At 41.1% G+C, this 53,175-nt stretch overlaps 1 protein-coding gene across 4 annotated transcripts; it reads right to left on the bottom strand.

The window, feature by feature from the left end:
- Nucleotides 1-1,836: 1,836 nt before the first annotated feature.
- LOC110529161 (gamma-adducin) lies at nucleotides 1,837-50,996 on the bottom strand. 4 transcript variants are annotated; one of them, XM_021611311.2, is made up of 15 exons: nucleotides 50,978-50,996; nucleotides 19,710-19,990; nucleotides 15,366-15,510; nucleotides 14,294-14,445; nucleotides 13,906-13,986; nucleotides 13,123-13,272; nucleotides 12,449-12,592; nucleotides 12,070-12,168; nucleotides 8,275-8,448; nucleotides 6,862-7,122; nucleotides 6,409-6,525; nucleotides 5,907-5,996; nucleotides 4,460-4,583; nucleotides 4,189-4,281; nucleotides 1,837-3,932 (listed from the first exon to the last, which is right to left on the bottom strand). In XM_021611311.2, exons 2-15 carry the CDS (start codon nucleotides 19,908-19,910, stop codon nucleotides 3,703-3,705), a joined length of 2,061 nt encoding a protein of 686 aa, XP_021466986.2. In that variant the 5' UTR covers nucleotides 19,911-19,990; nucleotides 50,978-50,996; the 3' UTR covers nucleotides 1,837-3,702. The 4 variants fall into 4 exon arrangements, with proteins under 4 accessions (XP_021466986.2, XP_021466979.2, XP_036841058.1 ...); XM_021611304.2 differs by lacking the exon at nucleotides 50,978-50,996 and adding an exon at nucleotides 38,287-38,493; XM_036985163.1 differs by lacking the exon at nucleotides 50,978-50,996 and adding an exon at nucleotides 22,966-22,988.
- Between the last annotated feature and the right edge of the window lie 2,179 nt (nucleotides 50,997-53,175).

Raw genomic sequence — 53,175 nt, 5'->3', positions numbered from 1 at the left:
TGAAAATGTATAATTGCTTGTGTGTTATTAGTGTAAGCAGACTGTGTTTGTCTATTTCGACTTAGATGAAGATCAGGTCAAATTTTATGACCAATTTATGCAGAAATCCAGGTAATTCCAAAGGGTTTGCATGCTTTTTCTTGCCACTGTACTGTCTGCCGACGGACTGTTCTCAAAACTGGTACACAAAATGAAATATTGTGTAAGTGTTCTAAGATAATGTATTTTACTTTAAAGAGTAGGATATTTCCTATCTGACCTTATTGGAACATATTTTCTATATATGACTATGTTATTACATACCGTGGTGATCATCTGATCCGAGATGCTATTTATGTCTGTAGTGAGGCATTATGCAGTTGTGCCTATTGTCTGAACACAATGGTTGTTCTTTGCCCTGAGGTCACAGCAGACGGTCACTCCACCAGGCCAGCGTGTGTCACCTGTTCCTTAAAGCATACCACCACAGACTCCTCCTCCCGTTAACACTCAGACAAAGCAGGGGGTTGTTGTTCAGAAAAGTTTTGAAAGTTTGTCACCTACTTTTTCTGAATTACATTCTGAATGATTTAATCCTCCATGTTTGCCTGTCACTTAATGTGTGGTTCACTAGGGGATACAAATATGCGTCTTATATACATTCCAAATTAAACTGGATTACAAATGCTTATTTGACTACTTTAAGAATAATTTAAGCTACTGCTTGATGCAGGGAGATCTCACTCCCAATTATAGTCAATCTGTCACCTCCTGAGATGAGGGTGGTGGTATGATCCTGTCTCACACCCCTTACAGGAACACCTGTCGGATTGTAAATCACTTCTTTGTCTCCACGGCCCCTCTCCTTGGATTACCATGGCAACCTCTATTTAGGCACTACAGCAATAGACCGAATAATATAGAAAGGGCTTCACAAGCAATTATCAATCAGGAAAATGCATCGTTTTTTTGGGTGATACCGTTTTCTAGCACACTGCTGTGTCTGCTTGAAAATGAAAGCCTTAAAACCTGCGGTATTGTATGTGTGTGGCTATTGCCAGGGGTATTCTACCTGGAGCCTGTTGATAGGAGGATGCAACATTATAGAATGTGTTATGTAGAACCAATATGATTGACTGTAAAGTATTTACAAATAAGAGGCAGCTTTATTCATGACATTTCCATCTGCAATATTCTGACATCTAACATCACGGAATACACCCCTGGTCGGTGTTCCCATTTGGGTTTGAAGATGGTCTCTTACAGCCAGATATACACTTGAGGGGACAAAACATTAAGAATACATTCCTAATATTGAGTTGCACCCCCTTCTGCCCTCAGAACAGCCTCAATTTGTCGGGGCATGGACTCTACAAGGTGTTGAAAGTGTTCCACAGGGATGCTGGCCCATGTTGACTCCAATGCTTTCCACAGTTGTGTCAAGTTCGCTGGATGTCCTTTAGTGGACCATTCTTGATACACACATGAAACTGTTGAGCATCAAAAACCCAGCTGCATTGCAGTTCTTGACATAAACTGGTGCACCTGGCACCTACTATCATACCCTGTTCAAAGGCACTTAAAACTTTTATTGCCCATTCACCCTCTGAATGGCGCACATACACAATCATGTGTCAATTGTCTCAAGGCTTAAAAATCATTTTTTAACCCATCTCTTCTCCTTCATCTACACTGATTGAAGTGGATTTAACAAGTGACATCAATAAGGGATCATAGCTTTCACCTGGTGAGTCTGTCATGGAAAGATGTAATGTTTTCTACACTCAGTGTATGGCAATGTTTGTGGCATGATGTAATGACATAAAAATGCATAAATATATAAACAATGGACCATGGTTTAATAAAACAATCACGTAAACACACACCGTTTTTATTATATGTTGTGAAATGTCATTTCCTAAAGAATGTAATGAAATTCTATGAAGCGGCTATACAGAGCAAAAGTTATATTACAAAAGCTCAGTCCATACAAAAGCAATTCAAACAAAGGAACAAGGACAATATAAGCATTGGTAATGCAGGTTACAAACTGGGAATGTGAACACGATATACAGGGTTTATGCATCTAAACTTGTAATACTTCAACAGACCATAAACTGACAAGCATCAAAACATACTAAATAAAATGTCAGACCGTTGCAAATTGATCAACCTTCATTTCAGTATTGCATTTAAAAACAACTTCACAAAACACAGTATTTACAAAGGAAAACCATGTTTCTCCTTTTGGATCGAAGCAAATCATTCACATTGGTTACTGGGATGAATCCAATCCTCGATTTATACCATCTCTGGACGTTCTACTTTGTCTTTAGGTTTAACTCAGGTCCAGAGAATAGCTTTTTTATAACATATTGCTATTAAGACCACACACCTTTATTTAAATATTTGTGAAAAGTAGACTCACTCTTGTTAAAATACCATAGTGACCTTAGTTTAACACCTGGTGACCTAATCAAGAGATTTTAGCCTCTTGGGGAGACAAAAAGAGGTACAATTCAGCCATAATCAGAGAGGAAGTTGTATATCTCTACTGGAAGCTTCACAACATTGTTTTTTTGCTATAATCTTGCATTTCTTCCAACAATATCAGATTTCTCTCTCAAAAAAAAAAAAAAACATGTTAAGAAGGGCACCCGTTAAACATTTGATTACATTTGTATGGCCTAATCAACTTTCAAATGATCTATCAAGATACTGTCTCAACTAAATCTTTCACATACACAGCACATACATATAACATTTCCATAGCCTTATATAGGCCTAGCTATCTCATATCATTACACTTGTCATTTCGCTTTCAGTCATTTGATATCCATGTGTACATATCGGTGAATGTGGTAAAACGGATTCAGCCATATTGAGCTCATAGAGATTGTATTAATCATCATACTATCAGTCCATTTAATCACAATGACGAATAAGCAGCAACCACTAAAATAATATCACTGGCATAAATAAAAGTTGAAAAGTTTCTGCCTGGCTAAAACTGCCTTCTCTGTCTTGCATTGTTAAAAGTATTATGTATAACAAATGGATTATTAAGAACACAAATATGTACTGTAGTGTATATCAAAATGTTAACCGAATAATCAGAAACACAACTACAACCCATACTTTATCTTACTCATAAAAATCTACTAAAACAGCATTATTATGTCTAGGTCCAGATACAAACCAACCACACTTCTTATACATTCAATACATTCAGGCACCAGGATACAACACTCACTTGACACTGCCTCATGACATTTACATGTCTTACCTTCAACTATGGGCTACTGTACATTCAAGGATGAGCCGTCTGGAAAAAGGACCTGAACACAAATACATAGCAGGCTAAATGTGGTATTTCAGTGAGTTTTTTTGATTTTAAAGAATGAGTTTCTGTCGCTATATACTATTATGTGTTTTGATTACACAATGGCGAATTGGCTATTGTACATACTGAGAACAATAAAGCTGATACACTACACGTTCATCACCATGCCTACTATTCATGTGTGGAGTCCTCAGAGGAAGTAATTGAGTAATAAGAAGATTGTAATAACAGGCTTATTGTCACAGTTGCTCCCTCCCAAAAGCTGGAGATCTATTAAGATCTTAGTGACTCATACATTCCCTCTCTAAGGAACACACCTCATCCCATGATCTCATCTCATACCAAACAAGCTGACCTGGCTTTCTTCAGGTTCTCTCCATCTAGGCCTCAGCCTTCTCCTTCTTTTTATTCATTTTTAGGAAGGAGGGAGTGCGAAACTTTTTCTTCTTCTTTGGGGACTTGGTTTGGCTCTCAGGGGTTTTGTCTCCCCCTGATTTCTCTGTTATGGAGATTTCAACCGTTTCTGTTGTGCTGACGCTGATCTTGGATACCTTGATGTTCAGTTTCTCCTCCAGTTCGTCCATATAGTCTTTCCCATTGGGTATGATCTCTGTTAACAGGAAGAAACCAAGTCAGCGAGGAAGGGTTGGTGAACGAAGCACTTATACACTTTAAAAAAAAGAATACTCCTTTACAGGAAGTATGAAGATGACAATTTTGTCTGTAGTGCAACCTTTCCAAAACTCTATGTATTAGAACCAATTCAATGTTAAAGAGAAGGAATGCCCTGATTTAGGAATTAAGCATCTCACTGAAACTTTATTTCACACAATGGTCTTGTTCCTTTCTAATGAAATAGCCTATACCTTTGACTGGAGACATGAGTGGAGACAGGGACAGTGAGATGGTGGACTCGTCAAAAGTTGTCATCTCATCTGCATCTGTGACATCATCAGCATCTGCAAGTTCAAAGTTCAAGGGTTATCAATAGGGCCTGGAGTTTTATCCTGACCATGTGACCTGGCCAGGTAAAACATTGGGCCCTAGTCATCACTACTGTAGATAACAGAGGTGGGAATAAAATGATCTTTATCATGACAGAGTTGATATTTGTAATGAGATAAGGGAGAATCATACCATCCTGACCCAGCTGCCTTTGCTCCAAAACACTCTTATACTCTTCTAGCATTTTCTCTGTCAGCTCACTGAAGGGGTTTGGAGGAAGAGAGCGTGTCTGCTCCTCATCCTCAATGATAAAGGCCTGAGGGGAGAGAGGTACATACAAATGGGGTTAAACTTTTAACTGCTAGACATACTGCTTAGTGACCAATGAGCTCCACAAATTCAGTTTAACCTAAAACCATTGGTAAGGCCTATACATACCTGTGATCTCCAACCCAACTACTTCACTGAACACATAATATAAGGATGGACCAACGAAGACCCATATTAGTCTTCTGATCATGACAACTATGAAACTCACTACCATATGGGCCGTTCCACTAATTAGGTGGAGAAGTGCAACTTGCAACTTTTTTTTTTTGATTTCACCTAATTGTAACATTCTTTCATAAAGATCACATGTTCAACTTTATAAAAAACAAGTTTTCCCATCTCAACAGGTTAAATAAAATATGGACTATAGTAAGTGCTATACACAGTGCCAAATAATGTAACAGGGTTGAAGGGTTGATTTAATCTTAAATCAGCCATAAAACCTCTTGTGACAAATCAAATGTTATTTGTCACGTACACATGTTTAGCAGATGTTTTTGCGGGTGTAGCGAAATGCTTGTGTTTCTAGCTCCAACAGTGCAGTAACATTCTGTCATAAAGAGCACATTTTCAACTTTACAAAAAAACAATTTGGAATGGAAGCGTGTTGTGTGCAACAGGGATGGGCAATTGAATGCAAGCTTCACAACAAAACAAAAACAAAAAAATTCTAGCCTATGGATAACAGGGTTGACGTGTTGTGCTCGACACACTCAGTTTTCCACCGCAAAACACCAGAAAATGGCCAAAAATAGTAGAAGCAGCTCATCTACTTTTACACTATGATATGACTATTAGATGTTCTATGTTCCTTTTGAAAAAAATATTTAAAAAAGGAATAGTTTCACCATTACAAAACGAGAATTGAGTTCAGGTAACTGGGTTGACTTCATAATAAGGGACAGATGTAAATGAATCACATGAAATAAATAATAATCTTCAGAAATTACTTTGTCAAAGCAACAAAATAACTTGGGCTTTAGAATGATGGTGAAAACTTGGCGAAATGATGGGGTTAAAATCTTCCTAGAGGTGACACAGGGTTGACGGACATGTCAAAATGGACATGTTAAAATGCTTAATTTTGGCACTTAAGCAAGTCCCTTAGTCATAATATACATCTGATTTATTGAATTCTCCATGTGGTCTATATTAGAGGGCACTTCATTTAATATAACAGGCTTTTTATTTATTTTATTGGTGCCCAATTTCTACTTAAAATATCAAAGGGACTCAAAAGGCAAACATTTTGTGGAATGACATATATCATGTTAGGGTTGTGTGGTGTGAAGTTGATCTAAGTACTTACAGGTCCTGGTATGGTGTCCACAACGATGCCAGCTAGAAGATGGGACTTTGGTCCTGAAGTCATGTGATCACCAGCGTTCTGTTGCCTTATCTAAAAATAATAATAATAATAACAAATTTAAAATAATTGTGAGTTCTGTTTTCAAGACATTGGCATAACTCTCTGGGTAATTAGAACGATCTACTACACCCAAATGTGTCCCTAGACTAACGGGAGTCTATTATTTGGTCTATTTTTGTTCTGAAATGACTCAGTGACACCACATTTTGACTCCATCAAAATTAACAGAAAGGCTTTATGACTGATTGATCCTCTGGTCCACCCAGCTGCCATGCCAGAGGGAGACAGGTTGCACCCTATAGGTCACTGCGATCAATACGAATTTGCTTGGGAAGAGAGTTCAATAGTATGGTCAAGCTGTTGAACTCAACATTTATCCCAACCCAATATGTCCGAACTTTCAATCAGGAGCATGATTAGAAAACACAATGTTCTAGCTCACCAGGTTCCTCTTCTCCAGGACATCAGTGGGGTTTGTGTTAAGGGGAACAAACTGGTTGGGGTCCTCAATCTTTATGGGGGTGCCAGTGCCATTGCTGGCCTCTTCAGATTTCATCCACTAAAAGGAAAGATATTGGTTTAATAAAAATACATTTCAGACTGGAGCATTACATTAACACAGACATTAACACATTTGATGCATTGGGTAAGCTAAAAAGATTTTATGTAGAAAAATGTTGGTGTTTCATACATACAGTTACAAGATTCCACAAGAGGGCAGGTTAATCCACACATTTAAAACTGCTCTGGCAACCTACAGAAAAGCTTCATATTTGAGCAAATATTTTAGCTCTGCCATAGGAGCACAGACTGTCAGGTTGAAGCAATATAGATATTACTGCATGTCTCCCGGTACACAAGGTAGATTGAAGAACAATGGTTTATAGCAGCTCACCATGGTCTTGGTCCTGGGGCTGCACTCTCCACTGGGGGAACGTTCAGGCACATTGACCTTCAGGTAGCTGTTGGGAGAGTTGAGCCAGCGGGTCCTCTCCCTCTTCTGTTTCTGCACCAGGACGTTCAACGGTTTTCTCTGACCCAGATCACTGTCCACCAATGGGACAGTGTAGACCGTGGCAGGAATCTCCACGTCGTTTTTGGTCCGAATCTTTTCCCTCACTATGGGGTGGTGGTACGCGTAGCCTGTCCGGTAACCCTAGCAACACAGAAACATTGTTTCAGTCCACCTGTCAAAATGGACTCCATGAAAACTGCCACCTGTTATCCATCAACTATAAAGCCTTTATACATGAATATTAATTAGGAAATGTGATTTCCAAGGAAAAGGTTTCCGCAACATAATTACGCTCAGTACCACAAGGTACTGTTAAGTGATTTGCACCGTGGCAGCATATAAAATCAATCTCCCAAAGACACGTTTTCGGACATTGGTCCTGCAGTTTCCCATCACAAAGTTTGTAAGATCATTTCCATCTTTAACCATGTGAAACATTACACTCCGTAAAAATGACTAAAGCCAGTGGTTTAAGCAGTTCGTAGAACACCCAATGTTCAGCCTCTCCAGTGAAGACATTCTTTACATTGTTGGAACACTTTGTACAGTACATATAAACAACGCTTTCAGAAGTGCCTGATTTCAAAGGGAATAGATAAAGTCTGGCCACACAGGGGAAATGTTGTGTGGAATCCATCAAAGAAAAGGGGGGTGGGGGACCGCAAACCCCAAACTCAACCATGTTGAGTGGAACCCAGGGAGTGTGTTGAGTATTCCAGTCAATCGACTCTGAAGGATTGTGTGGTCTGTGCTCTTTACTCCACACAGCATGGCCTGCCATCTGGAATCCATGATGGGGGAGGCGGGCTATGATGACACAGGGCTGTACAAGCTAACACAGCTGTAGCCTACTCAGGAAGTGGCATGTCATTAGTAGTTTCAATAGAGGATTTCTCAGAGTAGGGTGTGTTGTGCACAGAGATTGTGTCTGTCCCTTATCATTAGTAGTGATGTTGAGATAGTAGTGTTTAAAGGGGAGAAGCCCTCTGAATATCACAGTTATCTAGCTACAGGGGATGCTAGACCCAGCATTAGCAAACAGTCTGCTAGCCGCAGGCTAAGATTGGACGTTCATCTTTGATAAACCCCCAACGGTGTGGCACTCTTTAATAGGTTATATTGGACAATAATCGTGCATTAGTTCAAGGAGCTACAGCTGGCATTCATGATCTCCCATGTTTGATTCGTGGGAGATCTGGTTGGGATTATGATGTCAATGTATTCCCACACATCCTCAGGATGGAAATGCTAAGCATTGTGGGAAAAGTCAGATAAAATAGTGAGGTCACTTACCAGGTTGTCCAGCATCCTCATGAGTGACTCAAACTCTGCCTCGCCCACTTTCCACTTGACCTCGCTGTCCACGGTGACCCCAGCAGCAGCCACTCCGTGGGTCAGGGGCTTGAGCCTCTCCCTGTCCAGGAGCACCAGGTCCTCCACTCCTGCAGAGCACCGCAGAGCACTGACCTGAAAGACCACATCAAAAACACATATCATAGTTAAGACCGGGAGTTTGTCTTGACCATGTGAGAAGACCAGGTCTGGTGAATAATGAGTAAAGTCTAAAACTACAGACGTAGGATCTTAATTTGAACCAGTTTGCTTCAGCAAGAAAAATGATCCTGCAGCAACAGGAAATGTGAATTATTATGTGGATAATAATGAATGGACATCTTTGTAGGAGTTGATAAAAAAAATTGTAAGGGAAAAATCAATTCAAATTTCAAGGTGCAAATTACAAACTTCAGAAGCCTTTTTAAGCCTCAAATACACTACACGTTTTACAATTCCTGCATTGCAAGAAAGTTATCCTGCAAAAGGGTAATCAAATTAAGATCCGACATCTGTAGCTATTATAGTGAAAATATGAGGTAAAAACGTGTGTCACAAGGCGACAGTAGAGTCTAGTAAAGCACAGGAATCCGAGACTGACCACATGTGGAATGACCTGCTCAATGGAAACACTATCCCAGAAACATATGATGATAAGAGAACACTATCGGTCTGCTCCACATAGAGCTAGCTATAAGCTACAATGAGACTCAACCAAGTCCTAGAACACTAAACACCACCTGTTGCTCTTTGAGAACAGTGGTTTCAAAGACACATAGAGTCCTTGATTTAGCTTTGTTTTAACAGATGTCTGACTTATCACAAATGTCTCTTTCATGCAGAGAATGTAACACCATTCAATTGGAAAACGACCAACACCAAGTTTGATTCCTTTCCAAAACCAGGGACCATTTTTCTTTACATGAGGGAAACCATTCTACAAGTATAACCCAGTGATTTATACAGTATATACACTAGGGATGCACAATATATCAGTAAGCATATTGGAATCGGCCGAAATCAGCTAAAAATTCCAACACCGTCATTGGCCTGATGTCTAGTTTAACAGCGATGTGCAAAACCGATGTCAAAGCGGACGTGCAAACCTATATAAACGTAGGTAGATGACGTAATGATGCCACGAAAAATACAGCGCTACACAGCATTCCTAACCTCGCCCACAATGTCTGCTGTGTGGATCTATTTTGAAGTTCAGCGACTACTTAGAACAAAAGCATTAAAAAACTAAGCGCATACTTCCAACAACGAACAAGTTCGAGTTGAGAAGTCATTTGAAAGAGTAAGAAAATGTCAGCGAGACAACTCAAAGGCGAAATCCATTAACGGCAAGATAATGGAATTCATTGCCCTTGACAATCAATCTTTCTCTGTTGTGGATGATGTTGGCTTTCGCTGACTGGTCGAGCACCTCGAGCCCCGGTACACACTACCAAGTAGGCGCTATTTTTCAGATGTAGCCCTAATGGAGTTACACAGAATTGTTGAAACACATCCATGAGCGTCACTGCTATTAGCTTCACGACTGACATTTGGACCAGCGATGTCAGCCCCATGAGCATGCCGAGTCTGACAGCACAGTGGGTCGACAAGGATTTCGTACTGAGGAAAGCCGCTCATGGTTCTCATACCACTTCTGCCATTTCAATGGCATTTGAGAGCATGTTTGAAACATGAACACACTCCTCGCTCCATTCAAACAACTGACTCGAGAAATAAGCTCATCAACTGCGTCTGCAGCAGACGTAATACCCTCTGTCACGGTATTGAAATGCCTGCTCAACAAAACTGCCGACAGACCGTGAGGTTAAACTTGCAAAGGTATTCTACTAGAGGCTGTGAACAAGCGATTCGGTGGCATTCTCTCTGAGCCTCTTTACTGTGTCACCACTATGCTCGATGCTAGGTACAAGGACCGCTACTTCGATGCAGACAAGAAACAGGGTTTACGTGTTTGTTTGCTACAAACACAGCTGGACAAGATGGAAATGGACACAGTGACAGTGCGCACTGAGGAAGAGAGGCCACGGACAGACAGAGCTGAAACTTCACTGCTTGACATGTATGATGAAATACTGGTTGAGAATGAAACAACTAAACAAATGAACAACGAAACAGCCCAGCAAGTAAGTGAAATAGGTTTTGATTATGTTTTAATGGTAATGGAGACATACGTAAATGCCAACAAAATAACTTTTTGGTCAGTGTGTGTGTTTCAACTATTTAACTTAACTAGAATGCTTAAAATATTTAATATCGGTTATCGGTATCGGGTTTATGGCAAGGAAAATATTGGATATTGGTACATACCTAATATACACTATATATACAAAGTATGTGGACACCCCTTTAAATGAGTGGATTCAGATATTTCAGCCACAGCCGTTGCGGACAGGTGTATAAAAATCGAGCCCACAGCCACGCAATCTCCATAGACAAACATTGGCAGTAGAATGGCCTTACTGAAGAGCTCAGTGACTTTCAACATGGCACCATCATAGGATGCCACCTTTTCAAGTTAGTTCGTCAAATTTCTGCCCTGGTCAACTGTATGTCCTGTTAATGTGAAGTGGAAATGTCTAGGAGCAACAACAGCTCAGCCGCAAAGTGGTAGGCCACACAAGCTCACACAATGGGACCACTGAGTACTGAAGCACGCAGCACATAAAAATTGTCCATCCTAGGTTGCAACACTCACTACCGAAACACTAAATTCGAAACGGCATCTGGAAGCAACGTAAGCACAATAACTGCTTGTCGGGAGCTTCATGAAATAGGTTTCCATGGCTGAGCAGCCACACACAAACCTAAGATCCCCATGCGCAATGCCAAGCGTCGGCTCGAGTGGTGTACAGCTCGCCGCCATTGGAATATGGAGCAGTGGAAATGCGTTTTCTGGAGTGATGAGTCACGCTTCACCATCTGGCAGTCCGACAGACAAATTTGGGTTTGGCGGATGCCAGGATAACACTACCTGCACGAATGCATAGTGCCAACAGTAAAGTTTGGAGGAGGAGGAATAATTGTCTTGGGCTGTTTTTCAAGGTTCAGGCTAGGCCCCATAGTTCCAGTGAAGGGAAATATTAATGCTAGAGCATACAATGACATTCTAGATGATTCTGTGCTTCCAACTTCATGGCAACAGTTTGGGAAAGGCCCTTTCCTGTTTCAGCATGGCAATGCCCCAAAGTGAGGTCCATACAGAAATGGTTTGTCGAGATCTGTGTGGAAGAACTTGACTGGCCTGCAGAGCCCTGACCTCAACCCCATCGAACACCTTCGGGATGAATTGGAAGGCCGACTGCGAGCCAGGCCTAATCACGCAACAGTGCCTGACCTCACTAATGCTCTTGTGGCTGAATGGAAGCAAGTCCCCGCAGCAATGTTCCAACATCTAGTGGAAAGCCTTCCCAGAAGAGTAGAGGCTGTTATAACAGCAATGGGGGGGACCAACTCCATACTAATGCCAATGATTTTGGAATGAGATGTTCGACAAGCATGTGTCCACATACTTTTGGTCATGTAGTGTAAAAGTAGTTATTAATTTAATACATACGGATGTGTTTAGACCACACAGGTTAAGTGAAGCAAAATAACACATATATTCTGTATATTGGATCGCAACACACCCTCATCGAATTTACATGACAAGAACACAGAAATAGCAGTGAACTAACTATTTCATGACCTATACAATGATGTGGTAGAACAAGTGTGGCTGATGAATTAAAGTGTTACCTGGACTTCACAAGCCTGCTGTGAGTGGTAAATGTAGTGGAAAGCCTCCTCTATGGTTTCCCCCAGAGCAACCAGGCCATGGTTCCTCAGAACAAGCACCTGCAAAAAGATGAAGCGCGGTATAACAACAAGTTCAAAGGTGAAATGAACAAGTGAATACAAATACATGAAAAAAAAATTGAAGTGAAAACAACTTCCAGTAACACATTACATTTAGAATGTTCTTATACCTGTGTAAAAACACCAATTACTACAGTATCAAAACAGATTAAATGGCAGGCAGTCTAATCTCCATGGTGATTGAATTCTGTGTGTTCTGTTTCTATGTATGGCACACACTACAATACCTGTCGGTGTTGTTAAGGAAACCAATAGTTACCTTGGCAGTGGGCCCTAGGGCTTTCTGGAACTCCACCTTCTCGTCTTGATCATCCAAAAAGCCTTGGTAACTGAAGTATGCAACATCGCCCAGAACCAGAGCCTCTTGGGAAATTGGCAAGATGCCACATTTCATTGAGGACACCTGTAAATTCAGGATAAAAGCAACCGTGACAATGCTGCGTCAACAACAACTACCTAAAGGCACCTTTTATTTTATTTCCGGCTGGTAAAATATCAGACATATTGCATGAACCATAAGAGACGACCTCAAAAGGCAACAGTACTAGTACATTAGGTGTATTTACAGTACAAACAATAATGAAACCAAGAGGTTTCTCTTAATTATAAACTGAGTGGTTCGAGCCCTGAATATTGATTGGCAGACAGCCGTGGAAAATCAGACCGTATAACACGGGTATGACAAAACATTTATTTTTACTGCTCTTGGCAACCAGTTTATAATAGCAATAAGGCCCCTTGGGGGTTGTGATATATGGCCAATATATCACGGCTAAAGGCTGTGTCCGCGTTGCGGCGTGCATAAGAACAGCCCTTAGCCCTGGTATACTGGCCATATACCACACCCCCTCGGGCCTTATTGGTTAACTCAGTCATTAAGTATCATGGCCAGGTGACATGGCCACTCATTGAGTTTTAGTTGAGTGTACTCACTGCAGCGGTGGCAGAGGTGTGGATGTGTATGATACACCTGATGTCAGGGCGCATGGAATAGATAGCAGAGTGAGGGCTGAAGCCAAAGTGGTCCACCTCCAGGTAGGTGGATCCCTGGTCTACCACATCACCAATCATGTTCACTTTCACCTGGAAACAGACACAATATCAGTAGGGCTACCATGGCAACCAGATACTGAGTCGGATACAAAGCCGCACAACTGTATTGGGAATTATTCCAACTCACTGTAGGCCGTCAGTGTATATAAGAATGTTCTTAACTGACTAGTTCAATAAAAACATTTTAGACTGTGCTACCATATTGCTGCACTATTAAAATAGATTCATTATTCCACTCTTGTTTTTTCTTATTGGAATTAAACTAAATTCCGTTGTTATTATGATGATACTGCAAGAGGATTACAAGTAATCTAGTTATCATTCTATTGGGACTTAGCGCTCCATCAATACTGTAACTATTGGCAACTGCATGCTGAAAAACATCCATTCAACAAAACTGTAATTTCTCCTTGACCCCTTGGTGAAGTAGAGTGAGGCGTGTCTCAGCATACCCAGAGGCTGTCTGGGTGGCTGGTTATTGATTATGTGGCCATGTCAATAGTCTGAACACATATTCTGCATGATTCACATCTCAATGCGGTTTTCTGGATACTGTTGATAATGATAGTGTTGTTCACCCACTGGAGAAAAGCACAAAATGTTATTTTCTATGGTAGTTCTAAGAAATCTGGAATATGAAAATGCATGCACCATTATACCTACCAGACTGCCAGCCGTCACTTCAGTGAAAGAGAGCCCTTGTGGGATGATAAGAACATGGTCTTGTTCTTTGCTAACCCGGACCTGTACAAGGAAAAGGTCAAAAAGCAAAATGTCAAAAGGCATTTCCAAGAACAACATCGCACCGGTTACATACAGTAAACTGGATGTAGGCTATTCTCAAGATAAAAATGGCTAGACTATTTATTTGTACTTCAACAATGCTTGAAAATTGCTCAAATAAAGTGTATTGGGTGACTGAGGACTCTGTGTGTCGTTTTGACATGCCTACAGTAATCACAATTCCTACTGTGCTTATAATGCTACATTAAGTTTGTGTTACATGTAAGTAGAGAGGTCTAATAAGATTTTTAATGAGGGTAATACTCACAGTAATGTATGAGCTGGTGAAATGGGCCCAGCTGAAGAGGTCCACCAGTCTGTAGACACTGGCTAGCTTACAGCGACACTGTTTCTCCCCTTTAGTAAAGGATGCAGACTCTACCCCATAGAGGTCATTGACCGGGGTGACCATCCCTAGGTCTGGAGAAAACACATGCATTCATAGTGAACTGTGACAAGAGCACAGTGACTAACATCCCACAGCCTTTGTAACAACCACCACAAATGACAGCTTTCTTTGTGTCTAAACAAGCTGGTGTGTTAACCATTCATACTACTTCAGAGATATAACATTCATGAATGTTCATGAAACAAGAACATTCTTCATGTTGAAGTTGCATTATGACACGGTCAATGTCATTTGCTTTCTCTTTGGTTTGAGCTTACAAGCACCACCTATGCTTACTTGTTTAACTCGAGCAGTTCTAAATGGTCCTGCCTCTCTCTTACAACATTTAGTTGAAATGATTGCTATAAATAAATGTCTTCCTCATAAACTCACTACATCTCAGCATCCCATGGTTAACTTTTGGATCATAAAAGAAGCTGTTCTCAGTACTTCTCATAAGAGCTCTGAGTAGTACATATTTTTCCTACTGTATAAGGGCATTGGACAAACCGGAACCCTATTCTTTTACAAGTACTTTAGGAGGGACTGTTGATTTATAAAGAGACAGTTCTGCCTCCATTACCTCAAAGCCATAGGAGACGACAGTTCATTTTACATTTCCTAACAGTCACAGTAAACATTCCTAGTGTTTTTAAAATGGAACTTTTTAGCCCTAGGGTTCATAGTGACCTCCATTGAAAGACGGAGGGCAACATCATTTACGCTCCAGACAGCTGTAATTCATTATAAATTCGGGAACATTTGGTTCACTTAGAAACATTCGGAATGTGGTTAACATGTAATTGTGCAGAATTTTGCTACATTAGGGCTCTCAATGTCACAGGTTTTTGTGAATTCCATGCCCCAGAACGTTGACAATGCAGAGAGAATCAGGATGCGTCACTGAAAGACTATGCAGAATGCGCAGACCTACACGCACACAGCTACTTACTGAGAGGAGATGTGAAGGAGCCTGGCCCTCCCATTGAACTGGCCATGATCAGATCAGCTATCTGCCTCAGAGCCAGCAGCCCTGTTGGATTATTGCCCTTCGTCATCTGATCCTGGATCAGTCCTTCCAGTTCATCCTTAAACACCTGGAAACCAAACAATGACACACCTTGGAATCGATAACTCAGTGAAAATAGTACCACTGGCCACTGATCAATGCTTACCACTCCAGGATAGTGGTCACAGGTCACAAAAAAAATAAGGAAAGGATGTTAGCTGGGTCATTCTTACTCTGCAGTGCCTTTTCTGTCCCTAGGAAATATAATTTCTTATTTAGTGTAAAATGTGGATTTAAATATAAAGGTCAGGTGTCCTTTACCTTAAAAACACCAAAATATGGATCCTGGAAGGAAAATGTATGCATTTTAAACACTTTTTGTCCATGGATGTAGGAACTTTTGCTGTCCACAGGTGTTATTTATCAACTTCCACAAGAAATATAAGGCATGAAATAAATCAAGTCTTTCTTCATTATTTTATAGTCCTAGTTAGTCTCTTTCATCAATAACTTTTTTTTTCTTCAGGATTATTGTATTTATTATAATAATTTTATTTAAGATTTTCTATGTCCCTGATACCACTTTCCACCCTGTTAGTTTGTTGTTTTCTTAAACGGAGAAGTACAACCTCTTCCTACAATGACCCCACATTCAGGAAGTGTTATAATTTATTTGGTGGGAAACTATGGTGCAAAGCTAAATAAACATAAACACCCAGTTTTATCTATTTATCCATGTTTCATGTTGTTAGTCTGTATGTCCCACTCAAATGTCCCCCCTGTTAGGCTAAATTATATATAGAAATATATTATTCAACTGCTGGTATGGTCTGTGTATTTACGCAATACTTTTCACCTTGACCCTGTTCCAATTCCATGTCTATTCAGCCGTTCGCATTAGGACAGGGTGCACAGTGTACTCTCAGGCCTAACGAGGCCCTCCTTATTACAAGTTTACACAAATCACATTAGAGGTTTCTAAACCCCTCTTTATGTCCATGTGAATAGAGGTGACTGGGAGGTAGCCCTCCCATTAAGTCAGCCTATTAATTTATGCTCACAGTATTGTTGTGAATCTTGGGTATCCTTTCCAAAAAAGACGATTATTCTGCAAGCCTCTTTGGTGCAACGCCAGCATTCCACACCGTCTCAGAGCGGTTCCCATGGTGATGAGCTAAGTTCCACTTGTTGGGGTCTGTTATGCAATCACAGATGAGCGTGGGCTCATCAATTTTTTTTTTACAGGCATGTGTTTGTTGCATCTCCTAGCAGCCTCTCTAACCACATTTTACTGCTTGATTATCTGCCCCTCTGATTCACAATGGCATATATGATGCATTTATCATCAGTGCGTGTAGGCAACATTTTCTGCTTATACTCAAGGGTTTTAGTCAAATAGGAATACATACAGTGGATGCCAATACTTCTTCTGTTCATGCCTATATGTTGTTCTCTCCATTTGATTTAATTAAAGGCCCAGTGCAGTCAAAAACATGATTGTCTTGTGTTATACATATATATTTCCACACTATGATGTTGAAATAATACTGTAAAATTGTAAAAAGGATGATAATGCCCTTTTAGTGTAAGAGCTGTTTGAAAAAAAAAAAAAACACCTGAAATTTCAGCATGTTTTGTTGGGATGGCATTTTGGCCTGCCTGGTGACATCACCAGGTAGTAAATTAGTAGACCAATAAGAAAAAGTTCCAAACATAGAAATAGATTGAATAGATGGGCGTCCCCATTCAAGTCATTGATGGCATAATGGGTGGACTTTGCGAGTTTACCCATACGAGCAAAGCAGGAAGTAAAAGCAGGAACTGTACCCATAAATCTGTGCTGTGATTTGTTGAATCAACTCAACTGACATTACAAAAAATACATTCCATTACATGAGGCACATCAGTTAGAATGAACAATCTACATTACCACAGAAATTATTGCATAACAATACCAGGCAGCCATTATCACATGATACTAAGTAATTCCCATCGACCACACCCACAAATTGGGGGAAACCCTCCAAAAAATTATATTGACCCCCATTGTAAGAGACAACTTCGTCGTAGATTTTTTGTTATACAGAAAGAACAAAACATGTCGAAGAGTTGCTGTGTTGTTCAATGTACATGTAACCAGCTAAAAAAATCCAGACCTAAAGGTTCGCAATGCTCTCACGTAGGGAAATGGAGCCTTTGAGAAGAACCCTGTGACCTCAGGGCTATTCAGCGTGGAAGAGTGGGAAATGTGGGGACCCGTTGTCCAAGTAGGCTACATGTAACTAACTATATGTGTGGAAAGCATTTCCCCACAGGTAAGACATTTAACTTGTTTAGTATAGACCGTTTGTAACTCCACTCACTAGTAGATGTATAGTCCGTTTGTGTTGTTGGTCTTGGCTGGCTAGCTAGCACTCACGTGGCTGCTAGCAACATCAAAGTTGTACTTTTCTTAAAATCTAGTTTTGTAATTGACTAAAACAAGCAGACAACAATAAAATGTAAACTTTTTTTTTGCTGTGCACCAATGGGGTAACCTAGGTAACCACAGGTTGTTTCCCCACAAATTGCCTGGGCTAGAGGTTCTAAGCCCATTATGTTTTCCAAACCTCTCTGCCAATAACAGCTAGTTTTCATTCTTCCCCTCCCCACCCAGACCACTCCCTGACAGTCCTAGCAAAATTCTTGCTTGAGAAAATGGCTCTTTGCTAAGAAGCTATTTTTTGATCATTTCTGACCATTTTAATTGAAAACAATCACGGTAAGATACTTAACTGTTACCCAGAATTTTTTTGAAATGTAAATAAAAATGGCTGCATTGGACCTTTAATAATGCTAAACTGTGAACTTGGTCAGGCAATGTATATTAAAGCTGACATTTATTTTTGGACTGGTTAATATTAACATTGACATTGACAATTAACATTGTTTCCTCTGACAGTAGCACATTTCACTTCATTGGAACAAATATTAACACTGTACAAACATGGTGTCAGTTGATTCAATGTTTTGCCACCATTGCTGGTCTGACCAATCGGAATCCACACTTCAAGATTGTTTTGATCATGCGGATTGGGACATGTTCCGGGTAGCCTCAGAGAATAATATTGACGTATACGCTGATTCGGTGAGTGAGTTTATACGGAAGTGCATAGATGTTGTACCTACTGTGACTATTAAAACCTACCCTGACCAGAAACCGTGGATAGATGGAGTCAATCACGTAAAACTGAAAGCACGAACCACCGCATTTAACCATGGAAAGGTGACTGGGAATATGGCCGAATACAAACAGTGTAGTTATTCCCTCTGCAAGGCAATCAAACAAGCAAAATGTCAGTATAGAGTAGAGGTCGACCGATTAATCGGCATTAATTAGAGCCAATTTCAAGTTTTCAGAACAAATCGCCCCTTTTGGATGCCGATTATGGCCGATTAGATCGCAATCCATGGGGAAACTGCATGGCAGGCTGACCACCTGCAACACGAGTGCAGCGTCAAAAGGACCGTGTGGCTGCAAGGAGCCAAGGTAAGTTGCTGTCTAGCATTAAACTCATCTTATAAAAAACAATCAATCTTCACATTATCACTAGTTAACTACACGTGGTTGATGATATTACTAGGTTAACTAGCTTGTCCTGTATTTCATATCATCAATGGGGTGCCTGTTCATTTATCATTGAATCACAGCCTACTTTAACTTTGCCAAACAGGTGACAATTTAACAAAATCGCATTCGTTGCACAAATGTACCTAACCATAAACATCAATGCCTTTCTTAAAACTAATACGCAGAAGTCTATTTTTTTTTAAAAACCTGCATATTTAGTTAAAATAAATGCATGTTAGCAGGCAATATTAACTAGGGAAATTGTGTCCCTTCTCTTGCATTCAGTGCAAGCAGAGTCTTGCTATTGCATCTTGCCTATGCCTCTGTCATTGCTCATCCATATATTTATATATTCCTATTCCATTCCTTAGATTTGTGTGTATTCAGTAGTTGTTGTGGAATTGTTAGATTACATGTTAGATATTGCTGCACTGTCGGAACTAGAAGCACAAGCATTTCACTACACTCACAATAACATCTGCTAACCATGTGTATATGACCAATAACATTTGATTTCATGAAAACATCAATGGTGTAGTGTTTCTACAAGAGCCAACAACATAGGCCTGGATCTCAAAGAGCAAACCTTTTCAGGCCATTTGATGATCTCCAACCAGATAATGAAAGTGACTGTACTGTGTACACACATTAACATAGACAGAGAACAAGCAACATACTGGACTCTGTAGAATCTGAGTGACTCTCTTCTTCTGCTCCATCATGTTGAAGTCCTGCTGTATTTCAGGCGACATGTTCCTGCTGCGGAGGTACTCAGGGTCGCTCTCATCCACCCGGTCAAAGTACCTCTCCTTGGAGTCTGTGCTGGATAGGGACAGGGTCATGGACCCAACAGCCTGTCTGATCTCCACCAAACTCATACTGTCCAAATCTTCAGGATCACGCCTCACCTCTCTCTGGTCCTCACTTGCCACACTGCAGGACAGATGGCTCTGGGAATCTGTTGGGGACAGACCAAAACTTCAGTTTCTCACCAGAGCTAGTCAAGTGGGGCCAGATGTTGAAAATGTATGTATTTCACAGGAAACTTGATTGATACTAAATCAGTTCATTTTATTGCTGAGGAAATCTAATTGGAGGCTTACACCAAGTTGCACACACACACAATTTGGGCTACTGAGTGGCGCAGCGGTCTAAGGCACTGCATCTCAGTGCTAGAGGCACCACTACAGACCCTGGTTCGATTCCAGGCTGTATCACAACCAGACGTGATTGGGAGTCCCATAGGGTGGCGCACAATTGGCCCAGCGTCATTAGGGTTTGGCCGGGGTAGGCCGACATTGTAAATAAGAATTTGTTCTTAACTGATTTACCTAGTTAAATAAAGATTAAATAAAATTAAAAAAAACCTCTAACCACTATCTCTGCAGGCAGACAGAGAATCCCGTGTCAACTGTAATCTGTGAGGGAAGGAAACTACAACCACTGTCGTGCCAACAGCCATAAAGCATGTCAATAAAACATCATAGGGGTGCTTTGTGTTACCACCTCATGTAAATCAACTAGTTTTAGGGTAGTTAGCACCTCGGGTGTTAAAGTAACAGCCATTGGGGTGGTGGGCAATATACTTTTTTGTTGTTGCTCTACTATGCCTGATCAATGTCAGGGTCGTCAGCACGTTCTTATCAACACAACTAGATGTGATGAAGTCTGGACAAAAATTGTGGCAACAAATATTTTTACTCGTTTTACAGTGTCAAACGTGGGCTATTCAATGTACTTTTTCTGCCAAAGATAACTTAAACTGTTATCTGAAGATAACATACAGTAATTACAGAAAACATCAGCAGAGCATTTCCTGTATTGTACCCATAGAATAACTAATGATGGGGGGCTTCTAATCTAAATAAATGGTAAATTAATTCAACCATATGTTCAAAAAGGAGTAAAACTGCTAATTCGTACTGGCAAGCAGCATACAGAGGCACTCAATAGAGTTAACGCTTAAAATCACCTCCAACAATGTGATGTGATGGAAGAGCAGACTAACAATTGCATGCATGAGATCAATCAAAAGTTTAACGAAGATAATCTCTATTTCCAGAGAGTTGAGTATGTATATTTTGGACGTAGTCGAGTATACTTAGAAAACTCGAATTCGGCTACTTCATTGAGGAGCGCATCAAGACAAAAAGTTGAAAATGCATGCCAATTTATAGTCGACATCGACTAGTGACTTTCACCTTCCATGAATATTATCAAGACGCAGTGCTACAACACTTTGCACAAAACCAGTCCCCAGGAAACAGACAACATAGTATGCAGTAACTATTTGAAACATCAAACCTTTTTGGCAGTGATCGTATCCTCGTAGGCTATCTAACCGAAGAAGAAACCACAGTCCTGGACAGAATTAGAATTCAAAGATCGAGAGGGAAAAGTGTTAAATGTATTCCAGATTTCGATGCATTCTGACTGCACTGGTGTAAAAAATTAATCCGTATGTGCATTGTAGCTAGTGAATATCTAAACAGCTATGTGTGCACGATGGAGTACGTCCGCGTGTTGAGTGTGGGCATACTGTACTCTCTTCGGAGTGGGTGTGTTTGTGTAGGGAAAAAGGGAAAAGAGAGACCATGTGACTTCTCATATCCGCCTACTAATTTGCCAATTTGGCGGGACAAAAAGAAGGAAATTCGCCCCCCCCCCCCCTCAATCCAAACGAATTCAACTCATGATCAATTTTATTTTATTTATTTTTATTTTACCTTTATTTTACTAGGCAAGTCAGTTAAGAACAAATTCTTATTTTCAATGACGGCCTAGGAACAGTGGGTTAACTGCCTGTTCAAGGGCAGAATGACAGATTTGTACCTTGTCAGCTCGGGGGTTTGAACTTGCAACCTTCCAGTTACTAGTCCAACGCTCTAACCACTAGGCTACCCTGCCTAGACTGACTTCGGTAACAGTAGGCTAATTACATATAAAGTGAAGTGAAACTCAGTTATGTTATCAAGACCTCCAATAGGCTACAGTAAAACAGATCATGAATAGATCGTATTGCTGGACTAATTTCCTGAATATTTATACTTATAACAATGGGAATAGGAATGATGTCACTGTTGGGAAAAGTGTGTGTGCACGTGAGTGTGTGTGTGTGTGTGTGTGTAAATGCGTATGTGTATGACGATCTTGAAAATAACCATCCGCTATTTAATTTCATGAATAATTGAGAAATATGCCTTTCCCATGGCCTTGCAGAAGAGGTTGACGTTAAGTCTTTGGCCAAACATTACCAACAAATAAAACTTAAAAACCTCAACGTGCAGTGTATCTCCCCTGACGAATACAGTCAAAAAGTAGTAGTAGGCTGGTGGTTTGCTCTGTGGCCCAGTGGAAGCAATGCAACACAAATGTTCACATATGCATGCCTCAATAATACACATTACAGGATTGTCCCTTCAGTTCACAGTGATCAGACATCATTTTAGGAACAGGAGTATTGTGTATGTGTCACACTGAAATAATTCCATTTCCACAATCTTGGATTTGTCAGAATATGATTTCACCTACAAAGCACTTGGAAGGGCAACACATTGCATACAATTGCATCACTTACTGAGAGAGCTCGAGTCTAGACATCATAGCTACATTTGATCTGTTTCTTGAATAATCTGACTATTCTATAAATACAATTGACACCAAGTCTAACTCTCAAGGGTATATTTCACAACTCTCAGAACTTTAGATTGAAAAATGGTGTATCAAATGGACAACATTAATTTCCTGTGCCATAGAGGGCACACATAGACATCACATTTCAAACAACAACATAGTGATATGCCCCTCAAGCACTGGTGGGATTGTGCAGATATCGTGTTGATTAGCCTACAAACATAGATCAAATTATTCCAGTTCTAGTCAACGGTTGAATTAATTAGGAACATTTAAAAAATAGAAATTACAGTTCATTACCTCTTCAGATTGATGTAAACATTTTATTCCTTACTTGAATTAAATGTAATTGTATATTCTGGCATCCTTTTAAAACTATATTTTGATCAAATGTGTAACTCTAGCCCCTGTTTTGGTCCCTTGGGAATGTGGTTCACTAGCCCATTCAGGAAATAATACTACTTAACTCTATTAACTCTGTTAATGAACTCCTACTCTGGGTTGTGTCCTAACCACTCGCAAAACAGTTTTGTTCTGAGAAATTAAAATGGCTTTGTTGCACAAAAATAGAAATAAGATTGACACAAAAGTTGGTAGAACACAAACACAAAGACATAGAAATTACAACAAATCATTGATGTGCTCTGCCAACTTGTAGGAGCAATTAATAACATTGACTTACTATACGAACACAGATGCACTCACTCCCACGCAAACATACACAGAAAGTTTAGAGTAGAATTTGGTCTCCAAATGCACCAAACGTAAACATTTCTTGCTGCACCAAGGACCTCTAACCTATCGGTTCAAAAGGTGACACACACACACACACACACACACACACACACACACACACCACACACACACACACACACACACACACTCGGGGAGAGGAAGCAGAGTGGAGTCTCCACGGCGAGGCAGATACGGGGACATATGGGTTGATTTAATGAAAAGCAGAACATTCTCACTGCAGAGTTGTGTGACCCTTCAACTCCCAAAGGCTAGCATGGTTTCAACCCTGCCTGCACACTACACTAAACATGTAGTGCACATACACACACATACTCAGCATCCTCCCACTGAACATTACATTCTCTGTAACTCTATTTTGACTTTTTAAACAGGGCAATCCCTCTCGTGTAGCATTGACCAGATGTCTTGTGTTATTACTAGAGATCGTATTCATAAACAGTAAGAAATATGTATCAGAAACACAAGGATACCTCTTTCTTATGATTGATTACTAAGGGCCTAAATACAATCCTCCAAAACACATAAAGGAAAATTCCACTCAAAAACAATATATTGTTATTTGTTTCATTAGCCCATTGTTGACATAGTCCCAAAATGTTTTGCTTGTCAGCAAACAAGTTTTCATGAAGAACTGAGGAAATCCACATTATCTTAGGATAACAACTAGAGAGATAACAGCACAAAAGCGTTTATGAGATTCTACGTCATCCCTGACATGAACTTGACCTCACTCCTTGGCAGAGGGAACCATATAAAAGGCTGGTTTATAGAATAAAATGGGTTCACAGTAACAAGTCTCACTGCTCTTCCAAAGGCTTCCAATGAACTTCCAAGATGTCCACTCTAACATTATTAACAAGTAGAAGGAGTCAAAGGAGATGATTTTGGACTACAGGAAAAAGAGGACCGAGCACTCCCCCATTCTCATCGACGGGGCTGCAGTGGAGCAGGTTGAGAGCGTCAAGTTCCTTGGTGTCCACTTCACCAACAAACTAACATGGTCCAAGCACACCAAGACAGTCTTGAAGAGGGCACGACAAAACATATTCCCCCTCAGGAGACTGAAAAGATTTGGCATGGGTCCTCAGATCCTCAAAAGCTTCTACAGCTGCACCATCGAGAGCATCCTGACTGGTTGCATCACTGCCTGGTATGGCAACTGCTCGGCCTCTGACCGCAAGGCATTACAGAGGGTAGTGTGAACGATCCAGTACATCACTGGGGCCAAGCTCCCTGCCATCCAGGACCTCTATACAAGGCGGTGTCAGAGGAAGGCCCTAAAAATTGTCAAAGACTAGGCTACCCTAGTCATAGACTGTTCTTTCTGCTACCGCACAGCAAGCGGTACCGGAGCACTAAGTCTAGGTCCAAGAGGCTTCTAAACAGCTTCTACCCCCAAGCCATAAGACTGCTGAACATCTAGTCAAATGGCTACCCAGACTATTTGCAGCCCCCCCCCCCACTCCCTCTTTACACCACTGTTACTCTATGTTGTCATCTATGCATAGTCACTTTTAATAACTCTTCCTCAAAGTACAAACTACCTCAACTAGCCGGTGCCCCGCACATTGACTCTGTATCAGTACACCCCTGTATATAGTCTCACTATTTTTATTTTACTGCTGCTCTTTAATTTCTTGTTACTTTTATTTCTTATTCTTATTCAAACTATTTTAAACTGCAATGTTGGTTAGGGGCTCATAAGTAAGAATTTCACTGTAAGGTCTACAACTGTTGTATTAGGGGCATGTGACAAATAAAATTAGATTTGTTTTGACTCTAGACTCATCGCAAAGTTATGCATTTACACACAGAACCACTGAATAAAACTTGTGCGTCAATCTAAGTAACATAATTGTAAAAATCCCCGTCAAAATCCGTAAATTTAAGCTCGAAATATCAGTATTTTTGCAATACACTGCATCCGCCTATGTCGGTTTTCCGCATCTGTGGTGGAAGGTGGAAGGTGGCCGAGCTCCAGCGGTGTTTGTCAGACCATGAGACATCCCAAAAATCGGTCTTCTCATGAAAACACATGTAGCGTCCAAACGGTTTGGCCTACAAACTAGTATGACCACTCCATGGAAAGGGGAGACTCCCACAAGTGTCACGGGACTCGTTTGAAGGTAACCCATACAAACAAATGGAAGTATGTTTTGTGCCAACAAGAATAAGGGGTTAATTATGTGTCCATAAAAACACACATTTCCTTAGCTTTCTTATATCTCCTAGATATAGGACAGACACTTCAAAACCTTATTCCTTATGATTTTTTTTTAGACGGTCTTTTTTGCCATTTATGAATGTGTTATTCAATGCGTTTCTGTGGGCTATAGTAGTAAATGCCAAATTCAATATTTATAAAATATTTTTTATATATTTTGGGGGGAAACCTAAAGGGGTCCTAAAATTCAAAATGTAATAGCTAACTGATCCATATTATGACCATCTTAAAACAATTCCATATGTTAGCTTAGTAAACCCCATGCCCCCTCCCCCTACCACCCAAACGGCTTAGACTTTTAGATTGGTAACACGTGAATGGCACATATCCACTCCAGAAGATGCAATATGCTGCACGTCTTTTGGGTCAGTTATGTGGTTTGTTTTTTTCTGTTCTCATTCTCAAAATGTGCATAATAACTTCCAACCAGTGTTTTTTTTACAACTCACAAAATAATTATGAAAGCGAAAGTTTGGCAGGAATTCAATTAGATTTCAGCTTTAATGAATCACTGGATCAGAACTCTGGCAGGCAAGACATACAGTAGTATATCCTAATAAACTGACTGTAATGGCAACTAAAATCATTAATTTATACCTTTCTCTCCATTTGGTTCTTGTCACCATGTGTTAATTTAGCCTTTTTGTTTTCTTTAGCTGTTTTTCCCATCAGAGCATCTAACTCAACACAGCATTGGTCAAACAGGAATGTTTTGGCCAGTGTTTTTACTTACTCTGTCAGTAATTGATTGATTCTGATTGATTCTCACAATTTTTTCTATTTCAGTGTTCACATTTTAATTTCATAATTTTCTAACAGACTTTTATTTATCAAGCTATGCTAATAGTTATTACTGTACTAATCTGAAATGTAACACAACATTAACTATCAATGAATCTAATCATGGAATCTCCTTCACATACTCCGCCAAATGTTTCTAGCTGACAAGACTTCTGGTTCGTTGGAGGCCATTAAAGTTTATAGGCATTATTATTATGTCTGTTGCTCAAACTGAGGAAATCATTTCCACATCATGGTGGCTGTCAACGTAAGTGTGGGGATAATGAGAAAAACGACATGTCTTCACAGGAAGCTTCATGGTGAACTCTGGGCTTCCAGCCAGAAAATCATCTGTTTGTCATCGCAGAGAAAGAAAGAAGAGAGCGAGAATCCTAATAATGTAGACCAGCCAACCCTATCTTCCCCCAAACTTCCTTTTTCAATTAATCAATCACATTTTCTTTATAAAGCCATTTTTACATCAGCAGTTGTCACAAAGTCCTTTTCAGGGGGAGTCTAGGTGTCTTGGAGGTGGAAACATCCTATTCTCATCAGTCAATATTACAGGTCATGTTGCCTTCTTGAATGATTATTCCTGCCGTCAGAGCAAAATGTTAAAGGTCATATCCCCTTATCAACCATTCGCATTTGCTCCACGTCATATCTGTTGATTTTCTTATGTCTAGTTAATGACTCTATAAAGACTGAAAGGGCAACTTTTCTCTCTAGGGTCTATGAAATATTTCCAGAGACTTTTACGTCCATGTCTGTCCCCTCCCCTACCTCAATTTATGGTAATTATCCTTTGGCCTCTGTGATGGGGAACACCATATTTTATTATCAACAAAATAACCTTTGACCCTAACCCAACTAATTGATACCAACTGTTGAGAACCAACAGACACCAAAAATAAAATGTGTTGTTTATGAGTTAATTTGATACAGTAAAATATCCCACCGCATAGTTTCAGAGTTTGAGGAAATGGATACCTCATCGAATTTCACCAACAGCACCTTCAAGTCGATTCCACTGAGAAAAAATATCCATCAACAACAGCTCTCTCAAGAGAATACCACCATGGACCAATGTTGAACAACTTCACAACTCCCTAGATACAGTATGCATAAACATGAACATTCTTAACCTTGACACATTTGCTTTGAGAGCGTCTTAGCCACTGAATTTGTTACCCACTTCAAGCCTTTTTGTAAGTAATGAAATAGGATTAAGCCTCTGTAATGCTGATTAAATTGATACCTCACTGTAAATGGGTGGTGCACAGCTTTCTCATATAATGGAAATTTAGATAATTTCCCCCAAGAGCCTTATGTAATAACCAAGTCAGTGTCAAAGGCCTGAGAACCGTCTATTTCTGAAACCCTATTTCAGGATATTGAACACTGCATAGCTTAACTGAAGGCTACTCCTGCCTTTGGTCTGAGCTATTGTTCCCCCTTGTAGTGTTCTAAGTTTACTGTCAAATGCACAAACAAGAGAACTACTTTTACAAACATTTACATGTATGTTGAACTCTATAATATGAAGAACATGCTATATGGGAACCTAATCATATGGAATTTCTAAATAATAAACCCTCTGACTGCAAGTCTATCTTTTCAATACAATCACACTACTTATGAATATGCATTGTACTCACTAGACTTGAACATGGTTCTGCTATTCACTTTAGCAGTGTGGGTGATAAGCAGCAATACACATGTACAGGCAACTAGGGACCTGGAGCAATTTACATTGCTGCAGTCAGAACAGTATTTTCCACAGCTTTATATAGAATTTAAAACTGACAGATACAACACATACATAATGACTAGGAGAGAGGATTAAGCTGGATGGGGGAGAATGAGGAGATGGCCAAGCTTTGTTTATTTACAGTACATGGAGGACCTGGCAGAGACTGGACTGGCCTCTATTGCCTCCATCATAGGATGTGGTCTAGGGTGCGGCTGACTATTGGGCTGGAGTAAGGGTCTGGCCTAGTTTAACTCCTGGTGGGTTTATCATATAAAACTAGACCATGGGAAGATGAAGCTGAAAGCTAAAACATATACACTGAGTGTACAAAACATTAAGGACACCTGTTCTTTCCAGGACATAGACTCCAGGCGAATCCAGGTGAAAACTATGACTCTTTATTGATGTCACTTGTTAAATCCACTTTAAACAGTGTAGATGAAGGGGAGGAGACAGGCTTAAGCCTTGATACAATTGAGACATAGATTGTGTAGGTGTGGCATTCAGAGGGTGAATGAGCAAGACAAAAAATTGAAGGGCCTTTGTACGGGGTATGGTAGTAGGTGCCGGGAGCATCGGTTTGTGTCAAGAACTGCAACGCTGCTGAGTTTTTCATGCTCAACAGTTTCCCGTGTGTATCAAGAATGATCCACCACCCAAAGCACATCCAGCCAATTTGACACAACTGTGGGAAGCATTGGAGTCAACATGGGCCAGCATCCCTGTGGAACGCTTTCGACACCTTGTTAAGTCCATGCCCTGATGAAATGAGGCTCTTCAGAGGGCAAAAGAGGGTGCAACTCAATATTAGGAAGGTGTTCTTAACGTTTTGTGCACTCAGTGTTTACATAAATAACTTTACTTTTAAGAACATGGCAACTATTTGAGTAAAATTCATGGCTAAAGAGACTTGTGTTGTGTAGAAAATATCCAATATGTTCCAAATGATGTCTTTCTCATTATGATATACTGCATCTGTCCCTCCCACTCCCTATTTTGCCGAAACATTGCTTAAACTTGACAAATTAATTGATAATGCTCAATTACATGGTTAAAATGGTTTGGGTCACGACCCACTGCATGTGAACGTGATGGGTGTCTGAAAACCTACATTAAAGGACACAATTAGCTATGAAATCTTGCATGTCTCAATTCCACTACACACGCCTACCCAATGTATAATATTTCTAGAGAGAGAGACATTCATTGAAACAGCTGTTGGTAACTTAATTAACTCAGCATCTGGAACTGATGAGGTTCTGGTCACAGAAAGACCAGACAAACAATAAAAAATATATCTCGGCAAGATTGTTAAAACAGCTTTAACTATAGAGTACATCAGCAAAAAAGACATCTAGATGGTTCTTACCTAAGAAGGGGTACCATAGCATCTCTGGCAAATCTGACCATAACTCTATCCTCCTGATTCCTGCTTACAGGTAAAAACTCAAACAAAATCTAACAGTATTGTGCTCAATACGGAACTGGTGCGATGAAGTGGATGCTAAGCTACATTGTGACACCAGCCTACCAGACAAGTTAAATGCCTTCCATGCTCGCTTCGAGGCAAGCAACATTGAACAATGCATGAGAGCACCAGCTGTTCCAGATGACTGAGTGATCTCGCTCTCCGTAGCCGATGTGCGCAAGAACTTTAAACAGGTTAACATTCACAAGGCCACGGGGCCAGATGGATTACCAGGACGAGTACTCAGAGCATGCACTGATCAGCTAGAAAGTGTCTTCACTGACATTTTCAACCTCTCCCTGACTCTGTCTGTAATACCTACATTTTCCAAGCAGACCACCATAGTCTCTGTGCCCAAGAACGCTAAGGTAACCTGTCCAAATGACTATTGCCCCGTAGCACTGACATTCCAGACATCCTAAACCCACTCCAATTCTCATATGATGCAATCTCTATTGCACCCCACACTGCCTTTTCCCACCTGGATAAGAGGATGTTAGAATGTTGTTCATTGACTACAGCTCAGCGTTCAACACCATAGTGCACTCCAAGCTTATCACTAAGCTCAGGACCCCAGGACTGAACACCTCCCTCTACAACTGGATCCTGGACTTCCTGAATGGCCGCCCCCAGGTGGTGAGAGTAGGCAACAACACATCAGCAACACTGGCCCACAACACGGGGGTCCCTCAGGGGTGCATTCTTTGTTCCCTACTGTACTCCCTGTTCACCCACGACTGTGTGGCCGTGCATGACTCCAACACCATCATTAAGTTTGCTGACGACACGACGGCGGAAGGCCTGACCACCGTCGACGAAAAGAAAGCCAATAAGGATGAGGGCAGTGACCTAGTAGCCAGGACACCAACCTTTCCCTCAACGTCAGCACGACAAAGGAGTGGTTCTTCGACTACAGGAAACAGAGGGCGAGCACATCCCCACATTGGCTGTAGTGGAGTGGGTTGAGAGCTTCAAGTCCATATTACTAATGAATTAAGATGGTCCACAGAGACATCAACACAGTCATGACGAATTTATTTTAAATTAATTTTATTTCACCTTTATTTAACCAGGTAGGCTAGTTGAGAACAAGTTCTCATTTGCAACTGCGACCTGGCCAAGATAAAGCATAGCAATTCGACACATACAACAACACAGAGTTACACATGGAATAAACAAAACATACAGTCAATAATACAGTAGAACAAAAGAAAACAAAAAGTCTATATACAGTGAGTGCAAATGAGGTAAGATAAGGTAGTTAAGGCAATAAATAGGCCATGGTGGTGAAGTAATTACAATATAGCAATTAAACACTGGAATGGTAGATGTGCAGAAGATGAATGTGCAAGTAGAGATACTGGGGTACAAAGGAGCAGGTGGTGATGTAATTACAATATAGCAATTAAACACTGGAATGGTAGATGTGCAGAAGATGAATGTGCAAGTAGAGATACTGGGGTGCAAAGGAGCAATATAAATAAATAAATACTGTATGGGGATGAGGTAGGTAGATAGATGGGCTATGTACAGGTGCAGTGATCTGTGAGCTGCTCTGACAGCTGGTGCTTGAAGCTAGTGAGGGAGATATGAGTCTCCAGCTTCAGAGATTTTTGCAGTTCATTCCAGTCATTGGCAGCAGAGAACTGTAAGGAAAGACGACCAAAGGAGGAATTGGCTTTGGGGGTGACCAGTGAGATATACCTGCTGTAGCGCGTGCTACGAGTGGGTGCTGCTATGGTGACCAGTGAGCTGAGATAAGGCGGGGCTTTACCTAGCAGAGACTTGTAGATAACCTGTAGCCCGTGGGTTTGGCGACGCATATGAAGCGAGGGCCAACCAACGAGAGCGTACAGGTCGCAATGGTGGGTAGTGTATGGGGCTTTGGTGACAAAACGGATGGCACTGTGATAGATTGCATCCAGTTTGTTGGGTAGAGTGTTGGAGGCTATTTTATAGATGACATCGCCGAAGTCGAGGATCGGTAGGATGGTCAGTTTTACGAGGGTATGTTTGGCAGCATGAGTGAAGGATGCTTTGTTGCGATATAGGAAGCCAATTCTAGATTTAATTTTGGATTGGAGATGCTTAATGTGAGTCTGGAAGGAGAGTTTACAGTCTAACCAGACACCTAGGTATTTGTAGTTGTCTACGTATTCTAAGTCAGAGCCATCCAGAGTAGTGATACTGGACAGCGAGCAGGTGCGGGCAGTGATTGGTTGAATAGCATGCATTTAGTTTCCCCTGCGTTTAAGAGCAGTTGGAGGCCACGGAAGGAGTTGTGTGGCATTGAAGCTTGTCTGGAGGTTAGTTAACAGAGTGTCCAAAGAGGGGCCAGAAGTATACAGAATGGTGTTGTTTGCGTAGAGGTGTATCAGATAATCACCAGCAGCAAGAGCAACATCATTGATGTATACAGAGAAGAGTCGGCCCGAGGATTGAACCCTGTGGCACCCCCATAGAGACTGCCAGAGGTCCAGACAACAGGCCCTCCGATTTGACACACTGGACTCTATCAGAGAAGTAGTTGGTAAACTAGGCGAGGCAATCATTTGAGAAACCAAGGCTGTCGAGTCTGCCAATAACAATGTGGGGATTGACAGAGTCGAAAGCCTTGGCCAGGTCGATGAATACGGCTGCACAGTAATGTCTCTTATCGATGTCGGTTATGATGTCGTTTAGGACCTTGACCATGGCTGAGGTGCACCCATGACCAGCTCTGAAACCAGATTGCATAGCGGAGAAGGTACGGTGGGATTCGAAATGGTCGGTAATCTGTTTGTTAACTTGGCTTTCGAAGACCTTAGAAAGACAGGGTAGGATAGATATAGGTCTGTAGCAGTTTGGGTCTAGAGTGTCACCCGCTTTGAAGAGGGGGATGACTGCGGCAGCTTTCCAATCTTTGGGAATCTCAGACGATACGAAAGAGTGGTTGAACAGGCTTGTAATAGGAGTTGCAACAATTTCGGCAGATAATTTTAGAAAGAGAGGGTCCAGATTGTCTAGCCCGGCTGATTTGTAGGGGTCCAGATTTTGCAGCTCTTTCAGAACATCAGCTATCTGGATTTGGGTTAAGGAGAAATTGTGGGGGCTTTGGCGGGTTGCTGTGGAGGGTGCCGGGCAGAGTACTGGGGTAGGGGTAGCCAGGATGGAAAGCTTGGCCAGCCGCAGAGAAATGCTTATTGAAATTCTCAATTATAATGGTTTTATCGGTGGTGACAGTGTTTCCTAGCCTCAGAGCAGTGGGCAGCTGGGAGGAGGTGCTCTTATTCTCCATGGTCTTTGCAGTGTCCCAGAATCTTTTTGAGTTAGTACTACAGGATGCAAATTTCTGTTTGAAAAAGCTAGCCGTAGCTTTCCTAACTGCCTGTGTATATTTGTTCCTAACTTCCCTGAAAAGTTGCATTTCACGGGGGCTATTCGATGGTAATGCAGAACGCCACAGGATGTTTTTGTGCTGGTCAAGGGCAGACAGGTCTGGAGTGAACCAAGGACTATATCTATTCCTAGTTCTACATTTTTTGAATGGGGCATGCTTATTTAAGATGGTGAAGAAGGCACTTTTAAAGAATAGCCAGGCATCATCTACTGACGAGATGGTCAATGTCATTCCAGGATACCCCGGCCAGGTTAGAAAGGCCTGCTCGCAGAAGTGTTTTAAGGAGTGTTTGACAGTGATGAGTGGAGGCCGTTTGACCGCTGACCCATTACGGATGCAGGCAATGAGGCAGTGATAGCTGAGATCTTGATTGAAAACAGTAGAGGTGTATTTGGAGGGTGAGTTAGTTAGGATGACATCTATGAGGGTGCCCGTGTTTACGGATTTGGAGTTGTACCTGGTAGGTTCATTGATAATTTGTGTGAGATTGAGGGCATCAAGCTTGGATTGTAGGATGGCCGGGGTGTTAAGCATGTCCCAGTTTAGGTCACCTAGTAGCACGAGCTCAGAAGATAGATGGGGGGCAATCAATTCACATATGGAATCGAGGGCACAACTTGGGGCAGAGGGAGGCCTATAGCAAGCGGCAACAGTGAGTGACTTGTTTCTGGCAAGGTGAATTTTTAGAAGTAGAAGCTCGAATTGTTTGGGTACAGACTTGGATAGTAATACAGAACTCTGCAGGCTATCTTTGCAGTAGATTGCAACACTGCCCCCTTTGGCAGTTCTATCTTGACGGAAAATGCTATAGTTAGCGATGGAGATTTCAAGGTTTTTGGCTGTTTTACTAAGCCAGGATTCAGACACGACTAAGACATCCGGGTTAGCAGAGTGTGCTAAAGCAGTGAGCAAAACAAACTTAGGGAGTAGGCTTCTAATGTTAACATGCATGAAACCAAGGCTTTTAGGGTTACAGAAGTCAACAAATGAGAGCACCTGGGGAGTGGGAGTGGAGCTAGGCACTGCAGGACCTGGATTAACCTCTACATCCCCAGAGGAACAGAGGAGAATTAGGATAAGGGTACGGCTAAATGCTATACGAACTGGCCGTCTAGCACGTTCGGAACAGAGAGTAAAAGGATCAGGTTTCCGGGCACGATAGCATAGATTCAAGGCATAGTGTACAGACAAAGGTAAGGTAGGATGTGAGTACATTGGAGGTAAATCTAGGCATTGAGAAATTATGAGAGAGACATAGTCTCTAGAGACGTTTAAACCAGGTGATGTCATCTTGTATGTAGGAGGATGAACAACATGGTTGGTTAAGGCATATTGAGCATGGCTAGAGGCTCTACAGTGAAATAGGCATATTGATATTAGAGAGAGGCATGCGTAGCCAAGTGAACATATGGGTCCAGTGAGTGGTTGGGCTGACTGGGAACACGGCGATTCAGACAGTTAGCAGGCCGATGCTAACACGCTAACAGTTAGTAGGGAGGGGCTAAACAAGCTAGCAGTTAGCAGACCGGGGCTGGCAAGCTAGCAGTTAGCAGACCGGGGTTAGCAAGCAAGCAGTTAGCAGGGGCTAGCAGTTAGCAGACCGGGGAAGGCAAGCTAGCAGTTAGCAGACCGGGGTTAGCAAGTTAGCCTTTGGGGGACGTCTGTTTTTGCCTCTTCGTGCGGTGACGTCGATAGACCAGTCGTGGAATTAGTAGGGTTCCAAGTAGCTCTAGGTAGCCAGCAGGTTAGCAGAATGGGCCTTCAGCGGGCGTCGCGCCTGAGGGGCCTGTTGGAATCCTCGGGCAGATCATGTCGGTATTCCAGTCGTAGAGGATCGGCGGGGTTCCGTGCCCTGTACCGGCAGTAGAAGGGGTCCGGATATTGTAGCCCAGGAGTGAGCCGGGAGATGGTTCTAGCATGGGCTAGCCCCAGACTAGTTGGTGCTAGCTCTGGGCCGGAAACGTTAGCCAGGAGTAGTCAACCCTTGCTGCAGTTAGCTAGCTGTGATGATCCAGATTAAAAGGTTCAGAGTTTGCGGTAGGAATTCGGGGATATGGAGGGAAAAATAGGTCCGGTATGCTCTGGTTTGAAACGCGTTGTATGAACTGGCGAGAGCTTTCCGAGCTAAAGGTTAGCTGATGACCGCTAGCAGTGGTTTGCTGACTGATAGCTGGTAGCTAGTTAGCTAGCTAGCTTCATTTGAGATATTCCAGTTTGGAGGTAAATAGAAAAACTTTAGGGGAAAAAAACAAATAAATCCACACCACATTAGGCGAGGCGGGTTGCAGGAGAGTATTTTGAAGTTGAGGTTTAGGAAAAATATTAAAAATATTGTGAAGAAAAATATATATACACATGGGACGAGACAAGACAAAGACAAAGTGTCACGTCCTGACCTTAGTTCCTTTTGTATGTTTCTATTTTAGGTTGGTCAGGGCGTGAGTTGGGGTGGGCATCCGATGTTTTAGTTCTATGTTTGGTGTATTGATGTGTTTGGCCTGGTATGGTTCCGTTACAGTTTCGTTACAGAACCACCCACCACAACCGGACCAAGCAGCGTGGTAACCAGGAGCAAAGGGTTCTGGACTCCTGGAGATGGGAGGAGATTTTGGACGGTGGGGGACCCTGGGCACAGGCTGGGGAATATCGCCGCCCCTGGGAAGAGCTGGAGGCAGCCAAAGCCGAATGGCGGAATTATGAGGGGCTAGCACGGCAGCGCAACAGGGACGAAAGGCAGCCCCAATTTCTTGGGAAGGGGCACACGGGGAGTGTGGCTAAGTCAGGCAGGAGACCAGAGCCAACTCCCTGTGCCCACCATGGAGAGAGGTGGACCGGGCAGGTACCGTGTTATGCCGTGAGGCGCACAGTGTCCCCAGTGCGCAGGCATAGCCCGGTGCGCTACATCGCAGTGCCTCGTATCGGCCGGACTAGAGTGGGCATCGAGACAGGAGAAATGAGGCCGGCTCAGCGCATCTGGTCTCCAGTGCGTCTCCTCGGCCCGGGGTATATGGCACCAGCCCTACGCACGGTGTCCCCGGTTCGCCAGCACAGCCCAGTGTGGTCTGTTCCACCCCGCCGCACTTGCCGGGCTACGGGGAGTATCCAGCCAGGACAGGTTGTACAGGCTCGGTGCTCGAGACCTCCAGTGCGCCTCCACGGTCCAGTCCATCCGGTGCCTCCTCCAAGCACCAGGCCTCCGGTGGCAGCCCCACGCACCAAGCTGTCTCGCCGTCTCCTCCCTCCAGATGCTCCCGCCTGTCCAGCGCTTCCAGAGTCTCCCTCCTGTCCAGCTCTGCCAGAGTCTCCCACCTGTCCAGGGCTGCCAGAGTCTCCCTCCTGTCCAGGGCTGCCAGAGTCTCCCTCCTGTCCAGCGCTGCCAGAATCACCCGTCAGTCAGAAGCTGCCAGAGCCGCCCGTCAGTCAGAAGCTGCCAGAGCCGCCCGTCAGTCAGGAGCTGCCAGAGCTGCCCGTCAGTCAGGAGCTGCCAGAGTGGTGGTGGAGTGGGGTCCACGTCCCGCGCCAGAGCCGCCACCGCGGACAGATGCCCACCCAGACCTTAGTTCCTTTTGTATGTTTCTATTTTAGGTTGGTCAGGGCGTGAGTTGGGGTGGGCATTCAATGTTTTTGTTCTATGTTTTGTATTTCGATGTGTTTGGCCTGATATGGTTCCCAATCAGAGGCAGCTGTCAATCGTTGTCGCTGATTGAGAACCATACTTGGGTTGCCTGTTGCACCATACTTATTTATTATTATACTTATTCTCCACCATAATTTGCAAATAAATTCATTACAAATCCTACAATGTGATTTTCTGGATTTTTTTCTCATTTTGTCTGTCATAGTTGAAGTGTACCCATGATGAATTACAGGCCTCTCTCATATTTTTAAGTGGGAGAACTTGCACAATTGGTGGCTGACTAAATACTTTTTTGTCCCATTGTATGTACAGTATATATGTACACTACCGTTCAAATGTTTGGGGTCAATTAGAAATGTCCTTGTTTTTTAAAGAAAGGCCATTTTTTGTCCATTAAAATAACATCAAATTGATCAGAAATACAGTGTAGACATTGTTAATGTTGTAAATTACTATTGTAGGTGGAAACGGCAGACTTTTTATGGAATATCTACATAGGTGTACAGAGGCCCATTATCAACAACCATCACTCTTGCGTTCCAATGGCACATTGTGTTAGCTGATCGGAGTTTATCATTTTAAAAGGCTAATTAAAAGCCTCTAGAAAACACTTTTGCAATTATGTTAGCACAGCTGAAAACCTTTGTACTGATTAAACAAGCAATAAAACTGTCCTTAGAATTGTTGAGTATCTGGAGCATCAGCAGTTGTGGATTCAATTAAAGGCTCAAAATGGCCAGAAACAAAGAAACTTGTCAGTCTATTCTTGTTCTTAGAAATGAAGGCTATTCCATGTAAGAAATTGCCAATAAACTGAAGATCTCGTACAACGCTGTGCACTACTCCCTTCACATAACAGCGCAAACAGGATCTAACCAGAATAGAAAGAGGAGTGGGAGGCACCGGTGCACAACAGAGCAAGAGGACAAGGACATTAGACTGTCTAGTTTGAGAAACAGACGCCTCACAAGTCCTCAACGGGCAGCTTCATTAAATAGTGCCTGCAAAACACCAGTCTCAACGTCAACAGTGAGAGGTGAGTCCGGGATGCTGGCTTTCTAGGCAGAGTTGCAAATAAAAAGTAATATCTCAGACTGGCCAATAAAAAGAGAAGATTAAGATGGGCAAAAGAACAAAGACACTGAACAGAGGAACTCTGCCTAGAAGTCCAGCACCTCGGAGTTGCCTCTTCACTGTTGACGTTGAGACTGGTGTCAAAAATATATAAATATATATTATATATATAAATATATATTTTTGTCCTCGGAAGAGGGAGGGGGGCTTGTTGGGTTAATAAAAAAGACTACTGAATAGGATAACACATCTGGTAAGGGAAAGCCTTATCAGTCCAACGTTTCCTTCTAAACAGACTCACAGGTGATTCATTCCATTCATCCATGATATGGATTGTCATTCTGATCAGTCATTGAGCAAGTCTTTATGGAGTCTATATAAAGTAATCGTCTTAAAATGAGGAGCTACTTTCAAAACATTTCCTGATTTACAGATATGACATAAAATATAAAAAAAACTTGCCCTGTTTGCAGTTACAAACTACTATTATAGTTCAATTCACTTGTCTCAACAACCACCATTGCAAAAACTTGAATGCTGTTCCACTTACCTCTCTGTGGGGGAATTTGTCACGTCAAACTCCCACAGTTCTGCCAGTTGTCAGTCTGCAGTTTACATTATCACAATGGGAAGGGTAAAAATCTAGCTCCAACTAGGATGAAGGACTGCTGCTTTGCCTCTCATCTCCCTCAGTTCCTCACTGACATGCACTGTACATTCTCACAGCTTGCTCGGAAAAACCTCCAAACATGTCAGACGAGGTTGTGGAGATACCAATCTGTTGTATGGGACTGTATTGTGCAAAAGTGGGAGGAGCAATACAGTCACACATCCACCAGATATGTTCTGGCAAAGATGACTAGAACAGGAATATTCAACGTTTTGAGAGTGGGCTTTAAATAACTAAATAGTTCATATCAAATTAAAGAAATGGTAGTATTGGAGTGTTACACAAAGATCTGTGACATTACAATGATGAATCAGGGATTACCAATGAAATAGATCATTTTATCAATTCATACTTTATTGCTTTTTTCACTTTCAGTTGTCTGGATGAGATATTTTCAACCTGTTTTCTGTGTGCAGCTAGGCTACATGTTGTAAATTGTGCAGCTCGGAGGACAACGCAGAGAATGCTTGCCCACTATCACCTCATCCTCCCACACAGGAGTGGATGAGTAAAAGAGCACTGCTTCCCTTCTCCACTGTGCTGCCTGCCTGAATACATGACATATAGTACATTTTATTCAGTACATTGTGGCCTAGAGCCAAGCATTTGCATAAAGAATCAGTAAAGCAATACAAAGACACTAACAAAAATAAATACCACATGAGAGAGAAAGAGAGAGAGGAAGTGTGTGTGTGAGAGGGAGAGAGAGATAGAGAGAGAGGGGGGAGAGAGAGGGAGAGAGTGTCAAAGAGTGTTTGTGTGGGAGGAAACAGAGAGATGGAGAAGAGGAATATTATTTTTGATATAGGAGATATGAACATCTATCATAGGGGGTACTGGGTATTCTCACGATGTTATAGGGGAACCCAGTACTGTAGACAGTGTGTGGGACCGACTAACACGTTGTTCCTTTATGTATCTATTACACATTTGATTAGACGACAATAGAATACACACATATAATACAGAAGTATAGACAATATAACTTTAACACAAAGAATCAACATTGATAATGAATCATAAACTTTAAGGAAAGAAAAATGGAAGAGCATCAGTAGTGATTTTAGGGCCTCTTTACACTACACTGCTTCCACAACATAAAGTAGGTTCAGGAGAGATACTTGTATAATTTATTAATGAGCCGGATGTAGATTCAAATCTCTCTTTGAAGACATCAACCGGAACTTTGCCGACTACTAAATATTTTTGAAACCTGCATAATACATGCATAATCTATGAGCAGAATTACAGATTTACCTCAATTAGCCATGAAATCCCTAGTTTGAAAGTGACTGTTTTTCTGAACGCCGTGTGCCATTTTCACTACATTTTCCACTATGCGGGCCAGCCCCTAGCAATTTGAGCAGGTTGACATAAAGTGTAGTGAACTTTGCTCTAAGGGCAGAAATATTCTGATTGGTTTAGGGCAGAACAAATCCAATTGGTTTCAAAAATATCAATGGGCGGAGTTTAACAGATGCATAACTTTTTAAAACAAGGGTGGAGGTTTCAACTGAGAATATTGTAAAGAAAACTTTGAGTTACAAGTTGTAATAAATCATTATTGTGTTACTGTAGTCAGACAAAAAGTGACAAAATCTCTAAAACACAACTGGTAAAATACAGCAAGCTTGCAGCAACATGCTAAACTACTCAGAGCAAGCAAGTGAGCTAAGTATTTAGCAACTTCTTACCTACCAATGTTGAATTAATAAATAGAGCTAGCTAGCTAGGTGTCAAATATACAAGAAAGTCAGCTGACATCTGATTTATTGAAATGTTATGTTGAATAATATATATGAACATAAAAATGAGCAAGGGGCAGCAACGTAAAATGCTAAGCTTAGCAGAGCTAGTTGGCTAGCAGATAGCTATCTCTTACTAATGCTGAGTCGTAGAATATAACTAGCTCAGTCTCAAATATACCAGTAAGTCATCTCCCACTTACTTTATCAAACTATTTAGTTGAATACGTTATATAAACTTAAAAATTGGAACGGATTGTTATGCTTCCCTGGGGTTAGAAATGTAAAATGCTACGCTAAGCTGAACTAGCTAGCTAAGCAGTTAGCTACCTATTACTAATGTTGAATAAAAAAGCAGAGCTAGCCAGCTAGCTTTCAAATATGCCAGTAAATGAGAAAATGATTACCAAAACGAATTGGTAAGATTAAGCTTAATAAACCATAAATTGGAATACTTCGTTTAAATGCTGGATTTTTTAACTGAACCTTTATTTAACTAGGCAAGTCAGTTAAGAACAAATTCTTATTGACAATGACGGCCTAGGAACAGTGGGTTAACAGCCTTGTTCAGGGGCAGAACGACAGATTTTTACCTTGGAAGCTTGGCTATTTGATCTAGCAACCTTTCGGTTACTGGCCCAGTGCTCTAACCACTGATTTAGATAAGTCCATGGGCACCAAGTTATCTTAACCCAAACTAACATTACTGGTCCTGGGGAAGTATTTAAACAGTGCATTCAAAAGGCTGCCCCGAAGGCAGTTTACTTTCTTAGATTACCGTTTGTACTTGATGTCTGCCCTTATGGCCTCAAGTAATCTTGACCCAAATAAACATTTCTGCCCCCAGGGCATCGTAAACAGTCTGTTCCAATTTGTTTTGTTTATATCGCTTATTCAACTAAACTTTAAATAAAACAAATGTTAACTGACAAACTGTCACATTTGAGACCATGCTTGTTAGCTATTTTATTTTAGAATTCAACATTAGTAGGAGGTCGCTCTCTGCGCAGCTAAACTACATTTAGCTTAGTATGTTACATTTCTGCCCCCATTGAAGTATACCAGTCTATTCCAATTTTTAAGTTTCTAAAGCTTATTCAAAATATGTTTTATATAGTAAGTGGGAGCTAGCTACCTATGTTCTATGACTCAACATTAGTAAGAAATAGCTATCTGCTAGCCAACTCATTCTGTTCAGCTTAGCATTTACAATGCTGTCCCTGGGGCTGTCCATTCCTGTTTTTTTAAGTTCACATAGCTTATTGAACTTAACATTTCAATAAAGCAAATGTTAGCTGACTTACTTGTATATCTGACATCTACTTGCTCTATTTTATATATATATATACAGTGCCTTGCGAAAGTATTCGGCCCCCTTGAACTTTGCGACCTTTTGCCACATTTCAGGCTTCAAACATAAAGATATAAAACTGTATTTTTTTGTGAAGAATCAACAACAAGTGGGACACAATCATGAAGTGGGACGACATTTATTGGATATTTCAAACTTTTTTAACAAATCAAAAACTGAAAAATTGGGCGTGCAAAATTATTCAGCCCCTTTACTTTCAATGCAGCAAACTCTCTCCAGAAGTTCAGTGAGGATCTCTGAATGATCCAATGTTGACCTAAATGACTAATGATGATAAATACAATCCACCTGTGTGTAATCAAGTCTCCGTATAAATGCACCTGCACTGTGATAGTCTCAGAGGTCCGTTAAAAGCGCAGAGAGCATCATGAAGAACAAGGCACACACCAGGCAGGTCCGAGATACTGTTGTGAAGAAGTTTAAAGCTGGATTTGGATACGAAAAGATTTCCCAAGCTTTAAACATCCCAAGGAGCACTGTGCAAGTGATAATATTGAAATGGAAGGAGTAGACCCTAGATGCAGTTGCACCCCTAAAAACTAAAAACATTTCTCATAAGAAACTAGCTCCCTGGTACACAGAAAATACCCGAGCTCTGAAGCAAGCTTCCAGAAAATTGGAACGGAAATGGCGCCACACCAAACTGGAAGTCTTCCGACTAGCTTGGAAAGACAGTACTGTGCAGTACCGAAGAGCCCTTACTGCTGCTCGATCATCCTATTTTTCTAACTTAATTGAGGAAAATAAGAACAATCCGAAATTCCTTTTTGATACTGTCGCAAAGCTAACTAAAAAGCAGCATTCCCCAAGAGAGGATGACTTTCACTTTAGCAGTGATAAATTCATGAACTTCTTTGAGGAAAAGATTATGATTATTAGAAAGCAAATTACGGACTCTTCCTTAAATCTGCGTATTCCTTCAAAGCTCAGTTGTCCTGAGTCTGCACAACTCTGCCAGGACCTAGGATCAAGAGAGACACTCAAGTGTTTTAGTACTATATCTCTTGACACAATGATGAAAATAATCATGGCCTCTAAACCTTCAAGCTGCATACTGGACCCTATTCCAACTAAACTACTGAAAGAGCTGCTTCCTGTGCTTGGCCCTACTATGTTGAACATAATAAACGGCTCTCTATCCACCGGATGTGTACCAAACTCACTAAAAGTGGCAGTAATAAAGCCTCTCTTGAAAAAGCCAAACCTTGACCCAGAAAATATAAAAAACTATCGGCCTATATCGAATCTTCCATTCCTCTCAAAAATTTTAGAAAAGGCTGTTGCGCAACAACTCACTGCCTTCCTGAAGACAAACAATGTATACGAAATGCTTCAGTCTGGTTTTAGACCCCATCATAGCACTGAGACGGCACTTGTGAAGGTGGTAAATGACATTTTAATGGCATCGGACCGAGGCTCTGCATCTGTCCTCGTGCTCCTAGACCTTAGTGCTGCTTTTGATACCATCGATCACCACATTCTTTTGGAGAGATTGGAAACCCAAATTGGTCTACACGGACAAGTTCTGGCCTGGTTTAGATCTTATCTGTCGGAAAGATATCAGTTTGTCTCTGTGAATGGTCTGTCCTCTGACAAATCAACTGTAAATTTCGGTGTTCCTCAAGGTTCCGTTTTAGGACCACTATTGTTTTCACTATATATTTTACCTCTTGGGGATGTTATTCGAAAACATAATGTTAACTTTCACTGCTATGCAGATGACACACAGCTGTACATTTCAATTAAACATGGTGAAGCCCCAAAATTGCCCTTGCTAGAAGAATGTGTTTCAGACATAAGGAAGTGGATGGCTGCAAACTTTCTACTTTTAAACTCGGACAAAACAGAGATGCTTGTTCTAGGTCCCAAGAAACAAAGAGATCTTCTGTTGAATCTGACAATTAATCTTAATGGTTGTACAGTCGTCTCAAATAAAACTGTGAAGGACCTCGGCGTTACTCTGGACCCTGATCTCTCTTTTGAAGAACATATCAAGACCATTTCAAGGACAGCTTTTTTCCATCTACGTAACATTGCAAAAATCAGGAACTTTCTGTCCAAAAATGATGCAGAAAAATTAATCCATGCTTTTGTCACTTCCAGGTTAGACTACTGCAATGCTCTACTTTCCGGCTACCCGGATAAAGCACTAAATAAACTTCAGTTAGTGCTAAATACGGCTGCTAGAATCCTGACTAGAACCAAAAAATTTGATCATATTACTCCAGTGCTAGCCTCTCTACACTGGCTTCCTGTCAAAGCAAGGGCTGATTTCAAGGTTTTACTGCTAACCTACAAAGCATTACATGGGCTTGCTCCTATCTATCTCTCTGATTTGGTCCTGCCGTACATACCTACACGTACGCTACGGTCACAAGACGCAGGCCTCCTAATTGTCCCTAGAATTTTTAAGCAAACAGCTGGAGGCAGGGCTTTCTCCTATAGAGCTCCATTTTTATGGAACGGTCTGCCTACCCATGTCAGAGACGCAAACTCGGTCTCAACCTTTAAGTCTCTACTGAAGACTCATCTCTTCAGTGGGTCATATGATTGAGTGTAGTCTGGCCCAGGAGTGGGAGGGTGAACGGAAAGGCTCTGGAGCAACGAACCACCCTTGCTGTCTCTGCCTGGCCGGTTCCCCTCTTTCCACTGGGATTCTCTGCCTCTAACCCTATTACAGGGGCTGAGTCACTGGCTTTACTGGGGCTCTCTCGCCGTCCCTGGAGGAGGTGCGTCACCTGAGTGGGTTGAGTCACTGATGTGGTCATCCTGTCTGGGTTGGCGCCCCCCCCCCCCCCCCCTTAAGTTGTGCCGTGGCGGAGGTCTTTGTGGGCTATACTCAGCCTTGTCTCAGGATGGTAAGTTGGTGGTTGAAGATATCCCTCTAGTGGTGTGGGGGCTGTGCTTTGGCAAAGTGGGTGGGGTTATATCCTTCCTGTTTGGCCCTGTCCGGGGGTGTCCTCGGAGTGGGCCACAGTGTCTCCTGACCCCTCCTGTCTCAGCCTCCAGTATTTATGCTGCAGTAGTTTATGTGTCGGGGGGCTAGGGTCAGTTTGTTATATCTGGAGTACTTCTCCTGTCCTATTCGGTGTCCTGTGTGAATCTAAGTGTGCGTTCTCTAATTCTCTCCTTCTCTCTTTCTCTCTCTCGGAGGACCTGAGCCCTAGGACCATGCCCCAGGACTACCTGACATGATGACTCCTTGCTGTCCCCAGTCCACCTGGCTGTGCTGCTGCTCCAGTTTCAACTGTTCTGCCTTATTATTATTCGACCATGCTGATCATTTATGAACATTTGAACATCTTGGCCATGTTCTGTTATAATCTCCACCCGGCACAGCCAGAAGAGGACTGGCCATCCCACATATGCTCTCTCTAATTCTCTCTTTCTTTCTCTCTCTCGGAGGACCTGAGCCCTAGGACCATGCCCCAGGAATACCTGACATGATGACTCCTTGCTGTCCCCAGTCCACCTGACTGTGCTGCTGCTCCAGTTTCAACTATTCTGCCTTATTATTATTCGACCATGCTGGTCATTTATGAACATTTGAACATCTTGACCATGTTTTGTTATAATCTCCACCCGGCACAGCCAGAAGAGGACTGGCCACCCCACATAGCCTGGTTCCTCTCTAGGTTTCTTCCTAGGTTTTGGCCTTTCTAGGGAGTTTTTCCTAGCCACCGTGCTTCTTCACCTGCATTGCTTGCTGTTTGGGGTTTTAGGCTGGGTTTCTGTACAGCACTTTGAGATATCAGCTGATGTACGAAGGGCTATATAAAATAAATTTGATTGATTGATTGATATCAGACCACTGCAAATCTACCAAGACCTGGCCGTCCCTCTAAACTTTCAGCTCATACAAGGAGAAGACTGATCAGAGATGCAGCCAAGAGGCCCATGGTCACTGAATGAACTGCAGAGATCTCCAGCTGAGGTGGGAGACTCTGTCCATAGGACAACAATCAGTCGTATATTGCACAAATCTGGTCTTTATGGAAGAGTGGCAAGAAGAAAGCCATTTCTTAAAGATATCCATAAAAAGTGTTGTTTAAAGTTTGCCACAAGCCACCTGGGAGACACACCAAACATGTGGAAGAAGGTGCTCTGGTCAGATGAAACCAAAATTGAACTTTTTGGCAACAATGCAAAACGTTATGTTTGGCGTAAAAGCAACACAGCTCATAACCCTGAACACACCATCTCCACTTTCGCAAGGCACTGTATATATATGTGTGTGTGGTGTGTGTGTATACAGTGCCTTGCGAAAGTATTCGGCCCCCTTGAACTTTGCGACCTTTTGCCACATTTCAGGCTTCAAACATAAAGATATAAAACTGTATTTTTTTTGTGAAGAATCAACAACAAGTGGGACACAATCATGAAGTGGAACGACATTTATTGGATATTTCAAACTTTTTTAACAAATCAAAAACTGAAAAATTGGGCGTGCAAAATTATTCAGCCCCCTTAAGTTAATACTTTGTAACGCCACCTTTTGCTGCGATTACAGCTGTAAGTCGCTTGGGGTATGTCTCTATCAGTTTTGCACATCGAGAGACTGACATTTTTTCCCATTCCTCCTTGCAAAACAGCTCGAGCTCAGTGAGGTTGGATGGAGAGCATTTGTGAAGAGCAGTTTTCAGTTCCTTCCACAGATTCGATTGGATTCAGGTCTGGACTTTGACTTGGCTATTCTAACACCTGGATATGTTTATTTTTGAACCATTCCATTGTAGATTTTGCTTTATGTTTTGGATCATTGTCTTTTTGGAAGACAAATCTCCGTCCCAGTCTCAGGTCTTTTGCAGACGCCATCAGGTTTTCTTCCAGAATGTACCTGTATTTGGCTCCATCCATCTTCCCATCAATTTTAACCATCTTTCCTGTCCCTGCTGAAGAAAAGCAGGCCCAAACCATGATGCTGCCACCACCATGTTTGACAGTGGAGATGGTGTGTTCAGGGTTATGAGCTGTGTTGCTTTTACGCCAAACATAACGTTTTGCATTGTTGCCAAAAAGTTCAATTTTGGTTTCATCTGACCAGAGCACCTTCTTCCACATGTTTGGTGTGTCTCCCAGGTGGCTTGTGGCAAACTTTAAACAACACTTTTTATGGATATCTTTAAGAAATGGCTTTCTTCTTGCCACTCTTCCATAAAGGCCAGATTTGTGCAATATACGACTGATTGTTGTCCTATGGACAGAGTCTCCCACCTCAGCTGTAGATCTCTGCAGTTCATCCAGAGTGATCATGGGCCTCTTGGCTGCATCTCTGATCAGTCTTCTCATTGTATGAGCTAAAAGTTGAGGGACGGCCAGGTCTTGGTAGATTTGCAGTGGTCTGATACACCTTCCATTTCAATATTATCGCTTGCACAGTGCTCCTTGGGATGTTTAAAGCTTGGGAAATCTTTTTGTATCCAAATCCGGCTTTAAACTTCTTCACAACAGTATCTCGGACCTGCCTGGTGTGTTCCTTGTTCTTCATGATGCTCTCTGCGCTTTTAACGGACCTCTGAGACTATCACAGTGCAGGTGCATTTATACGGAGACTTGATTACACACAGGTGGATTGTATTTATCATCATTAGTCATTTAGGTCAACATTGGATCATTCAGAGATCCTCACTGAACTTCTGGAGAGAGTTTGCTGCACTGAAAGTAAAGGGGCTGAATAATTTTGCACGCCCAATTTTTCAGTTTTTGATTTGTTAAAAAAGTTTGAAATATCCAATAAATGTCGTTCCACTTCATGATTGTGTCCCACTTGTTGTTGATTCTTCACAAAAAAATACAGTTTTATATCTTTATGTTTGAAGCCTGAAATGTGGCAAAGTTCAAGGGGGCCGAATACTTTCGCAAGGCACTCTACATACATTTTAAATATATATTTTACATAGACATTTTGTACACATGATACTTTTATATAAAGCAATCACATAACAATAATACATTACCAAACATAAAGTATTAATCCCACCCCTCAGCCACTCTCAGCCAATCAAACCTATCACCATAGACTACCCATGTTTATTTTCCATGTGCCATATATTTTTAAATTGTGCTGTGATGTTTTACTATAATTTTGAACCTTTCTAATCGTATAGTATCCACAGATTGTGAGGTAAAGTGAGGTATTTATTGACTGGCTTTCCAAATCGCCCAACACTGCTATTTGTAAGCTAACCATTCCTGAACCTGTGACCAGAAACAAGCTACATAGGGGCAATATCAGAATAAATGATCTAGTGATTCTGTCTCTTCACAGCTAAATCTACAGAGCTGAGATTGTTGTATGCCCCATGTATATAGCATTCTACTCGAGGCAATAATTTTGTGCAATAATTTAAATTGAAAACTCAAAGTGTTGAATCAAGTGTTGTTTTTGGTACCAGTTCATAAACCATGTGCCATGGAATCGGTACATTGTAAATCTCTTCCCATTTTGCAACCTGTATGGCGCAGCTGTTAAAAATGTTGTCTTCAAATGAAACTGGTATATTTTTCTATTCATGCCAATTCCTTTCAGCCAATTTGTATCTTTAGTATATGTCAGGCAAACAAGTTCCCTCCCTAAGTTCCCTACCATTTTTGTGGTAATGCTGCAATCAGTTGGTTGTAAATTTGGATTGAGCAGACATTCCCATTTATTTTCGATAGCTGCATATGTGACATAACTCCACCGTTTATATTCATAATACATTAATAAATAATAAACATTTGTATTTTTTCTTCTCCATAAATAATGTTTTTATTATTAATCAGCATATTTGAATTTAACCATAACATTTGTTGTAATATTTGTTCTATCTTCTCGTTTGCTCTATTTATTAACTCAACATGAGTAGCTAAGAGGTTGCTAAATGCTTAGCTAGCTAGCAACTCTGATTAATTTACCATGTTGCTGCTAGCTTGCTCTTTGCAGCAGTTTTCCTAGCAGTTATGAGCTTCCCGAGCCGGCAAGGTGGAAAAATCTGCCATCCTGCCCTTGAGCAAGGCAGTTAACACCCAACAACATCTGCTCCCCAGGCGATGATGAAGTGGACATCGATTAAGGCAGCCCCTGCACCTCTCTAAATTAGAGGGGTTGGTTTAAATGCGGAAGACACATTTCAGTTGAATGCATTCAGTTGTGCAACTGACTAGGTACACCCTTTCCCTTCACTGACTCACATTTGTCTGACTACTGTAACACAATGATTTCAAAATGTTAGCTACAACTTTTAACTCAAAGTTTTATTTACAAGATTCTCAGTTCAAACCAATGGTGTATAAAAACCCTGGATTGCAGATGATGCTATGTATCGGCAATTGAGATGCTTTGAAGCCACCAGTCGGCCATATTATTCATAGGAATGAATGTAAATCAAGTCAAATCAATTTTATTTGTCACATGTGCCGAATACAACTTTACAGTGAAATACTTACTAACAAGCCCTTAACCAACAATGCAGTTCTCCTAAGAAAAATAAGTGTTAAGTAAAAATTAGATGAGTAAAAAATAACACCAAATAGTGCATATACAAATAATTGGTTCAAACCTCCACCATGTTTTCATTATTGTGAATCTCGTAAACTCCGCCCATTGACCTTTTAGAAAACAATCAGATTTGTTCTGCCCTAAACCAATCAGATTATTTCTGAATTTAAACAAAGTTGACGAGACTTTATGTCAATCTGCACAATTAGAGTTTTAGCCAATGAGTTTCATTCAGCCCCTTGCCATTTGAGTGAAGGCTAGTAAGATGCTCACATAGCAGAACGAGAGAGAGCAATGATGTTGTGCACATATCTGCACATACAGTGCCTTCAGAAAGCATTCGCACCCCTTGACTGTTTCCATATTTTGTTGTGTTACAGCCTGAATTTAAAACTGATTAAATAGAGATTTTGTTTCACTGGCCTACACACAATAACCCATAATGTCAAAGTGGAATCATGATTTAGAGATAAAAAATAAATCATAAAAAATTAAAAGCTGAAATGTCTTGAGTCAATAAATATTCAACCCCTTTGTTATGGCAAGCCTAAATTAATGAAGGATAAAACATTTGCTTAACAAGTCACATAATACGTTGCATGGACTCACTCTGTGTGCAATAATAGTGTTTAACATGATGTTTAAATGACTACCTCATCTCTGTACCCCACACATAAAATGATCAAGCAGTGAATTTTAAACACAGGTTCAACCACAAAGACCAGGGAGTTTTTCCAATGCACTGCAAATAATTGCACCTATGGGTAAGAATAAATAAAAGCAGACATTGAATATCCCTTTGGGCATCCCTTAATTAGACTTTGAATGCTTTAACAATACACCCAGTTACTACAAAGATACAGTACAGGCATCATTCCTAACTCAGTTGCCAGAGAGGAAGAAAACTGCTCAGGGATTTCACCATGAGGCCAATGAGGACTTTAAAACAGTTACAGAGTTGAATGGCTGTAACAGGTGAAAACTGAGGATGGATCAATGGCATTCTAGTTACTCTACAATACTCCACAATAATGATGGAGTGAAAAGAAGAATACAGAATACATTCAAAAACATGCATAAAGTAAAACTGAAAAAGAATGTGGCAAACAAATTAACTTTATGTCTTGAACACAAAGTGCTATATTTGGTGCAAATCCAACACAACACATCACTGAGTACCACTCTTCATATTTGTGGCTGCATCATGTTATGGGTATGCTTGCCATCGACAAGGACTAGGGAGCTTTTTAGAAAAAATAAATAGAATAGAGCTAAGCACAGGCAAAATCCTAGCGGAAAACCTGGTTCTTCTTTCCAACAGACACTGGGAGATAAATTTGCCTTTCAGCAAGACAATAACCTAAAACACAAGGCCAAATATACTAGAGTTGCTTACCAAGACGACAGTGAATGTTCCTGAGTGGCCTAGTTAGAGTTTTGAATGAAATCGGCTTGAAAATGTCTGTCTAGCAATAACCAAAAATGAACTTCACAGAGCTTGACATTTATTTAAAATAATCATGTGCAAATGTTGTACAATCCAAGTGTGCAAAGATTTTAGAGACTTATTTCTGTATTTTATGTTCAATAAATTTGCAAACATTTCTAAAAACATGTTTTCACTTTGTCATTATGGGGCATTGTGTGTAGATGGGAGAACACAATTAATATTTAATTCATTTTGAATGTAGGCTGTAACACAACAAAATGTGCAATAAGTCAACGGGTATGAATATTTTCTGAAGGCATTATATGTGACATAGTATGCATATTTGGGTAAACACTTTTTCTCCCACATCACGTCCCTGCAATAATTACCTTCATTACTTTAACAGTAGACAGCATTTTTGCTCTGTTAGCCAAACAAAAAATGAAATGTTTTTGTGAATCATTGCATTAATCAAGTGTGCAACACCATGTGCAATATGGGTTAGGTGAGAAGCTCCTGTATAGTATAGTAATAGCTGTACTCACACAAGAAGCAGGAATGTGGCTTGGGCCACAACACACCCAAGGCTAGTGTAAACAGAAAAGTTGCAAATCGGATGTTGAAGAGAGATAGATCTCACTAGACACATTTTACTAATGTAAATCCACCCTTATTTAGATTGGCTGCAGCTTCTCCCACCCACCATGTTGTTGTTGTTTTTAATAGGCTGAAAAAAACGTTCATTTCCTGAACGTTCTCCAATCAGTAAATCACACCCGCAGGATAACACCCCATCCCAAAAAGGCCAGTGTCATAAAGTTAGGAGGTGTCATGTTGATTTAAAACTAGGAGTTAAGCATTTGTAAACAAGCCCATGTCAATGGCTAAGATCTCTGCAATACATGCATGAAAATGTAAGCAACACTTTCTCGAAGGAGGAGTCTAAAAACGAAATAATACAACACTTGGTCTCAACGTTTTGGATTTTGTGTAAGCCTATTAGCATATTTGGAAATATCTCCAGTGCTTGCTTACACTGCCATCTAGTGAAACAAAAATACAATAATAAAAGGGCTATAGACCTAATAATATTCTCTTTTCAGTTTTACCTCTCTACTTTTGTTCTACATTTATTACAAAAAAGAAAGACATATACAATGAACGTAAATAAAACCCATCATATATTTAGCATTTAAATGTTTTGTCCTCTTGGAAAACGTTCCATAGGATGAACACATTAGCAGATGGGCCAGAGTAAAATTGTCTACGTGAGACTGGTTAATGCCAAGACCATTTCTATTCAGTCTGGAAAAGAACTATAGAAGCCAAATGAAATCAATCAAAGAACTCTGTGTACTTCAAGATCAATAGGCCTATAAGATTATTCAATATATGCTCAAATCAGGGAGTGTGTGACAATGAAAGATTCAAAGTCAATATCATTCAGGGCAAGCTAAGGTAAACACAGCTATTGAAATAGATATTTTTAGAGCTTAAAAATCTCTCTCTAACTACCTCTCTCCATCCATCTCTTTCTCTCTCTTTCTCTCTCTCTGCAAAAGCTTTTACTGCACCCCATGTTAATCTAATGGGACTATGGGTCAGGCACTCAGTAAAGGGGACAAGATACAGCCAGGAGACTTCCTCCATGTCCCTATAGGAACCTGCACACAGATATTACCTGATTGCTGCCTTTAATAGGCTGAGCTTAAACTCCTGAAACTTGAGACACAATTGATTCCCACAGTGCGTTAAAGTTTTTTTTCATACTCCTGCTGCAATAAGATTTCAAAATCCTCAAATACTCTATATTGGTGGTCGGTTTATGGTGTGTTTCAATATGGATAAGGAAGTTGATAACTCATTCAATCATGGTGATAAAACCTTTAAATTTAAATTGTGTCTGAATACCTACTGATATGTTGATATGCTTACCTGAAATAACTAGATTCAACTGAATCCTGAGATGACCTAGCCATATAACCACTGGGTGTATTTGTTCCACAGCACTACAACCTAGACAGAAATAGGCTGGCATTTTCAGACACTTACGAAGACGTCACTCCAAACAATATGAATTAGCCCAGACATGCTCACTCAAGAAGACATAAGACACTTCTATACACTACAGCCTAGCCAGTCTTTGAACTCTGTAAAAGGTCCTCATTTCATCATTCACCACCTCAAGAGCTCTTTACTAGAACCTCTCATGTCGACAGAAGAGCCTGAAATGTAGTTCCTTCCCTGTTTCACAGATTGCCAAAGCTAGTTCAGACCAACCGATTTCTCCTGAGGTGACTCGATACCTTAATTACCCTTTGAACAGATGAGAACTTTGTGAACATCACAGGCAGACTCACTGCATTCACTCAGACTTTCCAAAGGAGGCAATTACAACTTCTGCCAAATGTTTGGCTTGGCTTTGAAACAAATAGATAAGAAACAACCATATTCATGGTTTAATAATTTTGACACTCTTTTAAACCTTTGCTAAAACAGTAATGGTTTAGCAGGGGTGTCAAACTAATTTTGCCTCGGAGGCAGCATTCGGTCTTCAAAGAGGTCCTGAAAATTACCACTCAGTGGTGTACAAAACCCCCAGCGTTGGCGTATTAATAACCAGAGTTGAGTGTGAGTGTGTCATTTTGACTCTGTGTAGAGTGAAACACTGGAAACTCATTATCATATTTCCCAGCATGCTCTACTACAGCTTGATTTTCAGAAATGTTTACTTCAATATCTT

The sequence above is a fragment of the Oncorhynchus mykiss genome, chromosome 1 (assembly GCF_013265735.2).
Source record: "Oncorhynchus mykiss isolate Arlee chromosome 1, USDA_OmykA_1.1, whole genome shotgun sequence".
Lineage (NCBI taxonomy): Eukaryota > Metazoa > Chordata > Actinopteri > Salmoniformes > Salmonidae > Oncorhynchus > Oncorhynchus mykiss.
The sequence above is the reverse complement of the archived record's forward strand: the minus strand, read 5'-3'. Positions and strand labels throughout refer to the sequence as shown.

Excerpts from the sequence above, each read along its gene's own strand:
- LOC110529161 (XM_021611311.2), bottom strand. The coding sequence starts at position 19,910 with ATGAGTTTGGTGGAGATCAGACAGGCTGTTGGGTCCATGACCCTGTCC. Across the intron at positions 7,123-8,274 it reads TGAGGATGCTGGACAACCTG|GGTTACCGGACAGGCTACGC; the intron begins GTAAGTGACCTC and ends CTGTGTTGCTAG. Across the intron at positions 3,933-4,188 it reads ACTCATGTCTCCAGTCAAAG|AGATCATACCCAATGGGAAA; the intron begins GTATAGGCTATT and ends TCCTGTTAACAG.